Consider the following 64,497-nt stretch of genomic DNA (forward strand, 5'->3'; position numbering starts at 1 on the left):
AGCAAGTGTTTGTTTGGCTGGAGTATTCAATGGGAATATTGGGGGGTGGGGGGTGGGGAGAGAGGAATATTATGAAAAACTTGGTTTTGACAAATTAGAATGGAAGACTAGTGGAAAGGACACATCAAATATAACAGATTCTTATTTGAGAGGATGGGGTAGGGAGGGAATGTATATAGGACAGTAGCAGAAAATTATGAGCAGAAATTTAATTAGTTTGGTTAGAGACATGTTGGGCTGATAAAAGTAGAGGGCATTCAGAAGGGGCCAGCAAGGAGATGGAGATGAAGGGTAAGAACTCACAAGGGAAATGTGGGCACTAAGTTAAGATCTGGATTTGGGACTCAGCAGAATGGTTGTGATAGCTGACGTCAGGGACATGAATGAGTTTCCTGAGTGACTCGATAGAAGTGGGGACCAAGAATGGCTCTCTAATAGCACAGTATCTTCACCAGAGGAAGAAGAGTCAGCAAATAAGACTGACAAGAAGTGGACAGAGGAGAATTGACAAATGTAATTTTAAAAACCCAGAGAATGGGTGAGATGAAAAACTAGAGAGGTCAAGTAAATTAATAGCATAAAAGATCTGGCTTCTTTAAATTAGGACATCACTGGCCACTTCAAAAAGGGCAGAACCTATGGACTGATAGAGGCAGCCAGGTGCTTCACATCCTTATCAACCCTTGGTATAGTCCGGGGTTTGTTGGAACTTGATATATAGGAGTTATTTATATACGCTGGATATACTTTGTCAGGTGTATGTATTACACTCTGTGGGTTGCCCTCTGACTGTCTGGTGTGTTTTGATGGCAGAAGTTCCTAATATTAATGTAGCCCAATTAATCAATTATTTCCTTTATGCATAATGCTTTTTGTGTCCTATTTACCAGTTCTTTGTCTACAAAGGTCAAGAAGATATTCTCCTCTGCTATCTTCTAGAAGCAAAGGGAAGCCCCAGAAGGACTGCCATGCAGCATATCTAGCCAGGAACCAATCAGACTAGAAGAAAACGAAAAGGGCCCCAAAAGACCTATCTTCAAGAGGAAAAGAAAATAGTACTAATAGAAGAGAATACCTGATTATGGTTGAACAAATGGAAAACAAAAAACACTTACAGTCCTGTGGAAAATCTGTCAACTTCAGAAAGAACAAAAAGTTGCACAGGAAAGAAAATGTAATCATAACACACTACTAGTTAGCAGTGAATAAAAGTCCTAAGTTAAACACTGAATATAAATTTAACAACAACAACAAATAATAGATATCACTATACTAGAAGAATAGAAAGGAGGAGCTAAAAGTAATTCTCAGAATTAAGAGTACAAAATCCTCATCTTCCATAATAGCAAGTTAATAGATAATTAATAAAGTCAATAAATAAAGATGTAACAGAATATGTTTATCTTTTTTTTTTTTTTTTTTTAAGATGGAGGTAAATACCAAAAGAAACTACTTAAAGAGTTTGGGGAGATCAACTTAGGGGTGAGGTGGAATGGGATAGGAAAATGTTGCTTTTCCTTCTGAGCTCTGTATATTATTTGAAATTTTGAACTATGTATTAATTGGATAACAAAAGAATTAATTTTTCCAAATAAGGCAGGGTAAAGATAGGGGGTTATGAACTTGAAGCAAATAGAAACAATTTGAAATGATTATTTTTTCTTTCTTTAAACATTGTATCTTAGGCTCTAGATTAGATCTTGAAATGAAGGACAACTGAGTCAAAATGATATATATCACAGGCAAACTACTGACCCAGACATTGTAAATCATTTCTAGGAATAGCTAGTAATTCATATTGAATCCAAAGAACACTTCACACATAAGTACATGATAGAATGAGCTCATTTTTTATTTAAAAAGGAGGGGTGTTCAAGTGTGTATATTTTATGTGTGTGTGTGTGTGTGTGTGTGTGTGTGTGTGTGTGTGTGTGTACATTTGGGAAGACTATAAACCCTGACTATAACATATATATACTTTTTAGTTAAAATTTTATTCGTGATCATATTCTTAATCACAATATATTTAATTGCAGAACAACCTGTCTTAGAATAATACAGTATGAGATGCATTTGACCAACGGTACAAATACAGTAATTATAATACTCAGATCTTAGGTTCATAGATATTTAATGTATTACATGTGCATGACAATTAAAAACAAATCCTGTCTTGAAAACTTTACAGAAGCACTTCTCCTTTCATCAAATATAAGGCTCACGTGAGCCTACAACAAAACTTAATACTGTTCATGTGTCAAAGGACAAGGCTAAGCAATAAGTTATTCTTTTAAAAATATCTATGAACCAGAACAATTTTCTGTTTGAGTTTGAGAAGCCAAAGACTATTAAGGAATATTTTAAGGCTGAATAGAATCAACAAAGGTAAATAAGGAGATTGGGAAGAAAGAAATAGTTCAATATTAACAATGCAGTATATCTGCCAGGTTCCTGTGCTCAGCCAGATCATCTTGAAAACATGAATTCTGAGTTTAGTAAAGTGTCATACAGTAGCTAGTTACATCAGATACCTGATGAAAGTGCTTTTCTGAAACTGTTTCTTCTCTTTTATATATGGACTTTAAAGAAATCCAAACAAATACTGCAATGCAGTGTTTTGAAAAACATGTAAACTGCAGAAATGCCCACAATAACAAATGATATCAGGAGGTACAGTAATTGAAATGTATCAGGACGTATAGGTACAGTTAACTGAAATGGCATGGTAATGTGAAATGTTAAAAGGAATGGTAATGTGAAATATAAAAAGGATGACTAGATAATTTCTACTTCCAAACCTGAAGTAAAATTACAGAATGATGAGCTCATTACTTTATGTAGCAACTAGGAATTGCTACCTTTAAAATATTAATTCTTTCAATGCTTATTTTTGGATTGCTTACTATTTAACAGGTACCATGTTTGGTGCTACACTGGTTAATAAAACAAGGTTCTCTGCAAAGAAAGAAACCTTGGTCTAGGAAGTACTCATTATATACTTCTTACAAATTTAGTTAAGTATGGCTTTTGGAACTAAAGAAAAAAAATTTTCCAAAAAGTTAACTTTCTAATTAAGAATGCATACACACATAAATAGTTAAGTCAAGATTTCAGAGGCTCATAAATACTTAGAAACTCTAAATTGCTAATTGACACATTTCAGTTGATGTGATACCTATCTCATCAACTGCCTGCATATTTTTCCCAAAGTACATTCTTAACACGCAAAAATTTTTAAAACAATGAAACAAACATTTCAGCCATTCTTGCATGCTTACTCTTAGTAAAATACAGAACAAGTTGCAATTTTTAATTGGGACATCGAAGACAATTTAAACCAATCATATTATTCAAGTGAAACAGATGTCCTGAATTTTGTAACACCATCAGCAAACCTGGAGAGATGTAACTGTGATTGAATGTGTGAAGCTGTTAGAACTAATCTTCATCATCTCTTTGAAGAGGTATTATCTGAATTTCTTTGGCTATCCTTTCTCCCAATGTCTTATTGTTTGAAGCAATTATTCTTCGTGACATCAAATCAAATGGTCCACCTAAAATCAAATATGGAACATGGTTATATCCTGTACAAAAGTAATTCCTATAAAACTTGCATAGCAATATGTACTATGGTCAATCATAACATTTTAATACTTTTGACTATCTTTAAAAAGATCTATGCTGTCATATAATCATAATGTTTAAAGCTCTGATAATACATAAATGAGTTTCTAAGCACCTTCTTTTAGTAGATACCAGTTGTGGAGGGAACTGGTATCTCAATCACACTAGTCTGGAAAATGTCATCTTTTCTCTATTTCACCATTTGTGTGTTCTATTTCTTCTTTTTATTACTCTTATTACCTCTTTAATGTTTGGGAATCTATGGACAGAAAATCTGACTCCAGTGCATTTTCACACCACTCTCCTTCCCATTTCCTTAATACTTTGCTGCCTTTCTCCCAGGCCACTGATGAATTATTTTAACCCAGGTTCACTCTTACTTTTAAAAATCTCACCACCAGTGCAGAGGAAATACGTAGCCCCTCTAGGCTCAAGGCAGAAAGTGATGGTGGAGGAAGTCCATGTTCAACCACCACCATGGTCACCATTCAGAGAACTCTTGGTACAATTCTCAGATTCAGTGACCTTCTAGACTTTTTCTATAGCCTCTCAAGAGTTCCTGATACTCATATTTGAAAAGGCTAAGCCATTTATGATTATTAATCCCATGCTACCATTAGCTTCTTATCCTTGCCTCTGTCTCCCAATGTTTGTTATTTTGATTGTGTAGAAAATTACATGGCTTTTTTTGCCTTAAGAGCTTAGGTATAACATGTAACAAACATTAAAGGAAAAAAGCCATATATAGAGGAAGGTCCAACAGATATGGAAAGAAAAATGCTTTACCGTCCCATAATTTTACCTGTTACATCCAAGAGTACTCCACCAGCTTCAGTCACAATAACACCAGCACCTGCTACATCCCAGCAGTGAATTCCCATTTCATAATATGCATCTGCAACTCCAGCTGCCACAAGGCACATATTAAGAGCTGCTGTTCCAACACCTCGGATCCTAACAAACAACAGTTATAAATAAGATAGAAAAAGAAATTATTTCAAATAAGGCTTTCCTCCTTAACTTCAGTTTCTTTTAAGTGTTGACTGATGCAACAGTCATGATGCACTATATAAATGACAAAACTAATCCTTATGAAGCAATCATTTATAATATAAACTTTAAAACAAGGATATTTTGGGGAAAAAAACTGAAGAAAATGCTGGGGCTTCCCTGGTGGCGCAGTGGTTGAGAGTCTACCTGCTAATGCAGGGGACACGGGTTCGAGCCCTGGTCTGGGAGGATCCCACCTGCCGTGGAGCAACTAGGCCCATGAGCCACAACTACTGAGCCTGCGCGTCTGGAGCCTGTGCTCCGCAACAGGAGAGGCCGCGATAGTGAGAGGCCTGTGCACCGCGATGAAGAGTGGCCCCCGCTTGCCACAACTAGAGAAAGCCCTCGCACAGAAACGAAGACCCAACAAAGCAAAAATAAATTAATTAATAAAAAAAAGAAAAAAAAACGGAAGAAGATGCTATAATTCTACTATCATGGCATGCATGTATATTCATTGTGGTCTAAACCCAGGGACAATAGCCCCACAATACAAGTAGTTTATAGAAGGGTGAAAATGTACTCCTGGTCATCCCCAACTGCATGGGCATCAGTATACATGACCAAAGAGATAACAGCACTGGTGGGCTCTGCTTAGATCTAGGCCTGCCTGGGAAGATTATTTCAGGTTTGCCTTCTCACAGTAGCTTTTCCTTGGAAATATATCAAGTTAAGGTAAGTACAGACATTACTTTATTAGCCATTATAATAATAACTGATTCAGGAAAGAATCATCAATAAACGCTAGGGCTTCCCTGGTGGCGCAGTGGTTGGGAGCCCGCCTATTGATGCGGGGGATGAGGGTTTGTGCCCCGGTCCGGGAAGATCCCACATGCCGCGGAGCGGCTGGGCCCGTGAGCCGTGGCTGCTGAGCCTGTGCGTCTGGAGCCTGTGCTCTGCAACGGCAGAGGCCACAGCAGTGTGAGGCCCGCGTACCGCAAAAAAAATAAATAAAATAAAAATAAAAAATAAACGCTAAAATGAGTGGATGAATGATATTTACATATCAAAGTATCTCCCTATAAGATACACAATAATTACAATGGGAAAGATAGCAAGATCATTACCAAGTGATCAAAGTTAATATTCAATAATGGGACAAAAAGGTACCATGTGCCTCCTGATATAATGTACTGAGAAGGAAATAACAGTACTTCTGTAGCATTCCTGCCCCAAATGCATAACCCAAATCTAATCATGAGGAAACCCAACAAATTCAAATCAAAAGGCATACTATAAAATAATTACCCTATGTTTTTCAAAAATGTCAAAGTCATAAAAGATAGACTAAGCAACTGCTCCAGGTTAAAAGAAATTGATGAGAAACGGCACCTAAATGCAGTGTATGATCCTGGATTGGATCTTGGATTAGAATTCTTTCAAAATACGAATTAAGTCACTATATTAGATAATGTATCAAACTTAATTTCCTGATTTTAGTAATTGTGGTTATGTTAAAGAATGTCCCTTTTATCAAAAATATACACACTGAAATGTTTAAGAAAAAGAGGTCATCATGTCTGTAAGTTACTACTTTCAAATGGGTTTTACTCAAGCTTCTTTTTTAGTTGTTTAAACCTCTGAAAATAAAGCAGTTAGGTTTGTTCAGTGAGTTCCTTCACTATTTATTTTTAAAGAAATAAGGGGATTCCACATATGAGCGGTATCATATGATATGTGGAATCTAATTTTTAAAAATGAAACAAATGAACTTATTTACAAAACAGAAACAGACTTAAAGATATAGAAAACAAGCCATGGTTACCAAAGGGGAGACACAGTGGGGAGGGATAAATCAGGAGCTTGGGATGAACATACACACACTGGGATGAACATACACACACTACTATATGTAAGACAGATAACCAACAAGGACCTACTGTACAGCACAGGAAACTCTACTCAATATTCTGGGATAACCTATATGAAAAAAGAATCTAAAAGAGGATGAATATATGTATATGTATTAACTGAATCACTTTGCTGTACACCTGAACTAACAAAACACTGTAAATTAACTATACCCCAATAAAATTAAAATTAAAAAAAAGAAATAATGGGAAATTGATGACTAATGTGGTATTTGTTTTGTTTCTTAAAAATAAAAAAAGTACTGCACCTGAGTACATCCTTCATGCCAAAGCATTTTTTTTAAAAAGATCAGAATTACATGATGCTCTTGATTTCAAATACATTTTACTGCCTGTATTCTTACTATATATCAAATTTAAGAAAGAACTAGCAACCTCAATAAACTTCCATAGGTGTTTGACTGCTTTCCAAATATATAAACCCAAATTAACTTTAGTGGCTTTTTTTAGTTTATAAATAATGGTGTATTTTCCTCCTCTTCTCAAGGGTATGTGATAGTTCACATCTCATGTCATAGAAAGAAAATACCAAGATCGCTCACAAATTATTTCTTGGTATTCTATTCAAACATAGAACCCTAGGCTGGAAGAACAATGCTATAGGCAGTTCTTCCAGCACAGCATATAGGCTATGCTTCTGTCTACTTTTGATGTGTATCAATGGTTCTCAGTCAAGAGGTCTTTTGATCAGAAAGCATATTCTTTTATGGACAAATAATACTAAATATTATTAATTACCAAATAATTGAGGCTGTGGTCTAGATTTTGCATATGTGTCCTGAATTCTATGTTTGTCTGATCCTCCTATACAGCTAGGATGGTACAGAGTAAAAAAGACTATCTTCAGAATCACAAAGATTTGAGTTTGCTCCCCTACTTAGCTGCTTAAAAACTATAATTTTGAAAAAGTTTCTTCTTCAAATTTTAGCTTTCTTGTCATCAAAATGGAGATACCAACTTACCTTGGCTATGGCTGCAATGATTAGAAACAACAGATGTAAAGCACCTAGCAGGGGGCCTAGCACATAAAAGAGCCTCAAAAAATAGTAGCTATATTTATGAAGAAATTATTCCCTAAAGCATGATACCAGAAAACATCATTAAAGTAAACAAATACAGTGCATTTCATTAAACAAATCCTAAAAAATTACACAAAGGAAATTGACCCATAATGATTTACTTTGCCTCATAAATGTCATTTATAATTAATATATAATTATACTTCAATTTAAAATAAAAGGAGGTGGTATCTCTTGGGACAAAGTGAAGGAAAAGCAGGAGCTAAGAGTGAAAAAATTAAAGATCCTGAGAAATGAAAGAGAAACAAGACATGCCAATCCTCACCTCCCACCACCACTTAGCAGAAATTCATAACAGAACCTATACAGAAGGGTAGAACTGACAGGATAAGGAGCTCTGAAACCAGGAACCCAGATCGCAAAGTGAACAGAAATAGAAAAAGTAGACACATCCACACAAATCTACTGTGAAACATCAGACATTGCTAATAAACGTGTTTGGGGTTTTTTTGACTCATAAAGTTTCTCTGCAAAAAATTAAGCACAGAAATGAATAAAACAAGGAAAAAATAAAACAAGAGATGACTGAACTCAGAAAAGAAGTGGGACAAAAAAGACAAAATTCTATCAGAAAAGAAGACTAAATCGCAAGGTCCCCTAAAGAGAACAGATGCAAATGAAAACTTAATAAAGGGCAGTGAGGAAAAGCGATAAAAGAAAGAAGTAAAATGGGTCGGAGAGAAAGTGGCTGCAAGGGAAGAAACAAAGAAGATTTAATGTTCCTGCTGGTGTCTCTGAAGAAGAAAATGAAAACAGCAGAAGTGAACTAATACTTAAAACTAAAACTCAAGAAAACTTTCCAGAAAAAAAAAAAAAAGATATGAATCTACCTGTTATAGGGAGAAAACATCGCAGAATAAGCAATTCCAAGATATACCGTTATAAAAGTGTCAGCCATGGAAGATTAAAAGAAAAAAATTTTTCTCAGAGCCTCCAAGTAAAAAATGAAATAATTTAAAAGCCAAGAAGATTAAATTGGCATCAGATTTCTCATAACATACAAAACAAGGCAACAGTATAATAGCTTTTTTTTTTAATTTGGGTTTTTTAATTTATTTACTTATTTTAGTTTTGGCTGTGTTGGGTCTTCATTGCCGCGCATGGGCTTTCTCTAGTTGCAGCGAGCGGGGGCTACTCTTCACTGCAGTGTGCAGGCTTCTCATTGCGGTGGCTTCTCTTGTTGCGGAGCAGGGGCTCCAGGCACGCGGGCTTCAGTAGTTGTGGCACACGGGCTTAGTTGCTCCACGGCATGTGGGATCTTCCTGGATCAGGGCTCAAACCCGTGCCCCCTGCATTGGCAGGCAGATTCTTAACCACTGCGCCACCAGGGAAGCCCTGTAATAGCATTTTTAAGAAATGTACTTCAGGACTTCCCTGGTGGCGCAGTGGTTAAGCATCCGTCTGCCAACGCAGGGAACATGGGTTCGATCTGTGGTCCGGGAAGATCCACATGCCTTGGAGCAACTAAGTCCGTGCACCACAACTACTGAGCCTGCGCTCTAGAGCTCACGTGCCACAACTACTGAAGCCTGTGCACCTAGAGCCCGTGCTCTGCAACAAGAGAAGCCACCGCAGTGAGAAGCTCACATACCGCAATGAAGAGTAGCCCCCACTCACCGCAACTAGAGAAAACCCACGAAGCAAAATGTAAGTAAATTAAAAAATAATAAATTTCTAAAAAAAAAAAGAAAAAAAAGAAATGTACTTTATACTTTCTTTCACTAAAGATGTTCTATCCAGCCAAGCTGTCCTTCACGTTTCAAGACCATAGAAAAACAGTTTGGAATGTGCCAGATCTCATGGAATACTGTGTACATGTGCCCTTCTCAAGGAATCTACTAAGAGATGAGCTTCATCTAATCTAAAGGTGATTGGTGTTAAATTAAAAACAAACAGAGACCAGCCTTGAAAATTCCCTGAGCAGACAAAACCAGTTTAGTCATGCAAACAAAGCTTAATTTAGCATACTTTGCAAAACTAACTCAACCTGGGTCATTTCTTGCTTATGCTTCTGGAAATGACAAGCAAAACTTAAGATGTTTCTCAAGGCTGATATGAGGTAACCACTAATCAATTCCCTATCATTTAAAAGAATTCTATTATAGCCAATCACTGTGAAGAATAAATAGTCACTGCTTTCTCACTTTATAAGCTGCTTTATAACAATATATGCCTGAGCCTCATTTCATGTTTTGGTCAGGGTGTTCCTGGTTTGCAAACTGTCCTTTTGGTGTGTGCACAATAAACTTTTACTAATTATACTTCAGTGATTCGCTGGTTTTAATTCTGTTATTTATGAACTTTTGACACCAGGAAAACTTCATGGAAGGACTATGGAACTTCATGGAAAAACTAAGACCACAGGATGGGACCGTGGGTGAAAGAATACGTAATAATAATACGTCTGACAAAGTAGAAAGAATGCAACTTAAAAAACTGGATGAAAAGGGAGAGAAAAAGGGGAAAGTAGAGTAAAATCACTGAATATCATATAGGTAACAGGCGGAAGCCAAAACGTTCTGGAGCCTTTACAGAGAGTAAATGGTCAAGTAAGAAAAGAGAATATTAAGAGCATTATAAAGAGTTTTAATATAAAAGAAACCCACTAGAATAAAATTGAACCTTTCATAAATTTCTATTTCTAAAAAGAAAAAAAGTAGAGAGGATACACCAAATAAATACAGTAACTATAACATAATATACAAAGTAATTACAATGTAAGATAATACAACAAAGAGACCAAACAAAATGGTCAATATCAATAAATGAGTAAGCCTAACATTTTTATGAAAAGAAAAAAGATTTTCAAATTGATTATAAAGCAAAACTCCACTCTACGCTGTATTCAAGAGACGCACTTAAAACTCAGTGATTCAAAAGGACTTAAAATAAGAGTGGACAAAGATTTACCAGGCACAATTCTGATGTCAAAGCAGATTTCAAGTTCAAACATCAAAGTACAATACAGAATGTACTTTTGTTTCAGTGCATATGGAAGTTCCACAAAAACTGATCATATACTGGGCACAAAGAAAACATAAAGTTCCATAATATATATTTATTACAATGTAATAAAACTACAAATTAAAAATGAAATTAAAAAAAGCAAAAAAAGTCATTTCCTCGTAGAAATTTAAGAACACAACTCTTGGGTGAAAAGGGAAATACAAACAGAAGTAACAAATTTTGTGAAAAATAATTGAAATGAAAACACATCAGAATCTATGGGATACATTTAAAGCAGTAATCAGATAAAAATTCATAGCCTAAATACTTACATCAATAAAAATCAAATCATAAAAATAAATTCTCTACTTAAAAAGGAAAAAAAAAGGAAACAACAAAATGAACAAAAAGAAAGCACAATGATGAAAATAATAAAGCAGAGGAGAAAAACAGTAGACCAGATTAATAAGCAAAAACCAGACAAACCACCAAGTAACTTAATCAAGACTTTTTAAAAAGAAGAAAGCACAAATATACAAAATAAGAAATGATAAGGGGGAAATAACTACTGATACAGAGAGGCCAGAAATAAAATATAAGATTCTACCTTGTATACCTCTATGCAAATAACTTGAAAACTTAGAGGAAGTGGGTAATTACTTAGGCTGTGGAAATATTCTGGATTAAAGGTGGCCAAAGAGACATGGCAACTAAACATAATACTGACACTAGACTGAATCTTGCACTGAAAGAAGAAAAATGCTATAAAAGACATTATTAGATCAACTGCCAAAGCTATATATGGATGGATGGTAGACTAGATAAAGAGCTAATTCATGAAGTCAATAATTGTACTGTGGTTATGGAAGAGAGTATCCTTATTCTTAGGAAATAACAAACTGAAGAATTTAGGGGTAAAGAGCCATGATCTAAATAATTTACCATGAAATAGTTCAGGGAAAAAAAGGAGTATATTTACACAAACACACACACACACATACACAGAGAGAGGGAGAGAGAGACAGACACAGAGAAAAGAAGGAATGATAAAATGATAAAGCAAACGGGGTACAATGTTAACAATAGGTGAATCTGGATAAAGTGTATACTCCTGTTTCTTGTAGTTTTTTATTTCCAAAAATTTTGTTAAATTTGAAATTATTTTCAAATAAAAGTTTTAAAAATTACATTATAAAATTAGAATTATGGTACTGATCCCATGTCTATTAATTAAAATTTTCATTTCTAAAGAAAAATTCATTCCTTAGAATGTCAAATTATCTATAATTTTAACATAGAATGTTCAACTTTTGGGAAAAAGTGAAAAGAGCTTACCCATGGATGGGAAGGCAAAGAAGCCTTTCCATATTAGAAAGAATAATTCTCACAGTCTCTGGTGTTCTGGAAGAGCCCAACTCTGTCACCAAGAGTGATTTGGTAACATCTAAAAGAAAATGTTTTAAATAATCATTAGAGTTTATTAATAAGAATTCTGATAAAAAATTTGACACTTGTAACTCAGAACAAATTGGACATTTTTATTCCTCTTCCTAGTTGTATCATATTTGTTTCTTTCTAAGGCTTTAAATATTAAAATACTTATCAATTTATTATCTCTTTTAGTTATTTTATCATCATTTTTATAATCATCAAAAAGAGTCTAGCTCCTTACACCACCCCCCCAAAAGTACAGAATACAACCAATCTGCCTGCATGCATGACACATTTAGTGGGAAACGAGCAAACGTCTTACATATTTTTTTTTAAGTGGAACCTAGGGGGTCTCCCTGGTGGTGCAGTGGTTGAGAGTCCGCCTGCCAATGCAGGGGACATGGGTTCGTGCCCCGGTCCGGGAAGATCCCACATGCCACGGAGCAGCTAGGCCCGTGAGCCATGGCCGCTGAGCCTGCACGTCTGGAGCCTGTGCTCCGCAACGGGAGAGGCCACAACAGTGAGAGACTCGCGTACCGCAAAAAAAAAAAAAAAAAAAAGTGGAATCTAGAAGTTAAATAATTTATATATAGATTTGAAAAAAATTAAAATTAAATGGTAGCACTGTTGGCAGGAATGTAAAGTGGTGCAGCCATTATGGAAAACAGTATGGAGGTTCCTCAAAAAACTAAAAATGGAGTTGCTGTATGATCCAGCAATCCCACTCCTGGGCATATATCCAGATAAAACTATAATTTGAAAAGATACATGCATCCCTATGTTCATGGCAGCACTATTTACAATAGCCAAGATGCAGAAACAACCTAAATGTCCATCAACAGATTAATGGATAAAGAAGATGTGGTATATACATACAATGGAATATTACTCAGCCATAAAAAAGAATGAAATAAGGCCATTTGCAGCTACATGGATGGACCTAGAGATTATGATACTAAACGAAGTAAATCAGAAAGAGAAAGATAACACATAATATCACTTATATGTGGAATCTAAAATATCACGCAAATGAACATATCTACAAAACAGAAACAGACTCAGATATAGAGAACAGACTTGTGGTTGCCAAGGGGGATGGAAGGATTGGGAGTTTGGGACTAGCAGATGCAAACTATTATATACAGAATGCATAAACAACAAAGTTCTACTGTATAGCACAGGGAAAGAATATGAAAAAGAATATATATGTATAACTGAATGTTGGGTTAGTTTCTGCTATACAGCAAAGTGATTCAGTTATACATATATGTATTCTTTTTCATATTCTTTTCCATTATGGCTTATCACAAGATATTGAATATAGTTCCCTGTGCTGTACAGTAGAACTTTGTTGTTTATGCATCCTATATATAATAGTTTTATGCCTCATTTTTAATGATTCCCAACTTGAAGTGCCTTTTCCCCCTCAATTTACTAATAACTGGGCCCAATGGCATCAGAACAAAGGAATTCTACAAAGAATTTGAGATGCAGTGGCTGAAGCAATAAAACATGAAGGCCATGAGGGCAGAGAGTCATTCTTACTCATCTTCCTCCCCAGCCCCTGACAAAACGCAAGCCTCAAGTGTCTTCTGCTCCATTGCACTTGCTTCCCCTGCTTCCACTACTACATCCAAAATTGTGGTCACAGTTAAAAAGTACAGAGAAAACAGACACAATTTATGAATCAGTTAACACTTGGAGAGCTCTACAGGTTAACATTCAAAAACAGTAGCATACGAATACATAATATCAATCACACCAAAAATTAGAGGATAAACCAACCTTCTTGGCGTGAAACCTGTAGTTTTTGACCATTACAAAAGGCACCTTTTCCTTTCCGGGCAGTATACATCTTATCCTCCATGCAACTGTATACAATTCCAAATTCCATCTGCAGAAAGAAAACAAGTTTCCTTTACCAAACCTGAGTATTCTTTCTCATGTCATCCATACTTTTTCTAAGAAAGTAACAAGAAAATCTGGTATACTAATAATGTTTTCAAATGGCTAAACCATGGGATATTTAAAATGCTAATTCCCAGCTTAGTCAGAGGAAAGAAGTCATCAGACCTAAACACTTGACTCCTGTCTCATCCATTTCTGAATTTAAGGGCACCCACCTTGACCTCTCTCCTTCCTGCCTCAGATGAAGACAGGTTGCTCCTGTTTTCTAGGGTGAATCCTTCTTCCTGTTAAACTTCTCTGAAAAACTGCTCCATCAACAGATCCCTCCTCTCTTGGACTTTCATTCCGGGACTTCTCGCCAAATTTCTTCCTCCCTCACAAAACCTTCAAAACATTACCTTCTCCTTTTCTCTTCACTGCCAAAGAGTGGTCTAGACTTTGCATCTCCCATTCTCTTACTACACTACAATTTGGCTTCTTCCCTGATCACGCATCTCCTGAAACTCCTTGCAAAGAGATCATCAATGCACTCTTGCTGACCAAATGCGTCTTCTGAAGATCTGGAGACTGCTGACCATCACCAGTTAATCCCATACTCCGTGTTCCTGGCAGTATTCTCCTAGACCTCCTACTACACTCACTGATCTGTCTTGGTGTCACAGTTTCTTATGACCTTCTTCTCTGCCTAACCCCTAAAAGTTGTGTTCCACAGAGTTTTTCATTCTTCCTCTTCTTCCATTTCCCTTTTAGCTCTCTCGATTCTTACAGGTTTGTTCTTTCCAGTCCACAAATTCAACTACCTCTCTAACTGTGGCTCCCACCAACCCCATCTTAACAGGTCAGTAGCTGTGCTTCAGAACCTAGGCTTGCAGAAACCTCAATTGAGGAAGTCAAACTCACTCACTACCTGATCACTCACGCCTCATTCCTTCCCCATTAGTCACTTCCTTCCAATTTTATCTTGAAAACACTTCCTGATTTTTGGCATTTCCTCAGCCATTCTCCCCACCTCCATCTGAGTTCAGAATCACCTGCCCCTCTGGTGTGACCTCTACATTGCTGGAATTATCTGTCACTCTGTACTTAAAAACCTCTACTGGTTTCCTACCACCTAAAAACAAAATCTAAATGTTCTGACATGGACAGGCCACGGTGCCTCACGGCAAGACCACAACTAACTCACCTCATTGGTTCTGCTCCTGCCATTTCCAGAGGTTTGCCCACAATGAACATCTCACCGTTCCCCACACACATCATGCTCTTCTCCAAACTGTTCTTTCTGATTAAAATGCTTTCTTTTTCTTCTTTATCTGACAAACCCCTAATTTGCTATGACCCAACTCACATGACTAAATTCTAAGACCCATTACGTTTAGTATGAAGATTTCCCCAAACAACTCCTGACAGAACTGGTTACACCCTCTTCATGTTCTCATAGTATTTTTTTTTTTTCACAGTTCCACCACATATTACCTTTATCTGTTCACACATGTAACTTTTGCACTGAACTGGGAGTTCAACAGCCCAGGGCTGATTAAATGAGAAATGCTCACCTATCTCCCTTTGAATGTTCTCAGTGATTAACACAATCCTGTGCCTAAGATTTCATTTGCACTAATCTGTGTTTTTATTTTCAGAGATTCCTTAACTCTCTTGTGTACATGCTGATCAAATATATCGCAAGCCCCTTGAAGACAGTTATGTAAGATGTTAGTAAACATCATTCGTGTTTTGATCAATCAAATACCCAAACAACACGGAAATGCAACAGGTAGAGATTGTACTCTACTGGGCTTTAGATACAGCAAGTGTTCAGGTTCCTGAACATAGTCTGCATTTTCTAACCATGCTTGGCCCCTTCCACTTCCTGATGTTTCCCTTCACAATGCCCACTAAAGCATTCCTAGCTCAAAGCACACCTCTTCCATTAAGCATTTTAACCCTACATCAACGCCTATCTTACCTGACTCTATCATATATATAATGGTGATTAAATACTGAATCATATTTCAGTTATTTGTGTGTATTTTTTCCTTATAAAATCTTCTAAGAAAACATTACATTTTCTTCACTGGAAAAAGTATCATGACAAGTTTAACAGTTCTGGAGTTTATTTCAAAATAATGCAGCTACATAAATTGAATAGAGACAAACCTAAATTTATTACGGAGACACATTTACTCTTTCTCAAAAAATGAGAGCAAGGCATTTTACCAACCATAAATTTAAACAACATACCTTTTTATTAACAACAAAGCCAATTGAAACAGCTACAAAAGGAAATCTTTAAAAAAAAACACACACATAAATTTATCAAAATAGAACTTATTTTCAACAAACATGCTTTTTATAATAAAACTGCTTACAATTTTTTTCATATGAACAGTCTTATCCCTCCTCCCCCAGAACTGTGTGTACAGTATGCAACCCTTTGTGTAAATCGTAGGGGATGGGGAGGGTAGAATATACAGATGCATACATACAGGATGCTTCTACAGGCATGACACATCTCTGAAAGGATTCACAAGAAGCTGATAACAATGGTCACCTCCAGAGATGGGTCCTGAGAAGCTGGGGTCGGAAGTGGGAAGGCCACTTGGCACTGTATGCCATTTCATACCATTTAAATGTAGAATTCCATTAATATAGTTTTAATTTTAACAAAAATGGGATCATACTATATATTATAATCTTCTCTATGTTATATAATATTATGAGCATCTTTCCACATTAACATTCCATCACAAAACGATTCTACATCTTAGCCTTATGGCTTTAACAATTCTATTAGTAGAGATACATACAGCTAGCTACATGGTAACTTCAAATATAACAACTATGTGTCATCCCACCAAACTAGGCTACTCATTTCAACTCTCACTGGCAATTCTATCAGGCTTTCTTCTAAATATCCTGAGCTATATACTTAGTTTGTGCCAGGCACTAGAGTAAGTTCTTATATAAATGTACAACTCATTGAGTCCCATCAACAAGCAATTCTATGAGGCAGGTACCATTAATATGCCCATTTTATAGAATGAAAAAAAACAAAAACTGAAGCCTAGAAAGATTAAGCAACTTGCTCAAGGTCACAATTCACACATCCTAAAACCCATGCTCTTTTTTACAGTTTTTTTCTCCTGGATTGTACCCATTCTATATAGACAACACTCCAGTATTGAGTTAGTTATTTCCTTAATTGATCTCAAAGGAGCAATGTTGCTTGCATACATTTTTATGTGGTTTCAACAGTGAGAAAAAGAATGGTGAACAGGGCACTTCCCTGCACAAGACAAGTCCACAACATTAATACTTCATCACCTCTTCCATAGCTGATGAAAATTATGCATAATACACTTACAAACTACTCTACAATTTACACAATTCTCTAAAGTATATATGTTTGTGAACAAAATATCCAACAGTCCATTCAGTTAATACAGTAACAGTAATTACAATATTAAAATTTTTAAAACATACCCATGTACAAAGTTAGTTGTTCCATCAATAGGGTCAATGATCCACGTAGGGCTGTCAGTTAAAATACTTTTTTCCCCAGCTGCCACAGATTCCTCACCAATGAAACTAAAAACAAAAATGACAAACTCTGAATCTTTACATTGCTTTCAACAATTTTCAAACCTTAAGCTACCCAGGGTCTACTATAAAACATAACAAAAGTCCGTACACTACACTTTTCTATTGTTTTTCCTGCAGACTGATGAAAGTGAGAAAGTTTTACTTGCCCCAGAACAAAGTCATGTGAAAAATAACAGAATCTGAAATTCTCAAATGTAATGCCAGGATAAGTGAAGGCACACATGCTGAAAAGGGAATCTGTTGCAGATGAGAACTTACTAAGGAAATGTGGAGGTTTTAAAAATAAGTCCACAGATTCTCTAATACTCCTCTCTTCAAGAGGTAGAGCCTAACACCCTTTGCCTTGAGTGTGAATTTGGACTTAGTGACTCGTTTCTAACCAATAGAACAAAGTGGAAGTGACAACGTGCAACTTGGAAGACTCGTTCACAAAATGGCACTGAGGTTTCCATCTTATTCACTCTATTTCTTCCTCCCTCCCCTTCCCTCTGTTGCTCTGGGGGAAGCCGGCCACCATGTTATCAGCTGCTCTGTGGAGAGGCCCAGATGGTAAGGAACTGAGCAGAGCTGCCGCAGACAACCCATGAGGAACTGAAGTCACCAACAATCACGTAAGTGAATGGCCCCTTCAGCCCCAGTTGAGCCTGAGGTGACCCACAGTTAGTTTGACTATAACATTACGCGACCCTGGCAAGAACAACGCAGCCCAACTACTACCACATTCCTGACCCTAGGAAACTCTAAGATAATAAATGTTTGCTGTCTAGAGCTGTTAAGTTTTTAGGGTAACTTGCTATACAGCAATAGATAATATACAGAACATTAAATAAGTCAATGAGAAAGCAAATCACCCACCAAAATTACTGTGTCTACATGCTTTCCTAAAACACGCTACACAGTAAATCTCAGGTGAATTCTGTAAATGGTGTCTGAGTTCACTGGATTCCTTCTTTCCGTTGCTACTTTCTTTTTTATTTATGTCCTTTATTCAATACTGAACAGTCCTAATAATCATTATCATAATTTTCTTGTATCTCTTTTTCTCTTGGCTATAAACCTTTTCATTGAGAAGACATATATTTAGCTTTAAACATTTTTTTTCTCCTCAGTGACTAAAATACCAGGAATGGCCAATGGCATGATCACGAAGAAGTAGAGAATGACAATGTTAAACCCTTAAAATGATGACAATATTTTGGTTATATTTCTGTGCCTATAAAGAAAGCCCTGATTTTAGTATGTTCTCTCAAACTCCTTAAAGCTACTATGACTTTAGCACCTAAAAAAGTTTGCAATATAGAGAATAAAACTGAACTTTTAAATCTTGTCTATGCCAGCCACTTGTCACGTCAACTTCCCAGTAAAACACTCCTCTTACTATAAAGGAATCCAAATAGCCCCTGTTCACTGCTCCCTGGAAGTGTGAGCTTAGGCAAACAATCTCAGTTCAGCTAGCAGATGTTCTTGCCCAGGATTTGTAATCTTGAGCTAATGGGGTAAAGATATCCAAAGTGAGCAGGGTCAGGAGTGAGGCTACCAGCAGCATCTGAAGCAATGGCTCCTAACCCTAACCCTAACCCTAACCCTAACCCTAACCCAGTCCTAACCAGCTCTGCCTTCCTCCCTGGTTCCCACCTGAGCCCTGCTCTCAGGGCTCCTGAGCTGCCCAACACCCTCCAAATAAATTCCCGTTCAGCTTAAAATCAAAATTTCTGTCTAGTATTATTGACTCCAATCTAGATTTCATTTTTATCACAAGAAATTGAAATAAGAAATACCTGTGAGATGGATACTTTTCCTTTATGGAAGAGATAAGCATTTTTTCAACTTTTTGGTCAGTAGCAGTTACCAAATCAACTGGAGAACTTTTGATCATAATATTCATTTCATTTTTTAGGGCTTCACGAGCCATCTAAAAAGATTTTTTGGTAAGCAAATAGGAAAAGCATAAGTCATTTTAAATCATACTAAAAGATGAAATACAGAAATGATTTGAAACATTCAATCTGTCTTAAATGATATTCTTAAATATTTCTTATCACAGTGTAAATAAAATAAATCCTTAGGGGTTATGACCTTCTAGGTATAAAATCATAGAATCTTACATCCTATTTTAGATTCACAACTGTCATCACAAAAAGTTTAATGACATAAAATTAAAGTATCACTCCACTAAAGTTTAATAAAATGAAAACAAATACAGATTAATCAAAGTATATGTTTTGTTTAACAAGGCAACCACACGCTGTCCACATCCAACACATCATGGCTGAAAAGGTTTCAGTTCATACCTCTCCAGCTTGTCTTGCTAGGGTTACTGCATAATCCATGCATTCCTGCCAAGGATCAGCCATCTTCTGAACAGATTTAACATGTACAAAGACACAGCAGTTACAAATCTCTAAAAATCTTAATCATAGAATAGTTAGTTCACAAAAACACCTCAATTTGCAAAATACTTTTATTCAGGATTTACCCTCTACCTGATTCTAGAGTTCAGTTTTTTTCAGTATTCACTCACAGGTCCATTAAGAAACACTTTTTATCTAAATTACTTCACTTCTACTGTAGAAACATTTTCATAACAAAAAGTATTCTATAAAAGTGTCTCCCAAAGTGCCCATACCATACGACATTTTAAAAAACAGCATTGGTCTAGGGAATGGAGAAGAAAGGACACAAGAAATATCTTAAAAGACAGGTGCATGTTTGGGTTAAGAATAAAGTGAAAATTAGAGAAAGAACACAGGGAACACAGACAGTTTTCAGTATCTGCAGTTTTGGCATCCGTGCATTCCACTAGCCACGGATAGAAATTAAAGAAGCTTTGAAGGGAAGGGGTAGAAGGCACATATACTAATTGAATGTCAGGTAGTTCAGTACTTTATGCATGCGAATTTATTTTTAATGAGGTTGTAAAGATGAAGAACTTAAAGCTCAGTGATTATAAATAATTTGCTTTATTAAACAGATGACCCAGTCAGAATTCGAACTCAATTCTGAATTTAAAGTCCACTGCTCTTTCTATCATAACATTCTGAGGAAAGAAAATTCCAGGACTAAAAAAATAACAATAAAGTAAAAAAGGAATTTCCCCAAGTTTCAGAGAGGAAAAAAAACAACACATTTTTGTCTTCTGAACTGTCCAGCTTCCCACTGACTTCTGAAGAGAAGACTAAACTAACTCACCACTGGCTTGACCACACTCTCAAACCTGTACCCAGGACAGTGAAGCTTTTCAAGCTGCCAGACTCAGAAAAATGTGGATCATTTATAAAACAACCCTAATTTTGTCATCTTTATATTTGAGAATAACTTACACAGAGTTTCACCTTGAAGACTGGTCAGAAATCCCAATCATTGGTGTTCACAGTATAGGAATGGGGTGGGGAAGAGAAGGAGGGGAAGGGAAGGGAGGACAAAGGACAGATACTTCGAGCTGTTTCTGCTAGTTGCTTCTTCTTCTTGATATGAGCACTTAAATAATTTTAAAAGGAAGCCACTTTTTGAGTTATAGGATTAACTGCTTAGAGCACTTCAAGAATTGTTTCCAGCCTTTTTTTTTTCATTCTTACTTACTCCCATTTCTTTCTTCTAGGCTTAAACAGAACTAGATGTTCTATGAATCTGCTTTCTGGCCAGAAACTTTGCTTAAGCCATTCATATCTCCCTGTACTAACAGCACTGATATCTCCTACCAATTTTTCCAGGCTCACTTCAAAAGCTACCCTTTCTTCTAGGGATTCTCCACCCAGAAGTCATAATCTGTTTAACCATTCAAGAGCTATGTGCTGAATATCTGTTATATGCTGTGCAATGCATCACAGTGAGGGAAAACAGGCAGAGTTCACACTTACTCTCTAGTGGGTAGTCAGGTATTAATCAAAAAAAAAATCACAGACCACATGCAACATCACAAATGCAATAAAGGCTACGCAGAAGTGCAATGAGAAGCATGTAACAGGGGAACTCTGACCTGGTCTTAGGTACCAGATACGGTTTCCCTAAGAACATGGTTCAACCAAGTTTTGACGGACAAGAGAACAGGTATTAACTAACTCAACTGCAGGACTCCTGGTATGTGAAGAGCAACTGAAAGGCCTAAGTGTGACAGCTCAGAGATCAAGAGAAATGGGGGAGGGGTGAGGCCGGGGGATAGTAGGGCTTATCCCCAGGGAGACCTTAGAGGTAAGATTTTGAGAGCCATGAGGAATCACTACATTGTGGCTGCTGAACAGAATGGATTAGAGGGGGGAGGGAAGAGTAGACAGTGGGGATATTTGCTTTGGGAGGTAAAGCTGAGGGCACTTAGCAATAGATTGGATATGGAGTATGAGGGAGAGGAAGAGTTTAATGATGCCCAGATATCTCACTTTGGCAACTGAATGGATAATGGTGACATTTACTGAAACACGGAGCAATAGAAGAGTCAAATTTGGGATCTGGGTAGGAGGTCGGGAGAACAAAAGTTTAATGAGTAGAGGATGAGGAACCTTTGTGAAACCAAAAGGAAATGTCAATTAGGCAGCTGACTGTATGCATCCTGACCTCAGAGGAGAGGTATGGCCTGCAGATTTAAATATGCAAGTCACCTGAGTAGGCAACAACTGAGTCCTGAGTCTGAATGACATTCCTTAGGAGGGAACATGCCATGAGAAGCTCAGAGGACACCCAAGCCTGGAAGACCCCATAAAACTTTGTACATCACTCTTAGGGCACTCAGGAATGTTTTCCTTACATTTAGGTCATTTGCATGCATGCCTTATCTTTCCAACCAGTTTTGAGTATATCTCAAAAAGGAACACATTTTGTTCACCTTCACTTTCTCAAAGACAAACACATGAAACATTTTCAACTTTTTCTGTCCTGGTTACCACCTTCCCTGCGGTGGGAGCCATGCCACCTTCCTGCCACCTGTCCCCAGCAGCGGGACTGCGGACAGCACGGGATCAGGGGCATACACCGGGACTACACGCCCCTGGACGTATGCCAGGTCTCTCTGATCTTCTTTGGAATCGGTAAAATGAAAAAGAAGGTATTATTCTACACAAGCTGCCGCAAAGGTTCAGCGAGATACCCGGGGCGAAACCGCTACACACGCAGGGACCGTTCCTGGTGTCACTCGGCCGTGGCTCAAGACAAAACATCAGGGGTGAAGGCGCCCCAACTGCGGCCTCTGTCGCTGGGCACCACCCCAAACCGCTGACCGAACTCACCCACTCCAAACCACTCCGGAGAGCCTCCCGCGCCCGCAGCGCCCGACGACCCCGCCCAAGGGCTGGTGCGGGATCGCAGGAAGGAAGGTCTCACCTCGGGGTGAAGGGCTTGAGGCTCGCCAGGATACCAGCCGAATCCAACGCTGGCCTCTTCCGGAGAGAGAGGAGGGTCAGGCTGGTAACGCCTCCGACAGGAAGTCCCACCCCTGAAGCCCCGCCCACGGAGTTCGGCTTCTTCTGGCCCCGCCTCACAACGGAGCATAGCCCTCCAACCCCCAACTCCCTGCCCCACCCCCAGCCCCAAGCTGCGCTGGTGATCGCTTCTTGACCCGAACCCCTCCAGATCTGACCTCTTCTTTTTCGTCTGTGGTTCTTCTGACTTTCTTTCTCCTGTCTGTACATTCTTCTGTAATTTAAAAAAATTCCTTTCCTCTATTTTGCCCATCCCTTATGTCTTCCATTCCTTCCAATTTTCCTGTTTCCCTTTCTTTGTCCCAGTCTTTTATTCCATACTACCCTTTTGGCAAAACACAAACTGGAGATACGACTCTAGCTTTGCAACTTTTATTTGTTAAAACTATGCTGGGTAAACCTACACTATATACATATTGTAGGGGTTCATAACGGAGCATCCCCCAAATGTTCCATTTTTGCATGAGGATTATTTTGAGCTAAAGGCAACTGAGACCTGGTGAGTGCAAGAGAAAATACTCTCCCTCCCTTAACTACCTAGAAGAATTTAAACTGGAAATTTTTCTCAGAAAAGAGTTATTACTGGAGATATGCCTTATCTAAAGGGCCCCATCTATATGGTAGGGCAAATATCTAATTACCAAACATCTGCTTTTCTTCTTATCATCCTCCTGTCCTTGGAAGCCCCAGGCACCCATCTCATTCCTTAGCTCAGGATGGCATGTAGTCCTCATTTTACTTTTCTGCCTCTGACCCTCTCATGCACGTGGGGTCTCTGGCCCCTTTATGTGTGGGGGATTCGCATATGTATAAAATTAAATGATTTTCTCCTATTAAATCTGTCTCATGTCAATTTAATTCTTAGACCAGCCAGAAGAACTTAAAAGGTTTCCTAGAGGAAAGTTTTCTTCCTCCTCAACAATATACACTATAGTAAACCTATGACAGGTAGACAGACAGACACTTATTGGCCAGAACCAACTGCCCCTATTCTCAATAATTCATTTGGTAACCATGTAGTGAGGACTTACCATGCTTCAGGCACTTTTGTTTTCATATGCATTATTTTACTTAAAGGTTGCAACAGTTCCATGAGAAGATATGATCAGCTTCATCATATGGACGAGGAAACTGAGGCTCAGGGGAAGTTATTTATCCTCAAGTCACACAGCAAGAGCAAAGAGTAGAACACACTGACTCCAAAGTCCATATTCAGGGAATACATAGTATGATAAGCTTGCGTCACATGAAATACAAGGACTAGTCTATGGTCCTTAAAATAGTTCCGCTTCGGGCTTCCCTGGTGGCACAGTGGATGAGAGTCCGCCTGCCGATGCAGGGGACGTGGGTTCGTGCCCCGGTCCGGGAGGATCCCACATGCCGCGGAGCGGCTGGGCCCGTGGGCCATGGCTGCTGGGGCTGCATGTCCCGAGCCTGTGCTCCGCGGAGGGAGAGGCCACAAACGTGAGACGCCCGCGTACCACAAAAAAAAAAAAAAAAAAGTTCCTCTTCTTGAAATTACAGGTCTGGCATCATATAGTCTTACTATTATAATGCAAAAGGCAGTGCACAGGTAAAAGATGTCCTAGCCACAACAGGATCAGGGAAACAGGTTATTTGGCTTCTTGCATTTGCAGTGACTGCTTCTCTTAGCTTGATCAGAAGACAAGATAGGGGCTTCCCTAGTGGCGCAGTGGTTGAGAGTCCGCCTGCCGATGCAGGGGACGCGGGTTCGTGCCCCGGTCCGGGAAGATCCCACATGCCGCGGAGCGGCTGGGCCCGTGAGCCATGGCCGCTGAGCCTGCGCGTCCGGAACCTGTGCTCCGCAACTGGAGAGGCCGCAACACTGAGAGGCCCGCGTACCGCAAAAAAAAAAAAAAAAAAAAAATGAAGACAGGATATTGTCACCAACGTGTTGCAAATGAGAGTTCTCAAAAATGAATGACATGAAGTCTGGGACCAATTCTCAAACCTCACAAAAAGCCAGAACTTTGTCTCCTTCTATGTATCTGATTTGAACACCTCAATTCATCTAGCAAATGATGCTTTTGTCTCCTTGATAAAAAAAAAACTTTAGAAATTAGCTTTTTGGTTCTTCATTGTCAGTCATCTTAAAATAAAAATCTTGCCAACTCTGGTGACAAGTGTTGGTTTTTAACCAAATAAAAATTTCCAGGCATTTGCAGAAATGTCATTTGAGTCCTCTTTAAGTCTCGTTTAAATAAACAAAGCTGCTATAATCGGTGTAATCGAAGAGAAGATAGATAGAATATCTCATTCCTTCAAATTAAAACCATTTCAAGCTTCCTACCTCTAATGAGCAAGAAGTACAATCTTTTTCTAGGAGCCTCAGCTGCTATTTTACAATTGTCCTCAAGTAACTCAGGGATTTTTCAGTCCAAGGAGGTTGTTCTGCTTTCAAATGCCTGACTGAAAGTGAAATGAAGAATCCTCTAGTACACAGGGAGGTCTAGTGCTCCGATCTGGTTTTGGCAGTGTTGCAAACTGGTCCCACACAATCCAAAAGATTTTTGTCCAGTGCTGTGAGTGATTCAGATGGCTGCAGAGACCTTGGTACCTGGTGCATTGATCTTGGCTCCCCAAAAGGGGCAACTGTTAAAGCTATAGTCATATCTGCAGCTGGTGTTCCCAACCCCAAAGACTGTCTGCTGTGCCAAGGTGGTTTGGGGTTACAGAGGGGTCAGGTTCCAGCCTTAGCCACACACTATACCAGGACAAAATCTGCTGCCTGGCATGGTGACCAGATCACTGTTCCAGACTTCCCTAATGGGGAGTTCCCTCTTGGGGGCCTTTGATGTCCTTTCCTACCAGCGGACTTGCATCCATGACAGAGGTTCCAATTATGCTAATCCTCAAAATGGAAGACAGGCAAGATCCAATGCCCCTGACACCTCCCCAGACACCTGACTATTCATTCGTGGAGGGGTTCTGGGAAGGATGGCCTTTGTCAAGCCACAGAGTGCTCTGGTCATCACCTACATGAGTGATAGGTGCGTTGTATTTGCATAATAAAGAGCGCCCTTCATGGTGATTTCTTCCCCTGCAATCTTGGGTATCTTGCTAACTTTATTTAGTCTCTGGAGCTGACTTCTTTTAAATGGCAACTCCTTTCACTAAAAACAAAAAAAACACAAACAGATTCCACCTACCAAGACCTTCTTAATTAACAGTTAATTATTCAGTGGACTTTGATTAAAAATGACAAAAATTTATAAACACAATATGCAGGTTCCTTATGGGTGGAATCTTCAGGATACCTAACAAGATTTCATGTTTTGACATAACATAGGTTGGAATTACAGACAGAGTTTTTAGTTCTGGAAAATAATGTATCATAGAATCATCTCTATTAAAGGTTGGAATGAAAGTTTATTTTTTAAAAAATGGCTTATCCCTCTACCTCTGGATCTTTTGTCTAACCAATCATGGCTGTGTAAAATGTGTGAAAGGAAAATCAAAATGGAGTTGATATTGCTAAGAGAGCTCTCTAAAATGGAGCCAGAAGGCCATTGAGAAAGTGTGACTTATGCATGTCTCAGACCAAATGAAACTTTTGACCACTTATTATCTTAACACATGCATCCAGAACATCTACCCAATGTTCCAGAAACTCAAGATATTTATTGGACCCTTACCCTAAAATAACTCACGAGAGCCTTAAGGACAAATATTTCTTTCTTGAATCAGGGTCAGTCATAATTCTTGAACAATCTTGTGGCTTTTGCCTGCATAAGCTCCTTTCTCTCCCCTGCAATACTCTTTCAGTTTTACCTGAATCTGTATCTCCTGTCTCTCTCTCTTTTTTTTTTTAATTTTAAAATAATTTTTTTTTTTAATTTGGGCCATGTTGCACAGCATGTGGGATCTTATTTCCTGACCAGGGATTGAACCCAGGCCCCCTTCAGTGTGGAGTCTTAACCACTGGACTACAAGGGAAGTCCCAGATCTGTGTCTCCTGAATTGCAATTCTTAAGACTTCAAATAAAGCCTTTTGTTCTTTGCAGTCTTGATACTGATTATTGTTGGACAAATGGTTGGTATGAACTCAAGCAATTAGTTAGCCTGCTTTATGCCTCTCATTGTTAAACAATAAATAAATAGCTTGAATAACTTCATCCCCATCCAAATTAGATAAATTTTCCTACATAAAAATCTCAATCTTCCATGATACATCTATAAGATAAATAAAAGATATTCCATTTGTACACATTCATCTGCTTTTAAGGTGCAAGATCAAACATGCAGAGAGTAACCATAATAATTATAGAGTTTACTATGTGTTAGGCATTATTCTGAGGACCTTATTAATACTAACTCATTTAATCTTCACAACAATATCATGAGGTAGGTACTATCATTATCCCCACTTTCCACATGAATTTAGGCATAGAGAGATTAAGTAACTTGACCAATGTCACCCAGTTGGTGACAGAGCTGGAATTGCAGACCCCGGCATAATCTGGCCCTAGAGTATATGATATTGACTTTCATAGACATTAATGATTAATTAATTCAATGTTTTATGAGCACCAACTCAATTAAAAGTATTGGTTAAAAACTGTAGGGAATTCAAAGAATAATATGTGGTCCCTGCCCTCAAGAAACTTATATTTTGGTTGTTGCTTTAAGTAGAAAACAGCAACTGTAAGTGGTTATTCTTGTCAACCTGAACCCATTGCCCTGCCCGTGGTGTTAATGTCCCAGAGTTTTATGCCAGAATTACAGGCTTAGGAGTTAATCAAGATCTTAAACCTCAGTTGAATCTCTTCATTTTACAGATTTGAAAACTGAACTGCAGAGAAGTGTCTTGTTCGAGACCACAAAGTTAAGGATAAAGAGCAACTAGGAAGGCAGTTTCTTGTCTCCCAATCAGTAAAATATGTTCATGAAAATGTACATAAGTCAAATTTATGCAAGCTTAATTATATTTTAAGCCCCTAAGTGTAGATTTCCATTTAAAGGGGTCAGTAGTAAAGTATTTCATGTAGGCAATTAACATTTTATAAAATGAACAATAACAATTCATCACCATGCCAAACCAGCGCTTTGATGAATCTTGGTATTAACATACTGGATTTGGTGAAATAAGAGAAAAAGGACTTTGGTTGTCTTATCAGCTGGCAAACCGAACGAAAATTCCCTAATACTATGAGTAAGATGGTGAATAACACTAATAGGAAAATATTCGAAGTTTTAGGCTCTATGCAGAGTTATCAGATTAGTATTTCAAACCAACAGTAGATATATCAGGGTCAAAAGTTTAAAATCTGGTAAAATAATTATAGCAGCTAACACTTGCTGAGCATGTACTCTGTTCTAAGTACATTGTCAATATGATCTCATTTAATTCCTATGACAATTTGATGGAGTTTACCTGTTATCTCCATTTTCTATGTAAGGAAATGGTACTACAGGATGGTGAAGTAATTTGCTTATAACTAAAGGCCTGGGAAATGCGGGAAGCAGAATTATTTAGAGTGATATTTCTCTTTCTTGATGCCTTCACTTTCTTTGGAGAGAAGTGCAAACTGGAACTAGATACTAAAAATTGCTTTTGAAAACTCAACAGTGGTATAAAAACAAGTATACTATTCATTTGGGCCCTAGTCTGTGCTTCAACACTTTATTTGAATAGGCACACAGGAAATATGCTAGATATTATGGGGAGTATCAAAATGAATATTGTTATCGTATTCTATTGCTTATATTATTATATTATACTGTTCATACTATTATATTGTACTGTTAATATTCTGTTATATTGTTTCCATATTATATTATGCTTATAATTTGCATGTTCAAGGATTTATAGCAAAATAGGGAGGATATGATAGGAACACAAATAGCTGTAATGCAAGCCAGGTTGGCTAAGAACTATGAGCATAAAAAATTGTGATGAGAATTTAGAGGAAATTTCAGTTCCCGGTAGCTAAGGGGGTTAGTCAAAGCTTCATGGCAAGGGTGGTATTTGAGCCAGGTCTGTGAGAGTGGTCAAAATATAGACAGAGATGACGTGGTCCCCTTAGGTTTCAGGGACAGTGTGAACAAAGGCAGAGTCATGAGTTATCAAGTTATCTGTTGATTGGAGCAAAGACTGCGTGTAAAGAAGTGGGAGGGGAGATACAACTGGAACGCTAGGGTGAAGTCAGTGAGCAGAGTGTACAAAATGCCTCACTGAGGAATACAGACTTTATTCAAGAGGCAAAAAATTTTGTAGCAGGGAAAGCACAGGATCAAAGTTAGATTTTAGGAAGGTTAATCTGCCAGTGCTTGGAGAGTGGACAGAGAGGCCAAAAGCCGGGTAAGAAAGGTTTAGGGAAGCAGCAATCTAGGGCAGAACAAAAGTGGTAGTGCTGGGAATAGAGAGGAGACTGATAAAAAGATATTACAGGAAGTTGCCTGTAAAAAGAAGAGGGAAGAAAGGAGAAGAGGGGGAAGAGGTGACCCTGTGCTTCAGGGTAAATGGTAACGTCTTTAGTGGGAGACGTGGACGACAGGAGCAAGTACAATTATGAGAGCAGAAATGCTATATTTAGTTTAAGACATTGATTCCAAATATGAATTTACATATTCATTCACTGTGTGAGCATTTACCAAATGCCTATTATGGAAGGGCAGCCCTTCCATAAATACTTGGGATATATCATAATCACTATAGGAGGACTTTTTTTTTTTTATTGTTCTTTCCTGTTCAAGAGACCATAATAAAGTATTATATTCAAATCCAACTCTATAGAACATTTCCAAGCCAACACAGTTGAAAAGTAGTCTCCTTCCTCTGAATTTCTGTACATTTAACTGTCTGTACTATTCATTGGGTGTTTAGCACATATGAGTATATGTATGTATATATTTCTCCCCTAATGTCAAGTTTTCAATCTGATCATAAGTGAGTTGAGAGCAGGCATCATTTCAGATATTCTTTGATTCTCCCACAGTACCTCATTCAGAGTAGGAAAATTCAGTAAAGCTTTAACTGTTAGACCGGGGGATTTTTCTTTCTTTTCTCTTCTATGATAAGGATACATCTTTTCTTAGCCTTGTAGAACAGAAGGATCAGTAAAATTTCACATCCAGAACACATGGCCACTGTGAAAGGAGCCACAGAAGCCAAGTCTGCGTTGGACCGTGAAAAAGAAAGCTGAATAATAGCAAGGGCTAAGAAACTATTCAGTACCCCACCTTCGATAGCAACAGTTTTACAAACAGGAAGAGGCAGCATAGACATTTTAGCAAAAAAGTACCCAAACGACAAACCCAAAGCAGGAACTAAGACACCCAATAGAAGCACCCCTAGGTTCACTGTTTTTAGAAACATTAATCCCATTCTGAAAGTCAAATAAATCCCTACGAACATTAAAATAAAACTCAGAGGCCTAATGATCCTCTCCAGGAAGTTTGCTTTTTCAGGTAGTCTACGCTTGATGATTATTCCCACTGATATAGGTATAAGTATGAAAAGGAGTGTTGACATAATTTTAGAAACAGGAATATGCAAAGTACGTGATAACCCTAACATCCTACTGTATATGTACGAATTGGCAGGCATCATTATCAGGGCCAATAACGTTGATGTGCAAGTCATCAAAATGGCCAAAGTGACATCTCCTTCTAGAAGCAGAGCGAACAGATAGCCCCCACCCCCTCCTGGGCAGGTACAGGTCATTACAAATCCAAAAACCTGTGCTTCAGGCAATGCCAAAATCTGCGTCAAATGGAATCCACAAAATGGCACAAGAAAAAACTGTATAACTGCCCCAAGAATTATTGGCAAAGGTCTCTTCCATATTGTTTGAAACACCTGTAATTCAATCTTACAACCAAATGCACATTTATTTAACAGTATCATTGGCAGAAAAAGCATAAGGATATTTCTATCAATAAGGTTTGATGTCTGGAAGACTGTCTTGTCTTTGTTTGAGCACTCTGACTTTGACATTCTTTATTTCTTCAATGAGTCTTTCTTGCCTACCTTCAGAATCCCACAATTGAATGGTCAGATTTGTCTCCCCGTCTTCATCTGTCACCAGGTTTATGGTAAAGTTGGTAACATCTGATAAGGTCTTAGTCACATTCACCACTTGGAGCATTTTAGGATCTTCTAGTTGCACAAAGAGGTAGCTGGAGTTTGGCTGTTTATCTCTGTAACTTGACCTTACAACGACAGTTTCTTCAGTCTTTGTGAAAAATAGTATTTCAGTCTTTTCTATGTTCAGAAAACTGAGAAACGATTTCTTTGCCTCCCCAAGAGTCACAGACGACAAAAGCAGGACCATAAAAAGTTTTCTAATCATTTGGAAGGCTTAAATAAATTACATATGCAAAACCATTTAAATAAACTAAAGAACGTCCTTCATACAGGTGTTCCGGTGATGGTCTGAGGTTGTTAGGTAACAGTTGTTTCTGCTAGATCAAAGTCCAGTAGGAGGGACTCTTGTACTTTTCAAACAAATACAGAGCTATCTAATGAGTGACGTAATGGTTTAACCTACAGTTACAAAATGTCAAAGTCATAGCATTTAACAGGTTCAATTTATCACAGCAGAAACCTAATCTTTACTCCTGACTTCATTTCTGCCACTGGAAAAACAGCCTCCTACTTACTTGATTTTAAAACCTTAGTGTCATCTTTTTTTGAGTTCTGTTCCTTCCTCAGGAAAATCTACACTAAAAGCAGACAGGATCCAAAAATTTTAAATAGATGTTGAGGAGGCCTAGAGGTGGGTGTTACTATTTTATTCATTCAGGTCAGAATCAAATAAAAATTTACTGAATATGTGTTCTAGGGCCCTGAGCTAGGAGCTGAGTATACCACAGTAATCAAGCTAGGTGACTCTTCCCTCCTGGAGCTTAGCCTTGGTGGCTCTTTATCATTACTTAGGAAACTGCAGAGCCCATAAATTGGCCTTGCAGCATCCTTAGGCTAGTTAGGGTTTTCCCACGACTCTAAACAGTGATGGTATCCGTTAGGCAAAAACTGAAACGGTTTGTGGTGTCCTTAGGTAGAAAAAAAATTCCCTGGATGATTACCAGATAGCTTGGCAACCTAGGGAGAGCACATAGCCAGATCCATGGCCAAAGGTACAGCCTGGTTAAGGGACCACTGCTGCTGGACACTTGGACCCTGACACAATGGGGCAATCGAAGCCCACTGACTTAATTCTAATCTTTTATTCCTTCCTAGTAACACTAATCCTTACTCACAGCTATGGCAAGGATATTCAATTGACCCAACTTAGGTCATATGCCTGTCTTGGAATAAGGAGTAAGGAAGAGTCAGGCTTTTTGAACTTCAACCCACAGATTCACAAATGCTTTCTGTTTCCCAAACAAGAAGAGGGGCTTCTGATGCTAAACAGAAAAAAAAAAAAAAAAAAAAAGAACAAAGAACCCCCACTACAGTTATCTACTACTGAGCCTACAGATCTAGTAGTCTCTGATCATATAATCATTTCAGCAGATGCTTCCTGTAATCATGACACAATCTGTGTCAAATGCAACAATGACAGTTACACATTAAGTACTTTAGATCATAAAATATTTGCTCCTCAAAAATTGTCAAAGCAATTTTTATTGGATATTTTCACAAGTTTTTGAAATTTTGACTTATGTAGGTTAATCTTTCAAATACAATAGACTTTAGAGTCCATAAATTTTATTTCCATGTACCACACTGAGAAAAACAAAATACACTATACCAATGTTGAAAATAGGGACTGGAACTAATGTTTCTGTGATATTTCAGTTAAGTTCCCAGAGAACTTCCCTGGTTTAAAAAAGACAAAAACAAAACAAACATAAGAAAAGAACTTTATGAAACCACAGCTATCTTTACAGTTATGTGACCAAATATCTTAATTCACAATTTTTGTCGCCCAGGTCAAAGAGGTGAGGAATGTAAATTTTACTTTCCTCAGATCCTTCCATCTGTAGCCTTTACCCCTTCTTCAGGTTCTCCAAGGCTTCTTATCTGAAAACTGCCTGGAATAAAATCTGACAAATCTGGGAAAAATCTAGTAATTTATTATTCATGTGTATTTACTGGCTGATTATATGAAGCTTAAGCTCATTTGTATCATACTGTAGTTAGATATTTATCTGAATTTAAAACATTTTTCTACTTGTGGGTTTTCTGCTTGTAATTCTAGTTGCCTGTGAGCGGGTAGAAAGATTCTAAGGAGGGGTGGGGACAGCCAACCCTAGAATTATATTAAGCGGACTCAACTGAAAGCCCTAAAAGAAAGCCTGAGAAAGATGTCTGATTTCAGAGTAATTTGGAAACGAGACACTGGGGGGACTTCCTCTCGTGCCCACAATCTTGTTCTCTTTAGGAGACTTCTCAGGCCGGAGCTCCCGTCCATAGAGCCTCCAAGAATACTGGCACCTGTGTCTCTTACAGACTAGTTTGCTCCACTATCTGGGACCAGATGACGTTAAGTCCTTCCCTCCATGCTGCTTTGTCTCTTTTCTAATCATTGACAGGACCTCTTCTTTAGTCTCAAGTGTAGCTCAATCTCTGCTCACCTTACTTCCCTTCTTTTCAACCCGCATTGGTATTTTTTCCGGTATATTTAGCTTCAGTTCAATTCATGAGACATGTGTTGGTCATCTACCATGTGCAAGTAATTATGCAGATGCTAAGGTATTTGTATTAAAACTTTCTGGTATCTGGGAATATATTTAAAGATTATTTCTACTTCTGGTCTTATGGTTTCTGATAAAAGAGCTATTAGAACATAGCTATACTTTCTATATATTCTTTGGCACTTGCCACACTGCTTTGTATTATAGTTTTAAGTACGTATACATCTCTTCATTGTATCCACCACGGCAGTTGGAATCAAATCCTTACATTTAGTAGGTACTTGAATAACTAGGTTAATAAATGAATGTATAAGCAGCTGATAGAAGTCAGAAGTTATCTCCATTCACTGCATGAAAATAATATGAAGAAAGAATTAGAGATGAAATAAACACTGTGAGTTTATTCCTTTAATTAAACCTAAAGCCACTATCCCTGTCTATCGCAAAGTAGGAAAGGGACAAATAACAAACAGAAATAACTTCTATTTCTTCTCTATAGTAGTACTTTGCTGAGTATAGATAGAATACATCAGTCAGGAGCATTAATTTTAATGTGTTGGTAAAATGTAGTTACTTTTGGCATGTGTTTTGCTTTGGTATATATATAAAGGACTTGTAATGTAGTTTAGCTATCCCATCTTTCTTCTTATCTGTACTATATGATACAGATAAAATGGTGAATCCTATTGGAGGGAGTTTTTTAATCAGAGATATGCCCCAAAGCACTTAGGTGACAACAAGAAAATAATTTTCCCTTCCTAGGCCTGAGACTCCTCATCCACAAACTTTGAAGAGTGAGTGAGATGACCTCTAAGTTTCTATGATTCATGTATACACATCAATTTATACATCATGATGTAGGTGGATACTAAGGCTCCATGATGGTAGGCTTGGTCATGTGTCTTGCATAAAGCAAAAGTGATACATGTTATCTTCTAAGAGCCATCTCTTTCTTCTGCCATAAGAATGGCAACGTCCCCAAAAGGGGTCATTCCTTCCTATTAGATTCTGGAGTAAAGACAACATGGAGCAGAGTCACAGCCAATCAAAGCTGACATTAACCAAATGAGAAATATATCTTTGTTGTTGTTATTACAGCATAACCTAATAAAAGTTAATTAGATAAGAGAATTTGCTAAATGTCAATTCATAGTTAAACCTAAAACACAAAAATTCAAATCCAATTTAATAGAAGACTGATAATGTAAATTCTGACATAATATGAAATAAAAAGCAAGTTTTAAAAATAAAAAATACATAGTATTTGTAGTAAAAGAATTTGATTAACAATGAATTTTCCTCGTGATTTCTAGCTTAACTCCCTGAATGACTATTCCAAGTAAGAATCAACATTGCTTAAAAACTGTTCTTCATCATTCAGATATTCCAAGATAATACTTCCACCATTGTATAAAGGACAATTCTCCTTAGCAATCCAGGTTTCCAAAATATGATCCAAGGGTAAGGCTTCTCCTGAGGTACTGTGACATAATCTCAATTTCTGTTAAGAGAGAGATACATCATAATGTAATAAACGTGCTTTATAGAGTATTCTAAAACTTTTAGGGAAAAAGTTATAACCTGTTGTTACCTTAGGTGTTAATTTGTTATTGTCATTTTTAAGACTGGCTAAAGAAGCTGCAAAGTCTATGACCCTTCCAATGCTCCACTGCTGGTGAAAGAACATTGGCTTACTCTTCTCTTTGCTCCCCTTAGGTAAGAAAACCTGAAAGTAAATTCTTTCCGTCTGTAAAAATAAAAAGTTAAAGTACAGATTATATACATGAAATGGACATCTGTTTTTGTCTGGTGACATTTCTTCCTCTCTTCTCCTGGTCAGAGAAGGATTACCCTCTAATGATACAACTTCTAGTGGGAATACAATCATAGAACCCCAGCATCCACCTAAATGCATGGGCAGAGGATCTAAGACCCTAGTCAGGATGATCTATGAAAAAATAGGCATGTGACCTACATTAGGCCAATCAAGGTCCTTTCCTGAGATTTTACATTCAAAACCTGGGGGCAGGGAGGAGCAATATTTTTCCAGAGTTTTTTTTAAGTCTTGCTGAATTAAACCTGAGGTTGCCTGCAGCTATCCTCCATGCCTCTCAGCCATTCCTGAACCAATGTGGAAAAGTTTCCTCAAATGAAAAACAGTGAGTCTAACTCACAGAAAGAGAAGTCAAGGAAAGAGATGGCCTCTTTCAACAGCATTTGAGTCCTGGAATTCAGTCATACCTTGAGACCAGATCAGTGCAGCACTCCCCATTATGTGAGAAAAAGAAAAATTGTTTTGAGTAAGCTAGTTGGTTTCTGTCAAGTTTCTGTCACTTACAATTAAAAGATTCCTGAGACATATAACATATCTTTTCACCTGAAACACCTCACTACATATTTAGAGACAGCAGGGCTTTCGAAAACAAAGAAACAAACAAAAAGTTAGACAAGCACCATATCAACAAAAGAGAAAGATTCAGAAATCTGGAGATGGTTCCTCCAGTATTCTATACCCTGTATGCTTCCTTTATATTGTACTTTCTTGCAAAATTAACAAATGTAGAAAACAAGAAGAGGAGCAAAGGTATTGGCTTCTGATTTTCCCTTCTTCCTAAAATCGCTTTAAAGAAGTGCTGGCTTTACAGACCAATTCCTGCTACAGTAAATATTTCAGCATAACTGGAGGATCCCTAAGTTGTAGGGAAAGATCACAATTATTCTAAGAAATAATAGATTCAACACAATTTCTATCTCAGCACTAAGGAATTTAGATTTGTTAGAGACCAGTGGAGTGCATTATTACAGAGAACAAGTATTAAAAGAAAAGTAAGAAATCATTGGAAATTCAAGCTTTGGGCCAACTCTATAACCTCATAGTCCTTGCTCCAAAAACACAGCAACAAGAGGATTAATCTGAAAGAGAAATTTAAAAAGATATACCCTCACCTGAAAGTAAAAAAATAAATAAGTCTGAGGATCCAAAAATGAAACAGAAAGGCAAAGTGACAGTAGGCAGGCTGAGCCACAGGCTTTCAGGGCTCCAGAAGAGGAAGAGCTTTTGGGTTAACAGGAAATAACAGTGTCACATGGTGATGGGGCACCTACATCTAGCTCACTGATTGAAAGCAGGAGCTTGTGTGGGACGTGCACTCCAGGAAAGGAGGCTTAAGAAGTTACTGTTGAATGTTGATGTAGGCTGTTGCTTACAAAACCGATATACAGGCAGGCAGAAAAGCACAGATATAACCTCTTGACAGTGAACAAAGCCAAAGCCTTCCAGCTCAGTAAATGGATCTGTAATAATCTGAAAATCTTCATAGAACAGAAGCAAAAAGTGTCAATCTCAAACTTGGGTTTGGAATAGAGGTCATGGGTAGGTGGGCCTGTGGAAGAAAATGTGAGACTGCTAGCAGGGAGAGGTGAGTGAAAACAGTAAGAGAGACACAGAAAGAAACTCCTACTCAACATGAACATGCAGAAGCTGTATGCCGAAATTTCAAAACAAATCAAAGGTTAACTTATTCTGGGCAGGTGAAACTAAATAAACTTGAAAAAGACATTTATAAAAGTTATTTAGAATGTACAAGGAGATAAAGAATAATATTCATAAAAATGGAACAGAAAATTGTAAAACCGAAACAGGCAGAAATGAAACAGGAAAAGCTATGAAGATCCAATTAGAAATATAAAAACCCAAGAATACAGTTTCTGAAATAAGAAATTCAAGCACACTAAATTTCTATAATCTTCAATAAAAAGGTTTAATTGATTGGAAGATGAATTGAAGCAGTCATCTAGAAGGCAGCACAAATAGACATAAAGATAGAAGTTACAAATCTCTAAAATATGTCTAGTAAGAGTTTCAGAAGAGAAGAAAAGTAAGTAATATTCAGAAAGAAAATAATAATTTTCCAAGAGTAAGAGATAAGTCAGATTTAAAAATCTATCTCAAGGGTCAAGCTGTGTAATTAAAACAAATCCACACCTAGCAACATTGCACTGAAACTGGAAAATATCATAGATAAAATCTTAAAAGCTACACACACAAAAAAAAGAAAGAAAAATTACCCAAAAAGCAACAAGAATAAGATCTACAGCACAAGTTTCCTGAACAACAGACAAAAGAAGCCAATGAATAGTATATTCAGCGTTGAGAGAATCTAACAGATAATCCAGCTCAAGTGAGGGAAAATTAGGGCAGTTTCTGACAAACAAAAGACTGAAAGAGTTTACCAACAAAGACTCTTAATGAATGAACTGCTAAAGAATGGACTTTAGCCAAAATAAAAGTGAGTCTTAAGGAAAAAAGAAACAAAAAATATATTGGTAAATTTAAATAGCAAGTGACTTAAAAATAATCATGTGTGAACAAAGATGATGGGATGGAAGATATTCAACTGCATAAAGCCATGTCAAACTCTTTGTCTTATTCAAGAGGATACAATACCAAGTAACTTTAGATTTTGAGAGAAGAATTGGTATTTAATTATACACGTTAAAAATTTTAAAGGTACGCACATGCCTATTATCACTATTATTACAAAACATTATATTGAAGATTATAGATAATATAATACAAGAAAATGAAATAACTAATATAATTATTGAAAAATAAAAACTAAGCTACTTGTCAATGGGATGTGATTGTATACCTAGGAAGTCAAAGGCAAAAAAAAAACAACTTCTAAAATAAATAGAAGAATTTGGCGATGTGATTGAATAAGATGAATATACAGAATTCAAGACCTTTTTCTTCTATATTAACAAACAGTACTAGGAATAGAGGTAAAGGGAAATATTCTATTCACAAAGAAAAGAAAACCCATAAGATAATTAGAGATGAAAATAAGCAAGGAGTAATAAAACTTAAATGAAGAAAAATATAAAATGTTACAGAAGGCAATAAAATGTGATCTAAAAGAGAAGACGTAAAGTTCTTAGATAGGAAGATGATGTCATAAAAATGTCATTTCTCTCAAAATTAATATACATCATATAATGCAAATTCAGAGAATCCTTCAGGAATGATCCTCAGTCAGGACTTGTTAATAGATGCTGCAGGGAAGTTGAATTTTACTTCACCCAACTTCACAGAAATCACTTGATAATGTATCAAGGAGGTTTTGCCTCAGTTACTTGCACCTTGTGGGTAGGGAGGGAGCCAGAATCCCCAGAATCAAAAGGAAAAGGCCAACTGGGTAATAAAATCCTCCTGAGAATGGCAAATCAGGCTTATCATAAATGACAGATTTCTCACTTCCTGTAGGCACTATTATTCACAGCCAACATCCTTGTGGGAAACTTTGAAAGATACGAGAAGCCACATTTCTGCCTAAAACCACGTTGTGTTCTCTCTTGCTTTTTATAATGATTTCTTTCAGTTTCTACATTTTGACCTTTAAAGAGGCTATATTCTTTAACAGTATCTGCGGGAGTCTGTCACTTACAACCTTGTCCCATTATGACAACTATGAAAATCCCAAGAGATTAAAAAAAAAAATGTATATAATAATCACGAGGTTCATATGGATGAATAAAGCAAAAAAAAAAAAACTGCTAAGAAAAACTATGGAAAAATATGGATGGGACTTACATTATCATATGTTAGAACATTCTATAAAGTTATTATATCAAATCAACTTGGTATTAACATATGAATAAGAAATAGATGAATGGAATAGAATAGGAAATCCAAAAACTGATCTAGTAAAAATAAATTTTAAACTTATCATGAAGGTGATATTTGGTATTTCAATTCAATAGGACAAAGATGAATTCTTTAATTGGTTGGCAGAAACTATCTAATCAACTGGAAGAAAATAAAATTGGGTCCTTAGCTCATATCATATGCTAAAATCAAATTCCAGACCTATTAAAGACAGATAAAAAAATGAAAACCCTAAGAAAACAGAAATGAAAGACAGACCTTAGAAAAATTTAGAACCCTGATATGTCAATGAGATACCTAAGTAAAATCAAGATGTCTGACAGATTTTGAAAAAAGATTCCAAAGCGGATTGATTATAGATAAAGCATTAATATCCATTCTACTCCAAGAGTTTCCATAGTTGACCAAACAAAATGTAAATGAAATAAAAATAACAAACTAAAAGAAAAATGATCAAAGGATATGCATGGGCAATTCAAGGAAGAGCAATCATACATGGCCAATGAACATAACAAAAGATGCTCAAACTGAACAGTGGTCAAGGAAATGCAAAGTAAAGCAATCAGGAAATATCTTTTCACAGCCATTAGACTGGAATACGTTTTAAAAGATAAACAACTACTGGAAACCACTGGAGGGGAAAGGTACTCTCATGTATGGCCACAAGAGGCAGTATAATAATAAACAGGGTAGAATGGCAGGCTCTGACCACGTGAGTGATCTTAACAGCGCTTCACTTCAAATTACTAATCTGTGAAATGAGGATAATAATATATCACATGACAGTCATGAGTACTAAGGGAGATAAAAATCTAGAGCCACAAAACAATGCTTGGCATAGTGCAATCAGTCAATAAAAGTTGACTATTATAATTACTGATGGTAGAAATGTAAATTGTTTCAACTTTGTAAAGCAGCTTGGCAACATCTATTAAGATTTAAAATACACATACCCTTTGACCCAGAAAACACACTCCAGGGAATTTATCTCACAGAAATAGGAAACTTCTTAGCACAGCTGCCAAAACTGGAAACGGAAGTGAATGTTCATCAATAGGAAAATGGTGATATAAGTCACAGTAGATCCACACCACTTGGAAAATTATCCAAGCTCTTAAAGAAAATGATTTAGAACCATACCAGTTCCCTTGGGGCAACTTCTGTTAGGCATTGATAAGAAGAATATATAGAGATAAAAGGATATCTTACCTACCTGAAGTGGGCTTTATTTTTATCCATAGGCTTAATCACTGTCTGAAATTGTAGTATATATTTAATAGCGGTCTCATCCTACTGGAATATAAACTTCATATGGGCAGGGACTTTGTTTTACCTACTGTTGTATCCCCAGAACCTGATATATAGCACATATTCCAAAAAAAGTGCTAACTAAAGGAATATCATGCCATTTTTATGAAATAATGACCCTAAAACACTCTTTATGTCTTTGTATGCATATACCAATAGCCATTTTCATATGTAAAATTATACACATGTATATGCACATATATACATGGGTGCGTATATATATATATATATAAATAATATGTGTCAGTACATATATGTATAAACACACACAAGTATTAATGATACAGGGGAAGAAGTTCTATCTATAGACCTGCATGCTCCAAGATAAAGTGTTAGGTGTGTTGAGAACATGGTTTCTGAGGCAGTCTCCCTGGTTTCAATTTGCAGCTCTCCACTTACTAGCTGTGTTACTACCAAGTTACTTAACCTTTTTGTGCCTCAGTTTTCTTATCTATTAGGCAGAGATAATAGTACATATTTCACAAGCCTGTTGTGAGGATTAAATGTGATAGAAGAGGGCCTGGAACAAAGTTAGTGCTATAGAAGTTTTTGCTATTATGTTTTAAGTAATAAAAGAATTGCAAAGTAATGTGAATAATATTTTTGGATACTTTAGAGCAGGTCTTCTCAACTATGTCACTATTGACATTTTAGACCAGAAAATTCTTTCCTGTGGGTGCTGTCCTGTACACTGTGGGACATTTAGTACACTGTGGGACATTTAGCAGCATCCCTGGCCTCTACCCATCAGATACCAGCAGCACCTCCATGCCCAATTGTGACAACCAAAAATGTCTCTAGACATTGTCAGATGTCCCAAGGGGGCAAAAACATCCTCAGTTGAGATGGACATGAGCACAGGAGGGTATGTTTAGTTTTTTTCCTTTATACAATTTTTTTAAGTTACCCTTGTTGAAAGTATGTATCTTTATAATTTTAAAAACAAATAAAGAAGTTTTCAAAAAAGAAATATTAAGGATATGCAAAGAAGAAGACTATAATCAATGGTTTCTAAACCAGCAGAATGAAAGGGAATACAGAAAATTCAGTCGATACAAAAAATGACTGGAGAGAAATAAATAATAAAAGGAAAAGGATGATGAGCAAAAAACATAAGATAGAAAAAATACATTCAAATACATGTGATCATAATAAATATAATTGGGTTCAACTCACCTATAAAAGAAAGATACTATCAAATTGGATTAAAAAAACAAAGTCCAGCTACATGCTGCTTACAAGAAACATCCTAAAAATAAAACAACAAGAAAAGTTGAATATAAAGGGATAAAGACATAATAGTTAACTATTCATCAAAAGAAAGGTAATGAAACAATATTATTATAATTCAAAACTGGATTTAAGGCAAAATTCATAAAGAAGACATAATGATGAAGAAATTCAATGTATCTGATAATATACAACTCAGCAAAACTATTAGTTACAGGAATAAAAAACCTGACAAAACCACAGCTACAGTGGGATTTTGATACCATCTGTTTCAGAAACTGATACATCAAGCCAAACAAAAATTAGTAAGCATGCACACACATATACATATGGACAGAGAGAGAATGCAAATGAAATAACAAACAGGACAAGATGTAAATAACTGGTATATCTGGGTAACAAATATGAAACGGTATCAAAATAAAGTTACCAAAAAAAAAAAAAAATACACCTAACAAGTAGGTTGAAATAAGCAGGTTCATTATTCAGTGTAAGAAGTTAGAAAAAGAACATCAGAGAGAATGTAAACAAAGCAGAAAAAAAAAATAATATAAGAGCAAAATTAGTGAAGCAGAAAGCAAAGAAACAATAGAGAGGTCAATAAAACCAAAACATGATTCTTTGAAGAAACTAAAATATAAATTTAAAAAGTAAACACAAACCTCTAGCAAGACTGTTCAATGGGAAATCAAAGAAAAGTACGAATGAAAAATATTAAGAATGACTAATGAAAGACACAATAGAGATTTGGGAACATAAGAAAATAAGTTGAACAATTTTATAACAATAAACTGAAAGATCTACATCAAACAGAAATTTTTAAGAAAGATGTTATTTACCAAAATATATTTCAGAAGACATAGAGTACCCAAATAAGCCAAGAACTATTTAATACATTAAAATAGTATTCAAAATTCTCCCCTCAAAAAAAGGCAACAGGGCTTCCCTGGTGGTGCAGTGGTTGAGAGTCCGCCTGCTGATGCAGGGGACATGGGTTTGTGCCCCGGTCCGGGAAGATCCCATATGCTGCAGAGCGGCTGGGCCCGTGAGCCATGGCCGCTGAGCCTGCGCATCCAGAGCCTGTGCTCCGCAACTGGAGAGGCCACAACAGTGAGAGGCCCGTGTATCAAAAAAAAAAAAAAAAAAAAAAGGCAACAAATCTGAAAGTTATAACAACCATTACCAAACCTTCAAGAACAAATAATACCCAAATATTTCAAAGAATAGAAGAGGGAAAGCTACTCAACTAATTTTATTTGTTGGCTACTAATGTGAAGACAAAACACTAAATAATATATTAGTAAATCAGATTAGCAGCACATTTTAAAAGAATTATATACCAGAGTGAACTGGTTTATCCCAGAATATGTGGGTGATTCACAACAAAAAAAATTGATCAATGTAATTTACCACATTGATAAGGAAAAAAAACTCAACATAATCATCTTACTAGATGGAGGAAAAAAAATTACAGCAAAATTTAATACCTATTCTTGATATAAATTCCTAGAAAACTAGGAATAGAAAAATATTGTTAACCTAAGGAAGGCTACTATCAAAAATCTACAGCAAATATAATATTTAATGACAAAACTTTAGAATAATTTGCATTAAAAGTCAGAAATATGATGAAAATGCCTGCTATCACTCATATTATTCAACATTGTTGTGGCGATTTCAGCCAATGCACTAACACAAACAATAATAATGAGAAGGTGGAAGAGCAAGAGAAAAGCAAATTTGAAAAAAAACAAAAACAAAAAAAAACAACTCACAAAATTGTCATTTGCAGAAGATGTGACTGCACAGAAAACAAGCCAGGAAATCTATAAACTATGGGAACTATTAGAGTCTATTTGCTGGATGGAAGGGCATTATAAAACAACCAGGAATAAACAATTAGAAAAATGTTAATTTAAAAAAATTACCATTTACAATGGCAGTAAAAATTATGAAGAGCCTAAGAACAAACCTAAGAAAAGACATATAAAATATGTATGGTAAGCATTATAGAATGTTCCTTAAAGACATAAAAGAAGACCTAAATAAAGTTGGATAGACCATGGAGATGAATGGGAAGAGTGAAATTTTAAAGACGTCAACTGTCTCTAATTTTAAATTCAGCACAATTTCTATCAAAATCACCACTTAACAGAACAGGACAAAGTGATCCTGAAAGTTTTACAAAAGAATAAATGGCCAAGAATAGACACAGTTGAAAGCAAAGAAAGAGGTGGAGAGGGTTGTCCTACTTATTATAAAGCTATTATAATTAAGACAGTTTAAATTAATGCAAAGAGAGACAAACAGACCAAAGGAACTGAACTGAGATCCCCAGACTAGTCCCACATATACAAAAGAATCTGGTGTATGAGAGAAATGTCATTACAAGGATGAATGCTTCAATATCTTATGTTACAATGATAGGTAACCCATTGGGTGGGGAGGGGAAGGAAGAAATCTCTACCTCTACTTACTTACAATTAAATTCCAGATGGAATAAAGAGCTAAACAAAAATATAAAATAAAACTTTTAAAGGAAAATGTAAGAAAATAACATTTTTAAAAGTACAATCTTAATGAAATCATTAATAAATTTGAGTGTATTAAAATTTAGAAAGTCTGAATTACTAAAGAGATCAAAAGCAAAGTGAAGACAAGCTACAGACTGAGAGAAGATTTGTGTAACATACTTAATCAAAAATAGATTAGAATTCAAAATATATAGACTTTTATAAACCTTTCTAAAAGTTCCACAACCCAACAGAAAACACGGGCAAAGGATATGAACAAATAATTCACAAAAGAAAGCCCAATATCCAATAAACATATGCAAAGTAGCTGAACCTCACTAGTCACAGGGAAATTCAACTTTAAACCTCACTGAAGTATCATTTCACATCTATCATATTGGTAACAATGAATAATACCCTACGGTGGCAAGAAACACTGAAACCCTCAGACACTACAAGAAGGAGATAAATTTGTACTACTTAAAATAAAAAGTTGACAAGGAGGAGAGAAGGCAAGATGGCAGTGTGTGAAGATGTGGAGTTAGCATCTCCCCACAACTAGGGCACCTGTCAGCCACTGGTGGGGGACTTTAACCCCCAAGGAGATGGGAGGAAACGCAGAGTGAACCAGTAGGATGTAGGGGGACCGAGGCAGGAGGAGAAGTGGAGGCCAGACAAGACCGGCACCCTTGAGGCTGGGAAAATCAGGAGAGGCAGGTGGGAGAGACTCTCTGGGAAGAGTGGGAGAGGAGCAGAGGGCTATCGCCTGGTCCACAGGGCCGGGGAGCCTGCTGAGCTCCCAAGCTGGTCCCCACGCACACACACACAAAGCTCCATCCAGGCCATGAGGGTCCTGGGGGCATAGGAGGGACGCTGGGGAGACCAGGAGTGGCAGGCGGGAGAGGCCATCCAGGAGGAGCGGGAGAGGAGCAGAGGGCAATTGTCCTGCCCACTTGGGCACAGGGAGCCTCTGAACTCCCAGGCTGGTCCCCCGCCCTCCAAACCCCACTACAGGCCACGTGGGTCCTTGAGGGTATAGGAGGGAGGCCAGGGAGATCAGGAGAGGCAGGCGGAAGGAGTCCTCCGGGAGGAGCAGGAGAGGAACAGAGGGTGACTGCCCCGCCCACTCGCCTGCTGAGCTCCCAGGCCGATACCCTGCTCTCCAAGCCCACTACAGGCTGCGTGGGTCCTTGGGGGCATAGGAAGGAGGCCAGGGAGATCAGGAGAGGCAGGCAGTAGAGGTCCTCCCAGACCCCAGACCAGAGGAGCAGGAGAGGAAAGGAGGGCATCTGTTCTGCCCACTCGAGCCCAGGAAGCCTGCTAGGCTCCCAGGTGAGGTCCCCTGCTCTCTGAGCCCAGGAGTGGGAGGTACGCCTGAGCCCCTTCTGTTCCTTGAGCCTAAGCCCCACCCCCACAGTCCCCAGAGCCTTTTCCAGCCCTGTGGGATCTGAGCATTGGCCCCGCCCACCACCCAAACCTCATCCTTGCTTAGGCCCCACTCTCCACAGCCAAGGCCTTCCCCCCTCCTTCTTTTTTTCTTTTTTTTTCTTTTCTCTCCTCTTTTTTACTACTGTAGTACTGATGTACCTTCCAGTTGTTGATTCATCTATATTTTTGTTTTTACATTCTTTCTAACATATCTGTTAGTTTCCTAATCTAATTTTATTTTTTACTTTGTTATTGTTCTCTCTTTTTTTTTTTGCCACCACACGTGGCTTGTGGGATCTTGATTTGTGAGCACGGGGTTGGGCAGAAGATCCTGCAGTAGGAGCTCCGAGTCTGGACCACTGGACTAACAAAGAACCTCAGACCTCAGGGAATATTCATCAGAGTGAGGGCTCACAGAGTTCCTCATCTCAGCACCAAGACCGAGCTCTACCCAATACCCTAAAAACTCCAGTCTTGGAAGCCTCAGGCCAAACAACCAGTAAAACTGGAACACAATCCCACTCATTAAAAAAAGAAGCATGAGATGGCAAAAAAATATGTCACAGATGAAGGAGCAAGGTAAAAACCTACAAGACCAAATAAATGAAGAAAAATCAGGCAATCTACCTGAAAAAGAATTCAGAGTAATGATAGTAAAGATGATGATCCAGAATCTCAGAAATAGAATGGAAGCACGGATTGAGAAAATACAAGAACTGTTTAACAAAGATCTAGAACAACTAAAGAACAAACAAACAGAGATCAATAACACAATAACTGAAATGAAAAATACGCTAGAAGGAATCAATAACAGAATAACAGAGGCAGAAGAACAAATAAGTGAGCTGGAAGACAAAATGGTGAAAATAACTGCCAAGGAGCAGAATAAAGAAAAAAGAATGAAAAGAATTGAAGACCATCTCAGAGACTTCTGGGACAATACTAAACACACCAACACTCAAATTATAGGGGCCCCGGAAGACAAAGAGAAAAAGAAAGGGTCTGAGAAAGTATTCGAGGAGACTACAGTGGAAAAATTCCCTAACATGGGAAATGAATTAGTCACCCAAGTCCAGGAAGCACAGAGAGTCCCATATAGGATAAACCCTAGGAAAAACACACCAAGACACATATTAATCAAACTAACAAAAATTAAATTCAAAGAAAAAATATTAAAAGTAGCAAGGGAAAAACAAAAAATAACATACAAAGGAATCCCCATAAGGTTATCAGCTGAGTTTTCAGTGGAAACTCTGCAGGCCAGAAGGGAGTGGCAGAATATAATTAAAATGATGAAAGAGAAAAACCTACAACAAAGATTACTCTACCCAGCAAGGATCTCATTCAGATTCGATGGAGAAGTCAAAAGCTTTTCAGACAAACAAAAGTTAAGAGAATTCAGCACTACCAAACCAGCTTTACAACAAATGCTAAATGAACTTCCCTAAGTGGGAAACACAAGAGAAGAAAAGGACCCAGAAAAACAAACCCAAAACAATTAAGAAAATGGTAATAAGTAAATACATATTGACAAGAACCTTAAATGTAAATGGATTAAATGCCCCAACCAAAAGACAGACTGGCTGAATGGATGCAAAAACAAGACCCATATATATGCTGTCTACGAGAGACCCACTTCAGACCTAGGGACACATACAGACTGAAAGTGAAGGGATGGAAAAAGATATACCATGCAAATGGAATTCAAAAGAAAGTTTGAGTAGCAATACTCATATCAGATAAAATAGACCTTAAAATAAAGACTGTTACAAGAGATAAGGAGGCACACTACCTAATGATCAAAGGATCAATCCAAGGTGAAGATATAACAATTATAAATGTTTATGCACCCAACATAGAAGCACCTCAATATAAAGGCAAATGCTAACAACCATGAAAAGGAGAAATTGACAGTAACACGACAGTACGGGACTTCAACACCCCACTTACACCAGTGGACAGATCACCCAAACAGAAAATAAATAAGGAAACACAAGCTTTAAATGACACAATAGACCAGATGGAGCTAATTGATATTTACAGAACATTCCACTCAAAAGTGGCAGAATACACTTTCTTCTCAAGTGCACATGGAATATTCTCCAGGATAGATCACATCTTGGATCACAAATCAAGCCACGGAAAATTTAAGAAAATTGAAATCGTATCAAGCATCTTTTCTGACTACAATGTTATGACGCTGGAAATCAATTATAGCAAAAAAACTGTAAAAAACACAAATACATGGAGGCTAAACATTGTGCTACTAAATATCCAAGAGATCACTGAAGAAGAAATAAAAAAATACATAGAAACAAATGACAATGAAAACACAATGACCCAAAACCTACGGAATGCAGCAAAAGCAGTTCTAAGAGGGAAGTTTATAGCAATTCAATCTCACCTCAAGAAACAAGAAAAATCTTAAATAAACAATCTAACCCTACACTTAAAACAACTAGAGAAAGAAGAACAAAGAAAACCTAAAGTCAGTAGAAGGAAAGAAATCATAAAGATCAGAGCAGAAATAAATGAAATAGAAACAAAGAAAACAATAGCAAAGATCAATAAAACTAAAAGCTGGTTCTTTGAGAAGATAAACAAAATTGATAAACCCTTAGCCAGACTCATCAAGAAAAAAAGGGAGAGGAAGCAAATAAATAAAATTAGAAATGAAAAAGGAGAAATCACAAATGACAATGCAGAAATACAAAGGATCATAAGAGACTACAACAAACAACTATATGCCAATAAAATGGACAACCACGAAGAAATGGACAAATTCTTGGAAAGGTACAATTTTCGAAGACTGAACCAGGAAGAATTAGAAAATATAAACAGACCTATCACGAGTAATGAAATTGAAACCATAATTAAAAATCTTCCAACAGGGCTTCCCTGGTGGAGCAGTGGCTAAGAATCTGCCTGCCAATGCAGGGGACACGGGTTCGAACCCCGGTCCAGGAAGATCCCACATGCTGCAGAGCAACGAAGCCCGTGTGCCACAACTACTGAGCCTGTGCTCTAGAGTCTGCGAGCCACAACTACTAAGGCTGCGTGCTGCAACTACTGAAGCCTGCATGCCTAGAGCCTGTACTCTGCAACAAGAGAAGCCACTGAAACGAGAAGCCTGTACACTGCAACGAAAAGTAGCCCCCACTCACCTCAACTAGAGAAAGCCTGCGCACAGTAACGAAGACCCAACGCAGCCAAAAAATAAATTAATTAATTAAAAAAAAATCTTCCAACAAAGAAAAGTCCAGGACCAGATGTCTTCACAGGCAAATTCTATCAAACATTTAGAGAAGAGCTAATAACACCCATCCTTCTCATACTCTTCCAAAAAATTACAGAGGGAGAAACACTTCAAAATTCATTCTACGAAGCCACCATCACCCTAATACCCAAACCAGAAAAAGATATCACAAAAAAAGAAAATTATAGACCAATATCACTGATGAATATAGATGCAAAAATCCTGAACAAAATACTAGCAAACAGAATCCAACAGCACATTAAAAGGATCATACACCATGATCAAGTGGGATTTATCCCAAGGATGCAAGGATTCTTCAATATATGCAAATCATGCAATGTGATACACCACATTAACAAATTAAGGAATAAAAACCGTATGATCATCTCAATAGATGCAGAAAAAGCTTTAGACAAAATTCAACACCCATTTATGATAAAAACCCTGCAGAAAATGGGCATAGAGGGAAACTGCCTCAACATAATAAAGGCCATATATGACAAACCCACAGCAAACATCATACTCAATGGTGAAAAACTGAAAGCATTCCCACTAGGATCAGGAACAAGACAAAGATGTCCACTCTCTCTATTCTTATTCAACATAGTTTTGGAAGTCCTAGCCACAGCAATCAGAGAAGAAAAAGAAATAAAAGGAATACAAATTGGAAAAGAAGAAGTAAAACTGTCACTATTTGCCGATGACATGATACTATACATAGAAAATCCTAAAGATGCCACCAGAAAACTACTAGAACTAATCAATGAATTTGGAATGGTTGCAGGGTACGAAATTAATGCACAGAAATCTCTGGCATTCTTATACACCAACAATAAAAAATCAGACAGAGAAAGTAAGGAAACACTGCTACTTACCATTGCGCAAAAAGAATAAAATACTTAGGAATAAACCTGCCTAAGGAGACGAAAGACCTGTACTCAGAAAACTATAAAACACTGATGAAGGAAATCAAAGATGACATAAACAGAGGGAGAAATATACCATGTTCTTGGATTGGAAGAATCACTATTGTGAAAATGACTATAGTATCCAAAGCAATCTACAGATTCAATGCAACCCCTATCAAACTACCAATGGTATTCTTCACAGAATTAGAACAAAAAATCTTACAATTCGTATGGAAACACAAAAGACCCTGAAGAGCCAAAGCAATCCTGAAAAAGAGAAATGGAGTTGGAGGAATCAGGCTCCCTGACTTCAAACTATACCACGAAGTTACAGTAATCAACACAGTATGGTACTGGCACAAAAACAGAAATTTACATGAATAGTACAGGATAGAATGCCCAGAGATAAACCCACGCACATATGGGCACCTAATTTATGACAAAGGAGGCAAGAACATACAATGGAGAAAAGACAGCCTCTCAGTAAGTGGTGCTGGGAAAACTGGACAGCTACATGTAAAAGAATGAAATTAGAACACTCCTAACACTATACACAAAAATAAACTCCAATTGGATTAAAGACTTAAATGGAAGGCCAGACACTATAAAACTTTAGAGGAAAACATAGGAAAAACACTGACATAAACCACAGCAAGATATTTTTTGACTCATCTCCTAGAGTAAAAGAAATAAAAACAAACAAATGGGACTTAATTAAACTTAAAAGCTAAAAGCTTTTGCACAGCAAAGGAAACCAACAAGAAGACAAAAGGCAACCCTCAGAATGGGAGAACACATTTGCAAATGAATCAACAGACAAAGGATTAATCTCCAAAATATACAAACAGCTCATGGAGCTCAATATCAAAAAAACAAACAATCCAGTTAAAAAATGGGCGGTAGACCTAAATAGACATTTCACCAAGGAAGACATACAGATGGCCAAGAGGCACATAGAAAGGTACTCAACATCACTAATTATTAGAGAAATGCAAATCAAAACTACAATGAGATATCACCTCACACTGTCAGAATGGCCATTATTAAAAAAGCTAGAAACAATAAATGCTGGAAAGAGTGTGGTGAAAAGGGAACCCTCCTACACAGCTGGTGAGAATGTAAACTGATACAACCACTATGGAAAACAGTATGCAGGTTCCTTAAAAAACTAAAAATAGAACTACCATATGACCCAGCAATCCCACTACCAGGCATATACCCTGTGAAAACCGTAATTCAAAAAGAGACATGCACCACAATGTTCATTGCAGCACTATTTACAATAGCCAGGACATGGAACCAACCTAAATGTCCATCGATAGATGAATGGATAAAGAAGATGTGGCACATATATACAATGGAATATTACTCAGCCATAAAAAGAAACAAAATTGAGTTATGTGTAGTGAGGTGGATGGACCCAGAGTCTGTCATACAGAGCGAAGTAAGTCAGAAAGAGGTAAACAAATACTGTATGCTAACACATATATATGGGCTCTAAAAAAAAAATGGTACTGATGAACCTAGTTGCAGGGCAGGAATAAAGAGGCAGACATAGAGTATGGACTGAATGACACGGGGTGGGACGGCGAAGCTGGGGTGAAGGGAGAGTAGCATTGACATATATACACTACCAAATGTAAAATAGTTGGCTGGTGGGAAGCAGCAGCATAGCACAGGGAGATTGGCTCTGTGCTTTGCAATGACCTAGAGGGGTGGGATAGGGAGGATCGGAAGGAGGCTCAACAGGGAGGGGATATGGGGACATGTGTATGCATATGGCTGATTTGCTTTGTTGTGTAACAGAAACTAACTTGGTATTGTGAAGCACTTATACTCCAATAAATATCTATTTAAAAAAAAAGAAAAGGTTGAAAATATCTAGTAAAGCTGAAGATGAGCAAACCCCATGATCCAGCTTTTCTATTTCTAGGTATGTTCCCTAGAGTAGCATTTTTCAATTTGATGGTCTCAATCCTTCGGGGGCTACAAAATCAACAATCTTTAAAGTAGAATAAAAAATATCAGAAAATACACATACACATAAGGTATACACATACACATCAGTTACTTACTGAAACTGTGTTAAGGTATGTATGTATGTACATATGTACTGAACCGTTATAGAAAATGTAATTGGCAATATGGAGTTTTAAAGAAGCTGCCCTAGAGAAATGTTCCTACAAGTACACATGGATGTCCACTTTTGAACAGTTTATAATAGCAAACAACTTGGACAAGAAATCTGAATTGTGTTCACTAAAAGAATGGATAAATGGATATTCACACTACAGAAAAATGTGAGCTATCAAAATGAATGAACAAGACTCAACGTATCAGCATGGATAAAGTTTTAAAAAATGGTACCAAGGGTAAAGGAAAAAAGTTGCAGAAGGATACATATGGTTTACTGCTGTTTCTATAAAGTGAAAAAAACTCATAAAAACTATTATTATTTATGCAGACTGATGCCATGTAATAGTAGAAATGATACATATAAGGTTCTCATACTTAATGAGAGGGAAGAGTAAAAAGGGAGCTCTAACTATGTTTAGAACATTTTGTTTTCTAAAATCTCTAAGACCAACCTGTGGCAATGATTTATCTCCATTAGCATGCATCTTTAATTTCATCAATGCTACCTTTGCAGCTGTTTCACTATTTTTTGCACCTTTCCGTCGTTTACTTGCCGTCTCTCCTCTCTTGGAATCTAAGAAATAAGTGTAAGCATATAAGCAAATAAGAACTTACACATTTTCCAGAGTTTTACTTTTATTATTATTAACTATGGCCCTGAAATGTACATGAATTACATATTATAGAGATATACAGAGACCACATTCATTTTATAGGTATGATCAATGGAAAAATACCACTGAGTTGATCTAAGTGATTTCCACATCAAAAACAAGTTATGTGCCTCTTTCCAGCTTAAATCTATTTAATCCAGAGCAATCACTAACACTTCTACAGAGAATTTTAAGATTTGGTTATAGAAGATTTTAATTTGATTAATTTAATTTAATTTAAAGTAACACCCTTAATATAAAATGAAAATTCAGCTGAACTAACATGGTAGCAGACAGACTGGTCTAAATCACAGATACATTCTTTCCTCATATGTCAGAATATCAGCAGCATTCATAGGACAACTGACTGGGCTTAAACGTTAGCCTTTAAAGAATGTAAACCACTACTTCAGCCTCATGAATACAATTTTTAGCCAAGATGGTTAACCAGCTGATATAAACTGTCCAGCAAAAGAGAACATCTGGTAGGATATTTCCATAGAATTTCCAAATTTTCATTGGAAAGCCTTGTGAGAAATACTGTCACAAGAATATCATCAAAATCTATAGCAAGTTATAACCATCAGGGTTGCTAACAACACCTTCCATAACTGGCAAGCTGACACGAGAAGCAGGGCTCTGGAACTCATATAGAGTATAGAGCAGTAGGGAAACAACAAAACAAGCTTTCTAGATACTTGCCAATAATGTCTTTAACAAGTTTCTGAGTGGCAGCCATACGAGACTTAGGGATTTCCAGTTCTTCACATTCATGATCTGACTGATGACGATGTCTATGAGCAACAGAAGAGTGACACTAGTTCATGTATTTGCATATGACTTAAACAGATATACAGAGTTTGAATGGTCTCAGTGATCACCTCAGGCAAAAATTCTTCTCACAATAAGGACACATAACTGGCACAAGCTCTCTTTCAGCACAGTCCTTGAATGAGCATGGGTAAGATGTATGTGTATCTGACTTCAGTCTCTCAATTACAGTAACCTGAAAATGTAAAATGGGGGACATGATATTATATTTCACATTTAAAGCAAATCAACAAATCTATTCTGGATATCCATATCATTTTTGCTTAAACTTATGAGAGAAACTCACACATTCTCACATAGATTATAAAAATTGTTCATGTGAGAAATGATTACTGTGCTGACTGCTCTACATTTCCAAAGTTTTCCTACTGTGGTGTATTTATCTTCTAAGTCAAGTTAAAATGACTACTCAGTTACTCTCCATAATTTTAGTCTTCTACTTTGTAACATACTATACAAAGATGCCTCCATAATAATATGCTTAGGTAATCAGCTCATCACTCCTCAAATGGCAAGTCATATCTACTTTCTATACTGGTTTTAGAGGCTTAAATACATGTAAAAGAACACTTAAAATTATATGTTTTTCCATGATACAGAGTTGGTTAAAGACAGTTTTCACAACGATATACTATGCTTTTTTTAAAAAAATAAATTTATTTATTTATTTTTGTCTGCGTTGGGTCTTCATTTCTGTGCACGGGCTTCCTCTAGCTGCGGCAAGTGGGGGCTACTCTTTGTTGCAGTGCACAGGTTTCTCATTGCAGTGGCTTCTCTTGTTGCGGAGCATGGGGTCTAGGCGCATGGGCTTCAGTAGTTGTGGCACGCAGGCTCAATAGTTGTGGCTCGTGGGCTCTAGAGCACAGGTCCAGTAGTTGTGGTGCACAGGCTTAGTTGCTCCACAGCATGTGGGAATCTTCCTGGACCAGGGCTTGAACCCATGTCCCCTGCATTGGCAGGTGGATTCTTAACCACTATGCCACCAAGGAAGTCCCACACAACGATATACTTTATTTTGTATTTAATACTGTATTACTAGCAAATATTACATCAGAGGAAAAAGAGCTTTTATGAGATAAAAAAAAATCCAGATCACTCAGGCTATTTTGAGTATTAAGTAACTAGGTTTCTAGAACTGAATGAACTCAGTAGACCCTTGCACAACTCAGGGGCTGAGGTACAAACCCTCCACACAGTTGAAAATCCAAGTATAACTTTACAGTCAGCTCTCCGTATCTGCAGTTCTGCACCTGCAGATCCAATGCATTGTATAGTACATACCTAGTGAAAAAAATCCACATATAAGGGGACCCACACAGTTCAAACCTATGTTGTTCAAGGGTCAACTGTAATTGCTTGAAATCTATAACCAAAGGGCATTCCTCTATATAAACGATAGTTACATCTTGTTGGAATTAACTTCTTAACTATTTTTTCAAATTTATTCCAATGGTCTAAAGGTAGAAGATTTTTATTTCACCTTTAAATTAGTAAGATCTAATTGAGAGACATTCTATGAGACATTCATAGATCAACTCATATAAGAAAAAGGAAAACACAGGGAAGATTTACAAGCTGTATAACAAACATGAATATGTTTACTATATGACTCTATATGAGTATTTTCTTCCAAGTAATCCTGAATAATACCAATATGTTACTTAATTTTTATTTCCTCAAATAAATCACCAAAACTTCAAAGGGCCAGCTTTTGACTGAAGCTCATTTAACCTTAATTTTCTATAATCAAGAGACTCAGTAAAGTGTTTGGTAAATGGTGGGCAGGAATAAATATCAACTGCAAAATGTGAGGTAAATGCTTCTTTCCAAATGGAGTAAATTCAGTTCAACTTTCTGCTGATCTCTGATCCAAGGGAGGTGGAACAACTTCTCTGATTACAAATTTGAGAAAATTACATTAGGCTCAGCTTTCTTTTTGTTTCCTTGGAAGCCTAACCTGGTGCAGCATTGCTGTGACTGGTGGGCAAATCCACCTAATTCTGGATTTCCTTTGCAGACTCTACACTAAGCTATATCATTTTTGGCTCTACACTAAGCTATATCATTCAACTTATTCTTTATCAGTAATAAAGATGATATTTCGGCTTCTATTTAACAGCCCTTTTTAATCTCTTGATTTGGTCCAAATTAGGGTAGGGAGATTTTGCTGGACTACAGGTTTGCTCTTGGTGACCTAAGGCTGATGGAGTCAGAACAATGTATTACCACAGAGTCCTAACACCAGGCACCAGTGAAAATGAACGAAACAGTGAAGCAAACTGGAAGGATTATATGATGAGGATATTAATTCCATTATGTATTTATAAATATAGAGCCTAAAGCTATAAGCAGGCTACGTAAACACAAATGAAGTACAAAGGAATAAGAATTATAAGAACAAAAATTTATAAATACCAAGTAGACTATTTTATGTTAAAACATACTGAGAAAAATAATATAAATAAAGTAAGATCCTCTTACATAATCAGTTTAGTCTGTCAAATTTTAATCTGTGGTACACTGGGATTAAATTGAATCAAATTCTGAATGAAAGTACATAAATACAAACATGTTTTACCGGGAGATATTAACATACCTCAGGACAGCTATGTGACTCCCTGCTCCTGTGTTCAAGGCTTAAATAACAACAAAAGAAAGTGTTTATTTAAATGTAATCAAAGAATGTACTTAAAGATAACTGTAGTAATTTGAGATATTTTAATGGTTAGTATCCTTAAGATTAACTACACTCACACTACATTAACAACTCTGCCTATAAGAATAAACTGAAATGACAGGTAAATAAAAGACAGAGCATCTATAGTCTCAAAAGTTTTAAAACCCAACTACTATTCAACTTCAATATGAGTACAAAAATTCACCACTCTTTAATTACCTTTACTTTGAGTGCTTTAAGGTGTGTGAAAATGCAGACCCTTTTGATTCTTTTATTTCTCAAAAATAATCAGTAATAAAATGTCAAAGGAGTGTTCTAGCTCTGAATGACTTTAAAATATGCATTATTTTTATTTACTTCTAATAAATATTTCTGAATCATCTTCTGAAAAGAATTTATTCTTTCAGTGCTCTGTTTAATAAATTAAATACCTGATACTTGAAAGTTTAATTGAAAAGAAAATGCATTTTCCAAAATTCTTGTTTGTTCCCAGGTTTTACTTTGCATATGATGTGTGTGCAAAGGACGTATAGTACTCAATTTAAGAAATATAAAGGTTGGGCTCTTTTCATTTTATTAATTAAAATAAAGACTAATAATCATAACTGGATTTTTTTTACCATATTCTTTATATTGTGGATATGTTCTCTCCTTGTGATTAAAAGACATATATATGACTTTTACATAAAAATCACACACATCACCCCATTTCTGGAAAGTTTAAAGACTAGCCACATATATGTACAAGTAATCAGAGTCTATGACTAGTCTATTTGTTTTTTTTCCCCAAGTGATTACTATAATGAATATCAGATATCAGTGGCTAAAGTAAAAACTATTTTAAATCATTCTACTTTTTAGAAATAAATCTCATAATATAAACACTAAAATTACTCCCAAATAAAGCATAAAAACTTAACTTACCAAAATATTCCTGAACAACCATCACATACAAATGGAAGAAAATCTAAAATTGAGGGGAAATGTTATATGTTCTGGTCAGTAACTGATTTTGATTTAGTTTTCTTAAATAAAAAGAATCTTAAAGTACTGAACTATGGCTATAGGAGAACTTTCCTTTTTGAACAATATCCTAGTGCAGCAAGCAGTGGTTAAACAAAAGCCATCACAACCTAAAGCACTTTGAAAGTAACTGGATTATCAGAAGATAAATGTTACTTGCTGTAGCATGCTAAACCAGAAAGAAAAAAAGAAGTCCTGTGAGTTTTCTGTTTGTTTCCCAGATTTACTAGGTGTTGTTTCTGAGGACTGTATAATGCAAAAATCCTGCATTTGAAGTGACAATCTTAGGTTTCAATTTTGATTCCACTGCTTACTAATCTAGCAATGCTAGGCAAGTTACTTAACAGTAGAGCTTTGGATTATATACATACATATTGTATATATATATATATTTGATATATAGTATACAGTGTATGTATGTGTATGTATACAAAACCAAAGCTCTATTATTAGGTAATATGCATAAAAATAGACATAGATATAAGTATATTGTGTTTGTGTGCATATGTATATATGTGTGTATGTATCTATGCTATATGCCACACCTACTACACAGGGTAATTGTAAAAACCAAATGAGATACATGTAAAAGATAAGAATAGTAAGGCAATACCTGTAATTAACAAGAATAATTATAGCAATTAACTTGTTCTGAATACACTCAACTCAGAAAAATCCTGTGGTGACTAGGTAGAGATGTGTTCAAAGAAATTCCAGAAATTCAATGGATGGATTGATTGATACCGCAAACTTTAGTCCTGAATTGTTTCTTTCCTTGCTGTTGAGGAAAAACTAAGTTAGGACTAAGTAACAACTAAGTTAGGAAATGAATTTTTGGAAAGCACATGAAAGTATCCATTCTTAGATGTGACAATTGACCATAAATCACTGAATACAATCATTTCTTCTCTAAACTGTTTTCAGTGTACCTCATATTAAATTACAGTATACAGCCAAGTGAGGCTGGCTATATCTAATCACACCACTTTCACAAAATGAAAACAAAAAGCACTGCACTTTAGAGAAAGTTACTATTGCTCCCAAAGTATCTCACCCTACAGAATATCTTAACCCAAAAGAAAAAGAAGAGGTCCTATTATAACCCAAAGGGACCGCTGGATGTTTCTGCTTGTGGGACAAGAGGGCCCAAATATAGTTCTTCCTTCACCTGAAAAGCGAACTTAATGCATTGTCACTGTTGTCCTGAAAGCATGATACTGTAAGTATCTGTTTCATACCAAGAAAGTAGGTATACATTTGTCAAAAAGAGAAGGAAACTGAAGTATATGATACTTTACAAAACTTTTATGTCTCTTTCAAATCGGAAAAATGTACATGCTCACTATTTTGAGACTTTGGTGACCAACTAAATATTAGACGCAAACCAAGAGAATCCAGGGTTAAGAGTTAAGATCAAGATAATTTCCTAACACTTGACACCATCCTTCTACTCATCCAGAAACTAAATGAAATTTAGGATACTCACTTAACGTATTCTAACTCTTAACTGCTCTCCACTAGTCCAAAAGAGCTAGACCCTGGCCTCAGTTCAGGTATTTACACTTTAAGAGACACCTGAAGTTGGAAAGGAAGATGAACTATGTCACAAATGGTAGATATTATGGACTTGCTAGAGATAATCAGGTATACCAGAATTATATAACTTACAGTCAAAACCCAACTGGCTAAGCTTCCCTATGAAAGATCTGCAAGGAAACATTGGTTCTTGCCTGCTGAATGGCTGAAGATGACAGCCAGTGGTGAAAGATACAAATCAGAGTGCTGAAAATAACAATAACCTAGCAGGGATTGTGTCCTTTTGCCCACCACACACAACAGGTATCATTATCAACTGTAGCATTCCCACTAATTCTGGGCTAAACCCCAGAGTCCTTCTCAACAGTGATCGGGTGGCTACCTGCTGCCAATGACCGTAGCTGCAATAGGAGATAAAACCTGTTTTGTCACCCAACGTAGTATGAGCCAGATGTGGTAGCATCCATTTGGAGTGAAAGCCAGGAACCAAAGACTGAGCATTTTGTGTGGCTCTAGTGCTTCAGGACATACCTGCTGCAGATGTTTCTAAGGCCTGTACCCCACTACCACTGGCTATTAGATTGGGCTATGTGTATCACAAGGTCTCTCAGTTCAGCGGAGAGAGAACATCACCTTACTAATGCTCTAAAAAAGCAGCTAACTATCCTGAAAGCTTTTCTGTGGAAAGGGCTATATTTTATACCCTCATGTGGTCCCAGCACCAAAAGAGGTGCTCAGTAAATGTTTACTGCATCAGTGATAATCAGAATCAAAGAGTGACAGAGCTGAGAGAGCGTAATGACCATCCGGAGGAAATGCTAAGGGCTCCTCTCCTGAGCAGCCCGCGAAAATGAGGTTAAAAACTGATCTCACCCAACTCCTTTCTCTGACAGATAAGCAAACAAAAAGTTTGGGAGAGAAGTGGCTTGCCCGAGGTCGCAGTGGCAGGTTCAGAAGGGAACTCTCCCGCTTCCCAGACCGAAGCGTCCTCCCTACCCGTGCTCATCAGAAAGGAGTGGGCGCGAAGCGACTACTTGGCAAGGCGCACTTGAAAATCAAAGTTCACACTGCAAGGTATGTTTTTGGGAATCGCATGGCTTCCTTCCAAGGAGACCATAAGCCTCTTCCAAAGGCTCAAGGACAACAAAAAACATGGGCATCGAGGGCATCAACACATGTCACGGCAGACCCCCCCCCCGCCAAGGGACACGCCCGCCCTGCCTCCTCAGACTCCGCCTCTCCCCACCGCCTTCCCTCCCGCGACCAGAGGTAGGGGCTCCAGAATCACCTCGCTGCCGGCACTGTTCCACCTGGCAGTGCCTTCCAATGTCCAACTCCGCCATCTCCCAGCGCCGCGAGAGGCGGGCACAGCCACGGCAGGGCGGGACGAGGTCGCTCGCGCGGTGCCTGCTGGGAATGGGGTGGGCCCAGGGGCGGAGTCCGCAGGTGGGGGCGGGGCTCGTACTGAAAGGCATCGGGCTGATCCTAGTGCCCTGAGTTCTGAATGTTTGCTATCTGGGTCGCCTAGTGAGGCGGCAGGAGGAAAAAGGTGGTTTCTCCGTTCGGTTTTCCCGCGGGCGGAAGTCCTGTCGCCCAGTCCTTAGGAAAATATCCAACTGCCTTTATGGAAGATTGCGTGCGTGTGTTACCTCCTCCGTGCTGCAATCGGAGTCCCGGACGGCCTCACAGGGTTTGTTTGTTTGTTTTTTTTTTTTTTGAATTAACATAACTCCATAACTCTAGGAAGCACAGTTTGGCACAAGTATTTGCAGGAATCAAGTGAAGTAGACCGACCCTGGTTCAATCCTCACTCGTCCTACACCAGTGTTACTTGATTATATAAATGTTCCTTGCAAAGGAGTCAGGGTTTTTAAAAAGTAGACTTTTCTTTTTCTGCCCTGCCCTTACTTTCTACATTCTAGTAGGAAAAAAAAGTCTCTAGCTCTTGAAGTCCTGAGTGTGCACTGAGCCGCATAGGGTCCCTCAGTTGAGAGCACAGACTGATTTAACACACGTCCTGAAGAAAGCTTGTGGTGATTCCATTGGGATGTAGGGAGGTAGGGAGCTTCATGTGCTTGACAAGCCACTCCAAAGATACTGAGAAAGGAGAGACTCTTCTAGGTGGGGTGCAAATGGATGCCATTCCACTTAGGTGACACTAGACACGACTCAGAGTGGATGAGTGACAATCAAAGCTGTACTGAGAGGAATTGTAAAAATATCCAGTGTCTCCTATATAAATTTAACTATTTCCCAATCAATATTCATTGAGGAAGAGGGAAGGGTGGGGTTGGGAAATAGGTATCCTTACTTCAAGATTTGCTCTTGAATAAATCTATTTAAAATTTTCATCTCAGACTTTGCTTGGGTCTCTGAAGAAAATTTAGATTTTAGAACTGGAAGTAACAGAAGAAATCTAGCTATCCCAGCCTTTTTTTTTTTTTTTTGAAGAGAAGACAGGTTCATAGAAGTTAAATAATTTGCCCAAATTAGTGGAAGAGCCGGGACTAAAATCCAAGTATCAAAGACTTCTGGTGTTCTTGAATTTAAGAATCAGTGGCTTATCTAGATTTTGTATGTTTCTTTTAGCTGATTGGATCAACCAATGGCAGGTTTTCTAGAATTTTACTGTTAAAATGTTCTAGATAGGTGGCAAATATTTATTTATGAGTCCAATCTTAATGGAAATGTTTTTTCAGTTCACTAGCTTGGGAGTATAGGAAGCATTAAATGATTCAGATAGCTAAGATCACAGTTGTTAACTCTTCCATCTCTGTTTAGTCTCCTTTGCTGATTTCTCCTCTAGGTGCTACTTAAACATGCCTGTTTCCCTGTAATTTTGTGCTTGGTCCATTTATCAATTTGCATCCTCATTCAAATGAAATTCCCATGGTTCCAATGATCCCATAACCCTATTCTCTGCCCTGAGAACTTGCTCCCAAACTGGAGGTTTCTAGTTCCATATTTCTAATTCTAAACTGGAATGCTTTCTTACCATACCATCCCCTCTCTAACAAGGGAAGTCTGCCACATTAGAAACTTTGGATTCATTTTTCACCTCTCCTTTCTTACTTCTCTCATGGAAGTAGCCATTAAACGCTCTCAATTATGTCTCAGAAATGTCTCTCAAACCTGTACTCTTCAATTTCTTGAGTAATTTCCTCCCAAAAAACGAATTTCCTTGCCCTAAGATCTTCCATTGGGTCTCCATTATTCACAAGATTTTTTAGCTTAGTTGGGACAAACTTAACTGGTAAAGTGCTTCAGTTTCCAGCCTCAGCAATAACTGCTTTCCCTTATCTCCCTACTTCCCAATCATTTCCATAAAATACCTCTGGCTTTTTCAGATGTTCATACTTTGGCACATGCCTTTCCTTTTCCTTTGAATGTTTTCTATACCAGAGTTTTCCAAACTTTCTTGAGAATAACAATCAGGTAAAGTGCTTGTTAATAAATACAGCTACTTACATCTTCCCTGGGTCTGATTTAGAGGGTCTGGGATGGATCCTGGGAAGCTATATTTTTAACAAGTGCCCTCACATTCATTCTTATCATTGGATCAGTTTAGCAAACAGGTTTCACTCTTATTCCACCTTCAGAATGTAATTCTGTTAACCTTTCACCTGGGAAAGCCTTCAGAATGCACAGACAAAATTCCAGGACATCAACCACATGCTAAAGTAGCACCTGCTACATACTTTTCTTACTAGCACTAACCAGGCAAGATTATAATTTACCTGACCAAAAAAAATCTTCAGTGGCTTCTATTAGCTACAAAATAAATTCTGCACTCAAGTCAGTTTAGCAAGTCTTTTGAGCATCTATTATATATCAGATATAATTCTAGGTTTGATACAGAATCGACTAAGACCCAACCTCAAGGAGCTCACATGGTCTAGGAAGGAATGACTCTGCTTGGCATTTAAAGTCTTTCAAATCTTGGCTCAACCCAACTTTCTCTCACTCTTTATCTTTCAAAGGCCTCTTCATAATGGGTGCTCCCCGGAACCTCCATCGCTTCACAACTGCTGTTCTTTCTATTTGGCATGCTCTTCCCTTTCCCATTCGATCTGGTTAATTTCTGCTTTATTTTTTTAGCTGTGGACTCAAGTATCTTTTCCTCAGGAAATTCTTCTTTGTTTTTCCTGACTAGGACAAATCCTGCTATTATGACATTCACTTTGTATCTCCTTCAAGGCATTTGTCCCAGACGCGATTTTCTACTTGTTTGTATGATTATTTGATTAATGTTTGTCTCTCCCTCTAATCTGTAAGCTCTATGAGAACAGGGACCTGGGTTGTGGTTATATAGATATTCACTGTATAACTCTTTGTTAATCTGTCTCTATATGTTTATGTACCTTTCTGTAAATTTGTTATAACCCTGAATATCAATTTATCTTGCATACCATATTTGAAATCAAATCTTGAATATTCTAAATTCAAGCTTAACAATAACAGCTGAAATTTCTTGATTATTTTATTATGTACCAGGCACTTAAACGAATCATTTAATCTTCACAACACTTTAAGATATATGCCATTATTATCCCCATTTCATTGAATGGCTTATAAAAACGTTACTCACCTCCTGCCTCCCTGTCTGATCCTTTCCTCCTTCTTCAAGGCCAGCAATGTGTCCTCCTCAAATATCTCTCTTTTCCTGTCCTTCTCCACTTCTCCCTTCTCTTACTCTGACCCTTATGCCCTTCCTCTGTTAAGGACACTTGTGATTACATTGGACCCTCCTGGATATTTCAGGATACTCTCCCCATCTCAAGATCCTAAACTACTAACACTTGCAAAGTCCCTTTGGCCATATAAGGTGACATAGTTACAGGTTTCAGGGTTTAGGATGTGGACAACTTTGAGGGGGGAATTATTCTACCTACCCCAATATACATTCTTATATTTCCTAGAATTGTTCAGTGCTTGACACATGGTAAGGCCTCAAAAAATATCTGTCCACTGAATCAATGAATGAACAAGTCTACATTGACATTCAGCTGCACTAGAAGCTTTATAATCTTAATCAGTATTAATAAAAATAGAATCTTCAGAACAAGGAACATGGATGTGGTAGCTTGTTTCACTCTGCTTGACTGGTCAAAAACACCTGGGATACTGTGCTTGGTCCTGAGTACCGCACTTCAAGTGTGAAAGAGGCAATCTAGAGCACATTTAAAGGAAGGCAACCGAATCGTGAAGAACAAAAAACAGTGTTATGTGAAACTCAGAGCCTTTATAATGTTTAGGGCTTAATCAGTAGTGTTGAGGAAGGGTGTGAACAAAGAAAAACCCATCAGCAAAGCTACCATCCCCACTATTATTATAACAGCCAATGTGTGCATCTGTGTGTGTATGTTTGTGCATTAAATGTCTGCGTTTTGGAAAGTATCATCTTTTTTTAGCAACGGTTTGTCTCAGAAGGAGTTTTCACAGGCAATTATTCTTTAGAAAAATAATTTTAGTTGTCCTGATAAACATACATAAAAATATTTTGAAATGATGTCTTCAATTGTGTTTTGGGACAAATTGGGTAGTCACATATAATTAATTAACTATAAAAGATTTTTGGATGTGCAATAACAGCTACTATTAGCACGGCTCCTTGAAATTCTCACCAATGAAAAGGAATCAAATATTTTAAAATATGAATTCATTTCTAGGGAGTACATTTTTAATATGAGAAAGTGATTTCTTCCTTCTAAAGTGCAGGGTGCAACATCTGTCCAAAGTTTTTTCCTTTGCCCCGGTAAGACAGCCAGAGATTTTGTGAGAACCTTTGCAAACTGGTTTCAGACTTAA

At 37.3% G+C, this 64,497-nt stretch overlaps 3 protein-coding genes across 5 annotated transcripts; all 3 read right to left on the reverse strand.

The window, feature by feature from the left end:
- Nucleotides 1-2,006: 2,006 nt before the first annotated feature.
- On the reverse strand, nt 2,007-22,872 carry IMPA1 (inositol monophosphatase 1). Of its 2 annotated transcripts, XM_065895188.1 has the most exons (10): nt 22,820-22,872; nt 19,801-19,918; nt 19,288-19,421; nt 17,390-17,494; nt 16,148-16,193; nt 13,787-13,895; nt 11,906-12,014; nt 4,427-4,578; nt 2,720-3,554; nt 2,007-2,686 (listed from the first exon to the last, which is right to left on the reverse strand). In XM_065895188.1, exons 2-9 carry the CDS (start codon nt 19,861-19,863, stop codon nt 3,439-3,441), a joined length of 834 nt encoding a protein of 277 aa, XP_065751260.1. In that variant the 5' UTR covers nt 19,864-19,918; nt 22,820-22,872; the 3' UTR covers nt 2,007-2,686; nt 2,720-3,438. The 2 variants fall into 2 exon arrangements, with proteins under 2 accessions (XP_065751260.1, XP_065751261.1); XM_065895189.1 differs by lacking the exons at nt 2,007-2,686; nt 2,720-3,554; nt 11,906-12,014; nt 22,820-22,872 and having other exon boundaries at nt 4,481-4,578; nt 19,801-19,863.
- Nucleotides 22,873-29,917: 7,045 nt separating this feature from the next.
- Nucleotides 29,918-31,232, reverse strand: SLC10A5 (solute carrier family 10 member 5). The gene is given in 2 exon segments (XM_065895731.1): nt 29,918-30,836; nt 30,838-31,232. Coding segments are annotated over 2 exon segments (1,314 nt in total).
- Nucleotides 31,233-34,761: 3,529 nt separating this feature from the next.
- On the reverse strand, nt 34,762-60,032 carry ZFAND1 (zinc finger AN1-type containing 1). 2 transcript variants are annotated; one of them, XM_065895568.1, is made up of 8 exons: nt 59,978-60,032; nt 57,055-57,097; nt 56,050-56,089; nt 53,504-53,628; nt 53,325-53,416; nt 52,422-52,543; nt 35,114-35,269; nt 34,762-35,023 (listed from the first exon to the last, which is right to left on the reverse strand). In XM_065895568.1, exons 1-8 carry the CDS (start codon nt 60,030-60,032, stop codon nt 34,853-34,855), a joined length of 804 nt encoding a protein of 267 aa, XP_065751640.1. In that variant the 3' UTR covers nt 34,762-34,852. The 2 variants fall into 2 exon arrangements, with proteins under 2 accessions (XP_065751640.1, XP_065751641.1); XM_065895569.1 differs by having other exon boundaries at nt 34,853-35,023; nt 35,114-35,248.
- Between the last annotated feature and the right edge of the window lie 4,465 nt (nt 60,033-64,497).

This window comes from Phocoena phocoena, chromosome 17 (assembly GCF_963924675.1).
Source record: "Phocoena phocoena chromosome 17, mPhoPho1.1, whole genome shotgun sequence".
Classification (NCBI taxonomy): domain Eukaryota; kingdom Metazoa; phylum Chordata; class Mammalia; order Artiodactyla; family Phocoenidae; genus Phocoena; species Phocoena phocoena.

Coding starts and splice junctions, on each gene's coding strand:
- IMPA1 (XM_065895188.1), bottom strand. CDS start 19,863: ATGGCTGATCCTTGGCAGGAATGCATGGATTATGCAGTAACCCTAGCA. Junction 17,495..19,287: donor GAAAAGTATCCATCTCACAG/GTATTTCTTATT, acceptor TTTTGTTTTTAG/TTTCATTGGTGAGGAATCTG. Junction 12,015..13,786: donor ACAGGTTTCACGCCAAGAAG/GTTGGTTTATCC, acceptor ATTTTCTTTTAG/ATGTTACCAAATCACTCTTG.
- ZFAND1 (XM_065895568.1), bottom strand. CDS start 60,032: ATGGCGGAGTTGGACATTGGAAGGCACTGCCAGGTGGAACAGTGCCGG. Junction 57,098..59,977: donor GGAACAGTGCCGGCAGCGAG/GTGATTCTGGAG, acceptor CCTCAATTTTAG/ATTTTCTTCCATTTGTATGT. Junction 56,090..57,054: donor GGTTGTTCAGGAATATTTTG/GTAAGTTAAGTT, acceptor TTGTTATTTAAG/CCTTGAACACAGGAGCAGGG.